At 35.5% G+C, this 60,835-nt stretch overlaps 2 protein-coding genes across 2 annotated transcripts; one reads left to right on the top strand and one right to left on the bottom strand.

Annotated features, from left to right (window-relative positions):
• Window positions 1-5,945: 5,945 nt before the first annotated feature.
• Window positions 5,946-14,942, top strand: LOC149075756 (centrosomal protein 20-like). The gene is made up of 4 exons (XM_089245453.1): window positions 5,946-6,039; window positions 8,228-8,428; window positions 11,289-11,370; window positions 14,759-14,942. Exons 1-4 carry the CDS (start codon window positions 6,003-6,005, stop codon window positions 14,832-14,834), a joined length of 396 nt encoding a protein of 131 aa, XP_089101579.1. The 5' UTR covers window positions 5,946-6,002; the 3' UTR covers window positions 14,835-14,942.
• A 4,582-nt stretch (window positions 14,943-19,524) lies between these two features.
• On the bottom strand, window positions 19,525-47,987 carry LOC149075755 (neprilysin-2-like). Its single transcript, XM_089243259.1, has 21 exons — window positions 47,865-47,987; window positions 47,496-47,596; window positions 46,985-47,062; window positions 44,999-45,145; window positions 44,675-44,758; window positions 44,320-44,531; window positions 43,816-43,995; window positions 41,794-41,859; window positions 36,475-36,599; window positions 34,988-35,237; window positions 34,763-34,861; window positions 32,091-32,168; window positions 31,670-31,773; window positions 31,384-31,448; window positions 29,168-29,219; window positions 29,006-29,073; window positions 23,647-23,777; window positions 23,486-23,551; window positions 21,227-21,322; window positions 20,949-21,025; window positions 19,525-19,763 (listed from the first exon to the last, which is right to left on the bottom strand). Exons 1-21 carry the CDS (start codon window positions 47,879-47,881, stop codon window positions 19,664-19,666), a joined length of 2,196 nt encoding a protein of 731 aa, XP_089099385.1. The 5' UTR covers window positions 47,882-47,987; the 3' UTR covers window positions 19,525-19,663.
• Window positions 47,988-60,835: the final 12,848 nt, after the last annotated feature.

Here is a 60,835-nt window from a genome sequence, read left to right as displayed (position 1 = left end):
CCCCCTGTTTTGTAGCCTTTTTTTTAGAAGAAAATTTTTTTTGGTAAGTTTTCTTGAATTTGTTATTTAATCAAAACCATTGATATAAATAATTTTAAACAGATTTATTGCATTCAATATTATCATATTCACATTTCTCTTGGGGGGCCCCCCAGCCCCATACGTCCATGCCTGCAGTAAATCCTACTCTAGGCAGCTTTCCCCCTTTCTGGAGTAGTTATAGCAGTTCGAGAACTACTCCAAGCCGTAAAAGAAAAAAAAAACATTTAATAATTGCATTTAAGTCAGTACAGGGGTGGAACTAGAGCTCGCTGTTGGGGGAGAGGGGGGGGGGTGATTTTTTACACTGTGAATATTACAAATAATTTTCAATGGATTTATTGAATGTAATATTATCATATTTGCATTTCTTTTGGGATGATCCCCTCCCATAGATCCACGCCTGAGTCAGTACAGAATACCCCAAGGATGCTGAAATACTTATATAAATAATTGTAGAGCTCCATCCAACTTCTTAGAAAGAAATACTGATTATACTTTTGGGTACACCCTTAATTATTAATTTTTTTTACACAATGTTAAAATAAATACATATACATACATAATACATATACAACACCACAACAGGCAAAATGCCCAACGAGGTGGCTGACAAAAAGATGCCCATAAAAATATGGGTGTCATATATTTCCAAGAAAAATCAAGAAATGATTCTTACAAGAAAGCGATATCTTAAGAATGCCACTGAAAGGGTTAAAGAAGTTTAGGTGAATCGAATAGGCTGGTTGAAAAAAAAAACAACTTATTCATAATTTGGGTGTATTTAGAATAATTTGTGAGTTATCGAAAGTGGCAGAGAAAATATATGCTGACTTGCCATCACTTTGCACAATGACTAAATTCTTATGGATTGGAATTTCCCGCTATAGAGAGAGAGATCCAATATCAATTTTACCCCATATTTTGTGGGGAAAAAAATAATCCCTATTTCCCTCCCCAATCATAAAGCATTCAATCTCACAGAGAAAAAATTACTTTGTCTTGTATATCTCAATTTTGTTTTCTTTCAATTGCAGTCGGCCCCACTTAATCGGTCAGTTATCAATGATATCTAATTATGACACACTAATTGCAAGATAACATCGAATTATATTGGGGAATAATTCAATTTGCCATTTTATAACATTAGTTGAGTTTGTATATTGAAAACTCATGAGAAGGATCAATATTAATGAAGCTTCTCAAATCCACCATAAAAAATGAAATGAAAATTGTATTTAATTACAATAATGAAAATACCAGAGTTTTTTTTATTTTTCATTAGGAAAGTTAGTGCCCTATTGATTAGCCTCTTTTGGCTCAACAGAGGAAAAAAAAACTTACGTATTTTGAAGACAACTTGAATATTTGGAGGTGATGTTCTCGCATTGCGAGGACCCAGGCTCGAACCCCACCGGCACAATAGTGGTGGTCGGCTGAAATTGGTTTTCTGCGGTTCCCAACTTCAAAGTGCGAATGATTTCCCTGTTAGACATTTTCGCCACAGAGAGCAACAGGCCTAAAATTATACAATTATTTGGTCATTTTCACACTTTACTCATAGTTTGAAAAATAGATGGCAGATGTGGTAGCACTATAACAAGCATTACTCAGAAACAAACTTCATGTTAGGTTTACAACATATATTCCAACATGTACCAATTTGTTAGAACTTTTACAGAGGAATACACGGAGGAGGTGTATGTGTGGTTTAGTAGTAGTGTACTCATTCTCGATTTTTAAAAAATCTTAACTTAGTATCATATTTTCCATTAATTCTAAATGTTTCATTAAAAAAAGAACATTATGTGTATAGCAGTTTTTAACAGTCGACATGTGAAGTTTAATATTTTATTAAACGGGGAGAAGTAATTGAAATTATCAAATTTAGCGGGAAACTTCAACACTGTCTGTATGGGAGAAACTTTGGTGTCTGAGGATTTTATCCATTCAAGCGGGGTATTTATTTATCCGTTATCCGATTAAGTGGGGACCGACTGTACCTCGAATGTAACAAATTATTTCTAATAATGAACTTAGATTAATTTGCATTTTCTATTCCCACAGTATTATTTGAACTTGATCTTTCATAATGGCATAGATTTTATAGTCCATATTAGAATTTAATTCAAATAAGACTGGGATTACACTATAAAGTTTGATAAAAGATCTTTTACAAAACTTGAAAATGTAACCGATACTCTTATTGCTTGTTTTGTTCTAAAACTTAAAAATTAAAGAGTGGATAAAAATGCATTTCACATTCAAATTACCCTATCAAATATCTTGAAAACTTGTTTCTCAGTTTTTGTTTTCCTTGTTTGAATAAAATCGTTGTATTTAATACGAGACAAACTTTTTGTATCTCTCAAATAATTGCATTGTCATATCGTAGTTAGAAAGAATTTTCAGGCCATGTTCTTTTTTTCAAATGTGTTTTGTAAAGCGTACAGTAGTATTTTGCTCATCCAAACAGCATAAGAAAGGAAACACATGAATTTTTTTTTTAATCTGTCATATTGTTTGATTGATGTCATCAAACTTCATTTGAGAATGCTGTAATTGTCAAATGAGAGCTCTGAGTCACTTAAGCTGTAGTCTTAGTGACTAAGAATGGACAACTGGCAAAATTTCAAAGCGTTCAAATGAGGAAGGGCAGCGTATTGGAGTATAGATGAACTCTTTCAATACGAGCATTTCTGGATCGAATCTTTGGTTATCTAATTGCATTTCAAATTTCATGCTGTTTACGGTTGCTCATATAATAAGTGTTTAATACAAGAAATGCTTTTGATTTCGTGGAGTGAATGAATATCCATGGCAAAATTTATAATATTGAAAGAACGATCCGGGGGTCATAGCTTCCCTCCCCAGCATCAATCAATGATGGGGGTGGACTGTTATAATATATATGTACTGGCATCTTTTTGTTCCAAGCCTTGGCCCTAAATCTATCTTGCCTTATGATCATTTCATAGTTTCAATGTAAAAATATATCTCTGGGTGGAATTTTGTTCTCCTGACAATCTGGATTAGCAAAATAATACTTCATTAACAACTTGTTACGGTTTCTAACCAATGCACGAACGGAAGAATCACTATGCAACAGCACATCTTTTTGTAAATAATGCATGCATTTTTTTTCATTGAACAAGTTTGTTTTTGCAATGCATTTATATATATATATATAATGTTGAACACATATTTATCGAAATCTTGTTATTGTATGATAGACCCGTTTTTTTCCCTTGTTGTGATACAGATCAATTGTTCATATCTTGTTGTCTCCTAAAAGTAGAAACGACATGCATGAATAAGAAATAAGAATGTGAATAATTTTTTTTTCTGACTTTGTATAAAGGAATGGAATAAATAGTTGTTCCTGTTTCATTGCTACATTCGGTATGCAAAGGGAATAAAAAAAATCAGCCTTGTATTTGTATATAAATTATGTAAAAGGCACAAAGCTCATTGAAACTAATTAATGGTTACGAAGAACGCTGAACAAAGTTCAGTATCGATGTCCTCATGTTTTCGTTTTCAATATTTGTGATGGTTTATTGGTATTTATTGATGTATTAAATGATTGGTGAAAATTTCTAGCACTTGGAATGTCTCAATGTTATTTTGGTTGTCAACAAACATTTCCAGATTTAATCTTAAAAATTATTGTTTTTTCCCTTCAAACACACCAGAGGTGTACTGGAAAAAATAAAGAAGCTTGCAGAAAATGTGGGAGGGGCACAGATTTGGTGGGGGGGGGGTGCGATTGCTGCTCTCCCTCGGCTTTAAAACATACAATAGAAAAACGGACAAACAAGGTAGAAATATTAGTATATGTTCTTTGCCCCCAGAAAAATAGTTGAAATGACAGGCTTTTGAGCTTGAAGTTTAAAATCTCGAATCACCGATTACACTTGGGAATAAATAATTAGTGAGTAAAAAAAAAATATTGGTACTGGGGCAGGGCCTAGCCGGCGTGCCTCCTCGGAACCCCCCTCCCTGAAAGGGTTATTGTTATGCAAAATAAATGTAAATTTTTTGTGGAGGGGCCCTGGTTGCCCCAGCCTAGGTACTGGAAGAGTAAAGGAAGCGTGGCTATTTTGTAGTGCCTTTGTTGGAGATTGAAAATGGCTTGTCTCTTGTAGGTGAGATTTCTCATCAGTATGCTGCTTAAAAGGATTAAGACTGCTCCGAGGCCGTCAGAATATTCAGGAAACAAAACAAAATGAGTGAAGCAATGCTCAATACCCGATCCCTTGATCTTTCTAGCGATCCTATGCTAAGGTGGACTCGACAAAGGTCTACTCCAGGAAACGATGGTATTCCATTGTTACAACGGCCCTTTACGATATTAGGAAGGACCACCCATAGGTATAAACATGTGACCGGCCCGAGGCCCCCCAATATTTGCCATAATAACCTATAGAAATATTTGAGCCCCCAATATTTCCAATAACTTTACGCCTGTGGCCCCGTGAATTCGGCTTACAACTCATCAAAAACTGCAAACGGAAACTTTCAGGGGTCTTCCTCATTGCGGGGAGGTGCTGTAAAATACGAATAGTACCTACGAAATGCCGAAAAAATCTTAGGACCGTAAAGAGTTAACAAATACCCTAAGCCAGGGTCGCAACTAGATGCTTAGTCAGAAGGGGCAAGCCCGGATTTTGGCTCCCCGTTATGTTGGAGAGGATAAAGGGTGGAATTTGCGTCCCTTCTAGTCCGGGGCACCAGATCCGTCTGCTTCCCCCCTAGTTGCGGCTCTGCCCTCAGTTAAAAAGGGGACCCTTCTCTTTTTCAAGATGGTACATTTTTTCTACAGTAGAAATTTAATTCGAATTTGCATAATATATTAGAACTTTTGCGAACTTCCCCCGAGTTTTCTCTCTTCATTTTTGTAAAAGGAAAAAAAATGTCCTTTTTTCCCATATTTACAACGAAAAGAACATGAATTTTTATTCTATTTGAAATTAAATTATAATTACAACAAAAGAAATATAGATTCATATCACATATTTGTATGTTTTTATACAAATACAACGCGACAACAGGCAAAATGCCCAACGAAGTCGCTGAGAAAAAGATGCCCGTAACAAATATGGATGTCATATATTTCAAAAATAACGCAACCCAATTAAAAATAAATTACAAGAACTAGAAACAATATATAATATAAATGATAAAATATTATACAATTCCCGTAAAATAAATTTATGGCTGTCAGTGTATGGATAGCTTCTCGATTTACTCCAACATGTTTATCGTATTTCGTTTTAAACGGGTCAATTGTGTTTTTCCCGGGGGATAAGCTAAGCTATTCCATTTATTAACAACCCTGTATTGGAGAAAAATTCCCTGCGACACCACAACCTAGAAATGTCCCTTATACCAATCCGTCCATCCCGTTGAAAATTTTGAACACTTCGATCATATCTCCCCGACACCTATGAAAGCAGATGTCTGGGAGATAATGTTAACATATTCAAAAAATGAAGTCTTTCTTCATAGCTCAAGCCTCATCTGCCATCAAGAACACGTGTGGCTCTTCTCTGCACCCTTTCAACTTTGCAATACTGTTTCATTTCTCGCCAATGGCGATTTTTCATTGGTTTTAGACACTTTACTTCTCCAATTTGCACGCTTTTAGCATCATTTTTAGAGAAAATTCCTGATGTCCCGTAGTTGTCTTGCAGAAATATGGTCAATTTGATGACAACGGACGTCCCAGAACAGCACCGTTCTTTCCCTGTATAGAAATTCATTAAACCACTAGAACTCCTCCCGCAATCTAGAAAATTTAAAATAAACTATATCAAACTTTATGATACAAATGACGTCACATCATTACGTCATCTTTCTGTTTTCGGATAAAAATTCAGTCAAGTTAAAGGCAAAACAGATACATAAAATTGAGTCCAAGCCGATCAGATTTATGTTTATTTACTTTCCGTGAAAAAAAAATGGATTTCAAAGTTCCAACATCTGAGTTGAAATCTGGTAACTACACATACAGATTTGATATTTTTAAAACATTGCGCTATTTTATAAATTTACGATCCGAGCGTGGATCATAGGTAATGTCCCTTTGGGTCAGGGACTTTTTGACTTTTTGTGGTCCATGGACCCCCAATAAGGCGAAAGCCGCAGACCTCCTTTACCAAATGATAATTAGGGGAAACAGATATTTTTTCTTTGGCGAGAAACACGTCCTAAAGTCGCCAAAAGTGAAACGTAGTCATGCTTTCTTACGTCTTTCTTGCCAAAGAAAAAAAAAAGAAAAACCGCTAACATATTGTCAAAAGCTGATTATACTACAGCAATTGAAAGGAAAAAAAATGATAAAAACAATAAAAAAAACATCATATAGTTTCGAGGTTAGAAATAACATTTTAGGCAGATGCGGCCTGAGCGAGGGTGCAAGGGGTGCAGTTGGTTGAAAGGGGTGTCAGCCTAGTCTTTTGTTTAGACACGAATATTTAATGAATAAATAATAATAAATAATTTTTAATAAATAAAATTCTGGGTGAAAAAGCAGTAAGGGTGTCTTCGCGGGGTTACAGTAGACTCTGCACTTCTTGGCACAAGTGCCGAGTCCACTGTAACCTTGCGAAGAAGGAGAAAGGGAAATAAAGGTTTTTTTTTTTCACAGCTAACCTGTTTTTTCCCCCTTCCTCCACCGCACAACAATAATCCACGTTAGAAATAAAAATAATCCTTAGGGCACATACACGTGAAATAATCCATGTTATAAATCGAAATAATCCACACGGAATTGAATGGGCGGTAAACTCATACTACCGAATTTAAAAAAAAGTCACAAAAATACAAAATTAAAATCAGAAAAATAAATTCCACAGGGTTTCAAGTATTACATTAGCAGCTTTTTAGCCATTTTTCACCACCTCTGTCAGCAAAACTCTAACTTCCCTTTCAGCAAAATTTCGTCAGCTCTGCCCCCACTTCCTAGAAGGGGCCCGGTATTATGTCAGCAGGTTTTTAGCCATTTTAACCCCCTTAACCCCCCCTTCCCCTGTCAGCAAAAAGTCAATAAAACTCTTCCCCCCTTGTCAGCCCTTCACCCTACCTCCTAACGGGATCAGAGACTTACGTGGGAAAGGGTCTCGGCATAGTGGGACTCGTGCAACCTCCCACTCAATGATGCAGAAATATTTTAAAACAAATTAAAATTTCAGGTTAAAATACCTTTATGTTATTATAATCTATTTCTGTCAATTTCAATGCTATTTGAAGTCTAAGAACTCAAAATTTCCCTTTAAGAAATTTATTGCGACTCACCCTGTAAGCTGCATATGCTAAACCCGTTCAAGTTAAATGCCGAAACAGGCGAAACACATCCTTGGATTTGCCCATCCCTTTACATGGTTGTGTTTAAATTAATTTTTTTCACCACAAATTTTTAATGAACTTCTTTGCTGACTACATTTAATTTATTAGCTGGCAAAGAAGTCGCGCTAAGAATATTTTTGGGTATTTTGGTTGACATTTGGACCAACATTTGTTGGCAGAAGTATGCAGACTGAATATTTATGTTTGGAGACATTCTATATCGTAACGTAATTCAGTGTTTCTCAACCTGGGGCCATATGGCCCTTTAGTGGTCCTGAAATGCTGTAGGAGGGCCATGGGTGAAAAGCAGATGAAAGGGGAGCCACGACGAGTGGTGAAGTGGGCCACAGAGAACTGCGAAGAAATAAAGCTTTCGAGAAATACGGTAGGAAAAAATGTCACCACTTTTGGAATCTAGCATTGTTGTCCATGGTACCAGGGCAACCTACGTGTTTATAGCCCGGGGCTTAATATTGGGTGTGATGACATCCTCCTCCCAATGTGGATTCGTGCTTGGCATAGGGTCCTAGAGATCGATCATATTTGTAAAATTTTGTTCATTATATAAAATTTATTTCTGATTAAATTCAATTCAATAAGTAGAAAAGGTCTCAGATGAGGGGGTGAGCAGATAGGATTGGAGGGGTCGTGAAAAAAATATGGTCCAATTGGGGCCACGGGCTGCAAAGATCGAGAAACACACATAATTCACACACAAGTTAGGAAATTAATCGCCTATTTCAGTAACAGGGGAAAAAACCCATAAGTATAAAAAGCTAACCGTCATTTCAGTGAAATTTTAGAAAGACTGATGTGTGTCCATTTATTTCTTTTTCAGCATTGAAGGAAACACTTGCTAAATCAGGAGTTCTCACCGAAGTAAAGACCAGAATACGAGCTGAAGTGTTCAGTACATTGCGAGCAGAAAGCGAAAAGAATATACCGAGACTTTCAAATGAGAACTTAGTCATCAATGAGCTGATCAGAGAATATCTCGCTTTCAATGGGTACCATTGCACTCGATCCATTCTTATGACAGGTAGGCATATGACATGAATTTATTGATCTATTGAAGTTTAAAATATTTTCCTCCATTGCTTAGGCATTCCTGTAGTGTAATGTATATTTATCACACATTGCCACTTTATAATGAAAACTTTATACATCAACGATTCTCAAATTTTGGGGGGGGGGCATTCAAATATTATGCCAGCAGATTTGTAGCTATTTTTGACCCCTTTCCCCCTCTTATCAGCTAAAGTCAACAAAACTTTGACCCCCCCCCCCGTCAGCAAAATTTCGTTTCAGCTGTCCCCCTATCTCCTAACGCATAGCATACCTTTATATGTTATTATAATCAATTTCTGTTAATTTCAATGGTATTTGAAGGCTGAGAACTCAAAATTTCCATTCGAGAAGTTCATTGCCATCTACCCTCTAACCCAAATATGCTAAACCAATGCCCCGCATGGCAAAGGTGGCCCTCAGGGTTATCTGATGTGGCCAGCCACCTCAAACCTGATTTTGTAAGCAACACATTTCATGAACTAAGCTGCACATTTAAAGATCACTCAAATCACCTGTGGCAGAATTCCAGAGCATTTAAGTGGCCTGGGGTGCACATTCAGATCACTCAAGTAGGCCCGTGGCACATTCATAGATCACTTGAGTGATTTTCTCTTTAAGAAATTCATTGCGACCCATCCTTTAAGGCATATATAGCAAACCTTTGACCCACAGACTAAATGTTGCCCTGAAGGTTATCTGATGTGGCTGCCCCCCCCCCAAACCTAATTTTGTAAAAATTAACTAAGCGGCACATTTACAAATCGCTTAAATGACCTGTGGCACATTTTCAGATCACTGAAGTAGGCATCAAAGATCACTTTCACATTCAAAGATCATCTAAGTAACCCAGGACACAGTTACAGAACACTTAAACGGCCCATGACACATTTAGGGATATCCCCTTATATGACACATGGCACAGTTTTGGAGCACTTAAGTGGCCCGCAGAGCAGTTCTACATCATTCAAGTTACCTGCGGCAAATTCCCAGATTACTTAAGTGATCTGTGACACAATTACCAGTCACTTGAGTGGCACAATCACAGAACATGTAAGCAGCATGCAGTCACAAAGCACTTAAGCAGCCTGTGGCACAGTTACAGAGCACTTAAGTGGCCTGCGACACATTTCTAGAGCACTGAAGTGGCCCACTTCACATTTCTAGAACACATAAGTGGCCCGAAACACATTTCCAGAACACTTGAGCAGTTCGGACACATTTCCAGATCACTTGAAGGATCTGCAGAACATTAGGAATCACTAAAGTGACTCTGTAGAGGACTTGTCTAGTCAATAGGGAGAATGTTAGTTCAGGTGCCCACAAACTAGCAAAAGATTTTTTGTTTTTGGCACACAGAGTAAGATGCCATTAAGAATATTTCATATTTTCATAAAGAGTGGTTGATGACATAAGCATCAATCAAACCCCCCCCCCCCGTTGTCATGAAAAAGTCAGCAAACCCGACCCCCCCCCCCCCCCGATCGATGCTGACATATTACTTGAATGACCCCTTTACAGAATTACAGAAAGAGCAGAAAAAGAATGGAACATCCCCATTAAATAACACAGAAGAGGGGTTAATTTTTTTCTCCATAGAGAGCAGATCGTAGGCAATTTTTTTTTAAAAAGTTGTTTTAGATGATGCATGATGTTTTCGATCTAAAATTACGAAAAATTTATTTTTGCGAAAAAAAATGGAGAATGAAGTTTTTTCATTATAAGATGATGTCATGCTGAAAAATTTTCATTGCTACAGACGGTTGTGGACAATCACGTGAGAGAGATAGATGGTTTTTTCTTAGCCCAATACATCAAGGAAACAGATATTTTCTGGATATTATGCGTAGTTGAACTCAGAAAGATAAGTCACCTGGTTTCCACAGGGACATGCACCCAGGCCCTCTTGCAAACCTGGCAAGCAAAATATTAACTACGCCACTGGAAACACGACCCTGCCTTCCTTATTTCATGCACTGTGGTGTGAGGTGCTGAAGTAGAGGCATTAGCAGCCTATCTCAAGGCTGCAAATGGCCCTCAAGTAGGAAGGCAGGGTCATGTCTCATGGTGTAAATGGTAGCATGCTTGCCCGGTTTACAAGACGGCCTGGGTTGAGCTCATACGGAGACCAGATGATTTTTCTTTTCGAGTTCACCTCGGCATAATATTCAGAAAAAATCTGCTTTTTTCATCGCCACATAAATTTAAGAAATGACACAAAATTTTGAAAAAAAAAAAAATCAAATTTGTCTGAGTAACGAAATTTCAACTCCTACGTTAATAATTGTTTGCCTCCTAGCTGGATGGGCTGACAGGGCTTCAGCGTGGGGTGGGGGGGGGATGAATCTTAGTCTTATATGTCCAGAGAAGTATACCATTCAGATTTTCTAATTCTTGGGTTTTTTTAGAATTCGGGATGATGCGAATGACAAATCTTATTACTAGTTTGGAAGAAAGTTACACATAGCGTGCAAAGAAAGATCAGATATCAAAACTGATATGCTAACAGACATATTTGTCGCAAATATGAACAAATTATTTCAAATACTTGCTGAAGGACACTGTAACCAAATCAATCAGCAATTTCTTACCCCAAAAACAGACAGATTCTTCTGTAAATTCACACGTTTTTCTTTCACGAACTTTGGTAGTTTACACACATTCAGTTATTATTTTTTATAAAAACATATGACTTAATGCTTTTCTTACATGAATTCACTGGGAAATTGAGCCATTTGTGTTCAAAATAAAATTATAAATTTTTTTTATTTTAATCATAAAATTATTATTATCATCTTCAAATTTCTTTCCTTTTCGTATCTTTGATTCTGTAGAATCTGGCCAACCGGAGTTTATTGATAGAGATTTTCTACAACGGCAACTAAATGTCAAACCCATGGCAGGAGCAGCAAATGTGTGAGTATATTATTTATATAAGACGTGCACAATTGCATAATTCTATAGCTTTTTAATAAATAGTGATGGCTTCAGACACCTCAGAACAGTGGAAATTTTAGTTCTTCCCAGATTTAAGTCAGTAATTTGTTTCTGCCATTGTGGTGGTCAAGTGGTCATAGTGATGGATTTGCATCGACACGGGTTCGAACCCCATTATTGCCATAGTGGTGGTTGGCTGAAGTTGGTTTTCTGTGATTCGTAACTTGCAAGCCGATCTCCCCGTTAAAAAGTCTCGCTGTATAGAGCAAATAGGCACACAATGATATAGTTATTACACTTCACACATAGTTAGAAAAATTGATAGCAGATGGCAGCAGAGCTTCAAGCTTTCAATGGTGTAATTATTCAATCATTACACCTCACTCATAGTTAGAAAACTTGATAGCAGCATTACACATAACAAGCATTACATAGAAACAAACTTCATATTCGGTTCACAACATGTACACGCACATTCCAACATGTACCAATTTGTTAGAAGTTCCGCAAAGGAATGTGGACGAGGTGCACGTTTGGTTTAGTAGTAGCAGTAATTCGTTTCCAAGCCTAATGATGTAAGTCCAGGTGAATTTTCCCATTGATGTATTGAAAATAAGAAGGTATTAAGTTTCGAAATCAAATGGTTATAAACTATATCTCTTGCATTTAATGGCAACATCATAAATTCTTGTGTAGTGTAGGAAAAATTGCATGCCATGACTGAAATTGCTAAAAGATGCTTTTGGAAATTTTCATGAGAAAAACCCTGAATAATTTCAAGGATACCGAAATATATTGTAAAGCTTTACACAACTTCTTGAATAATAATTCAGATCACTTTCGGTTGCACTCTTAAACGTGAAAGTAATTTAAGTGAAATTTAGTTCAGGTGCATTCAGAATAATTCGTGGGATGTTCAAAGTGGGGAAAACTTTTTTTTTCAAACTGTACATGCAGTGGCATCAGAGCTGGGAGTGGGGGGGGGGGATAATGTAGTGTAAGTACTTGGTATAATGGTGCAGAGCAATCCTAGAAATAATTCAGAACTGGGGCTATCATATATAAAGCTTTGTCTTCTTTATTAAGAACTTTTAACATGATAAATAACTATGTGAGGTGATTATTGAATGAATGAGGTTCAATTTTTTGTGAAATGTAATGTCAAGTACCAAACTATGGAATTCATAATATTTTTCCATTGATCATTTTTGATGAAAGTCCAAATGTCACTAATTACCTATTGGCTTGCTGAAAATACCTTCTTCCCGTCCACAGACTTCAGGTATCACAGCTGTTCCTATTATGGAATTTACAAAATTTGACAAGATAATTCAATGAAGCATTTCTGATAATGATCAAGATGAGCACCCACAATGCAGAAACACTTCTGACGCTCACTGTGTACCATGTACAGGGGTTGGACCAAATAATATGGACACCTGTAAAATGAGACAAAACCTTTATTAATAGGCTGTTGGCCCTCTTTTTGCATTAATTACAGCTTTTATCCATCGTGGGATGGACAAATACAAGTCATGCACAACAGTCACAGGGATACATAGCTACTCCTCCTGCAAAAAGGTCACTAATTCAGAACGTGTCTTTGGAGGTGGAAACCTACTGCTCAGTTTGGCCTCCAAAATACCCCACAAAGGTGCAATCATATTAAAATCATGAGACTGAGCGGGCCACACGAGGTGTTGCAGTTCATCATTGTGTTCATCAAGCCAGTCTCCGACAATTCCAGCAGTGTGAACGGACAAATTATCATTTTGGAACATAGGTCGAGAATAAGGGAACTAATATTGCACCATGGATGAAGATGGTCCGCCAGAATATTGACATAAACCAATGCATTAATCCGCCCATCCAGAACAGCAAGTGGGTCGATACCACGGTGAGATATGACGCCCCACAGCAGTTCTAATTCCCCTCCATGCTTAACAGTAGGAACGAGACTGTCAACATCCTAAGATTGTGCTGGCGTTCTCCAAACGTAAACATGTCCGTTAGTCTGGAATAATGTGAACGACGATTTGTCTGACCAGATGACATTCTCCCATTGTTGTCATGTTCAATTCTTATGTTCGTGACACCAATGGGAGAACACCATGTTTCAAGGCATTGTACGGTGTCATCAATGATTTCGGAATAGCCGCTCTACCGTGTATGTTTGCTGCATGCAGTTCATGAAGGATAGTTTTTATCGATACACTTTCCTGTAGATGTGTGTTCATCTCAGATGTTATCTGGGATGCAGTTGTCTTGTGCTTTCTGGCCACAATGCACTTAAAAACCCTTCTGTCTCTATAAGTCATCTTCAACTTTCGGCCACTGTTATGCTTGGCAGATGTCTTTCCTTGTTTGCTATAGGCTGTCATTACCGTCGACACTGTACTTCTCCCGACACCAACAAGGGTGGCTGTTTTCATTACTGTTGCCCCGGCAAGACGGGCTCCAACAAACACGCCTCTTTCAAAATCTGTGAGGTCAGCCATAACAAAGTTTTAATTCCCCAATATATACATGGCATCCGAATGCTATCACTGCTACGACTAGACTGATGTGTGCACATTTTCACCCACTAGGTGGGACTCTTCCACAATAGAGGGCGGGAGTATACGACAGGTTCCATCGAGTGTTGTTTTTTCACAGGTGTTCATATTATTTTGTCCAACCCCCTGTATATAGCTAATGTACTTACTGCTAAGCATTCTCTTTGGCCCTGTTTATATGGGGAACGAAAAAGCCAGTTTCTTTCACTCAGCAATGGGGAAAAATAGCAAAGGATTATGGAAAAGGGGGGCATGATACCACTGGTGGAAAGAATCCACCAAAGAAGAGGGTGTGAATCTATAGGGAAAAAATGTTGCCAAGTAGGTTGTATCTCTGTCATAACCACCCAACACATTCTTTTGTATTGACATCAGCTTAAATATTGCATAAATAAATAAAATAAATATTCACCAAACCATCCCCATTCAAACCCCCTTATCTTGCACATGTAAAAGGGCTTTCATCTAAAATAATGATTTTTAATCAAATTGCTAGCAAATAAGAGGGGGAAAAGAAAGTGTTTTTATGATAAAACCATTAACGATAACCATAAAATAAAAAACTGAATACAATGAGATAATGATTTTGTAGCTCATACTTAAATTTTTACTTATTTTGTATATTAGCACCAAGATCGAGCATTTTTAAAAGTACATTTCAGCATAATCTGGATGACTTGCAAGTCAAAGTATCACTGTTGTAATCACATTCATGCAGAATGGGCATAAAGTCCATTTTTAATCATAACTAATTGCAGAAAAGTTACGAATGGAATTTCCTTAATTTAATAATACTTTTTGTTTTCTCCTAGGCCGCTATTATATGGTTTAGTTTCATATTTTACGAAGCAGAAGACGAATTCCTCACATGCATCTATGGTTGAGTGAATCATTTGTTGAAGGAGAACTCTGTTCATGTAAAATGTACATATTTTGTATTATATCTCCATTGTAAAGAAATGTGATTTGTTTTAATTAAAATTATTCAGTACTGTACGAGTTGCATAATTAGCAAACAAGTTTTTGTTTAAAAAGTGTTGCCACAAAAAAAGCAGCCAGGTTCATTGTTTCTTTTTTCTATCTCAGAATTTCTATTTTTCCCCCCGAATTTCTGGTCCTTTTCTTTTGACCTTCCTTTTTTTAAATTTCTACTGTCCTAGGTAAAAAAAAAAAAAAAAATTGTAGAGGCCATTGGGGTCAGGGCCCATGCATTGCCCTACTACACGCATTTTAATTCACCCATTAAAATATTCATTTGTTACCAATTTAGATAATTGGCTCTTTCTTGTCAGAAATTGGTCTCACTCCAAATGAGAAAAATGAAAACCAACCATTATAATTCGAAATAATAAAATGAGACACCAAATAGCTGTTTGGAGGCTAATATAGCCCCTTCTTCAGCGGTAAAAAGTCTGTTATGTAGCGAGACTACTTTCTTTAACACAATACATTATTGATATGCAGTTTGGTGTCAGATTTTCTCGTATTTTCAGTTATGTAATTTCATCTTTCTCACTGTGTACTCGGAAAGTATTTCTTTTATAACTCCAAACACACACACACAGTTTTTTCCCCACAATGTGCCCAAGAATTTTTTTTTCTATATCCGGTGCAGCCTAGAAAACTCAAATTGTTATACGATACCACCCATTAATAAATAACAGGTTACAGAAGATCTACATTTCTTTCCGTTCTTTTTTTGAATTGAAGAGTTGTGCTGTCATCTAGAATGATTTTCGAATGAAAATGAAAAAAAAAGGAAATAATGAATGTTTCAAATGCATGAAGTTGCCGATTGGCAATGAAAAAGAAACATTAAAAGTGGATGTTACCAATTAGCAATAGTATGCACAGTAGGGTTAAAAATCTGAAATATTATGTATATGGACACAATTTATGACAATTATTTCATCAAATGAATAAAGTTAAATTACAAACTTTCCTGGAAATTTTAATCAGATTGATCAAGTTGATTAACTGAACTAAAATTTTCAACTGCTATCAACAATCGATTGATTAATCAGTTAATCAGACCGTCCCTAATTTTAAGTGAGATATTTAAGATTCCTAAATATTTTAGGGCACCCTATAAATTTCCCTGCCATACTGATTGAAAAAAAAGGAAGAAAAACTAAAATATCATATATATATATATATATATATATATAAAGCTCTCTATATATACATTACTATATTCAATAATTATGTATATCTCCAAAAATCTGATTTCTCTGCACCGTGAGGTGCCACATATGGGCGCAAAATAATTGTTCGATACGATGCATCATGCAAGTTGCATTTCTAGTTCTGAAAATAATCACACATCAGTTGTCCAATGACGTTTGAAACTGCAGATAACGCATGTGACTTTTTTCACAATGATTGGATATTATTAAGTTGCATATTATGAAATCTGATTGTAGAGAAGCGAATTTCATCACAATATAATCATGGTATCATCTTGTCATGTCTTTATGGATATATTTTTTTCTCGAAATATTGTTTCATCTGAATAATTGCATAAGATCATCCGAAGCAGGTTCTATTTAAAAGTGTGGGTTAAATCTTGAGATTCGCATCATTGTGTGTGTGTGAAAATTTTAAATTTCTTTTGTCGACGTACTGTGATAATTATACAGGGTGTATAGAAAACTGGGGTATAGCATTTTACTGGCGAACCGTTGATCCTAGAGGTATACTTCCAATTAGAAAAAGTTTCCAAATAATGTGTTAGTAGTACTCAAGATATATATCATTCATGTTTCAAGATTGTATAGTTATTAAAATAACAAAATAACTTTTTATGCAGTTCCCAAGTGCCCCAGAACCCATGAAAAAGTTGTTGCCCTGTCTTTCTTGATGCCGACAAAAAAAATTCCACTTGTCTAAGTGCAATATTCAATGAGATATTCAAATTCGAAAAACGAAGGAAAGTTGTTCTTAAAAGAAGCTCGTAATGCGGAAAAACCGTTTTACCCGCATTTAATAATTTAATATTTATTCTTGGCTTGTATTTAGTCTTTTTGGAGATGCGGTCTTTGCGTGACGTCATTTTATACTCGATAGGACAATGGAATTGAAAGAAGTTCTTGAAGAAAAGAAGACTCAATAAAAAAAAAAAAAAACACATTTCCGTAGTTTATCACGATTCACCGTAGTTTCGTATTTCATGGTAGAAATCCGTAGAAACTACGGAAATTCCGTACTAATTGACAAGTATGATCAGCGGATACATCAACGTGTTTGACAACCAATGGAAGTTGAATCATTGTAGGGCTTCCTAATCAAAAAACGCATGACCTCGTCAAACCTGACAATTAAAATTTTACAGGGCCGTCTGCAAGAATGAAAAACGAGTGTTTTTAATTTAAAAGTTTTTAAGATTTCCAATTTTTATGGGGGAAGGGTTACTTTTTTAGATACTCTGTATTCTCTAATTTATTAATTGTGTGCTTTATTTTTGGCAAGTGAAAGCGTATATGGATAATAAGCGAGGTAAAAGCTGAGGTGCATTTTAGGTTTGACGTATATTTATTTATTGTAAATGAAAAAGTTCAAATTACTTCCCTCCCCAAGCTCATTTACGCGGTTTCCCAGGGAGGCCACGATACACAGTTGTAAACCGCTTTTGTAAACGATTCTGGGAGATACCGACAGTATGCACTAAGTAACGAACGTGAGCGTTTCAAAAAGTATACAGCGTTGCCTCACAAATCGACTTTCAAATTCTTTGGGACTATTACTAACTAATTTGCACATGGAAGAATAGATTTTGAACTTTGCTCGAAAAATAAAATCGGAACTTTGCTCAATAATACTCAGAAATCATCAACGAATAAGGCAAATACACGGAATCCGTGCAAGGATTACGGATACACACATAATCCTTATTTGCCTCATTGATTGATGATTTCTGAGTAATTGGCCACATTCCAGAATGTGCTCTGGGTGTAAGTGGCTTTAACGTATTTACGGTGCCAATGTTATGCGTGTTTCGTGTCCTTGTGGTGCTGCCATCATTTTGGACTGCGCGTGCCCGAAATTGCCGGATAAACTTATTTGGGAAATATTGCTCCGCAATTATCGGACATTAATTCGGTGACGGGTTAGCATCAAATTACGAAGACCTAACGGCATCGAGCTTATACAATACCTCCTAGATAGCTTAGGAGACGTAGTATCTAGGAGGTATTGGCTTATACTACTGGAGAGAGAATGACGTTAGCGGTCTCCGCCTCGGCAGTGCTAAGAACGGTATCCTAAACATCATTCGTCGGTATAGTACGTGATTTGTTTACCGTAAGCGCAATCGCCGTTATTTTCTTATAGCACCTAGGGCCGCACGAGGGGGAGCAGGCGGATTTCTGGTGCCCGGGCGCTGAACCAGAAGGGGCGCCGAGTTCACCCTTTAACTGTTTCTTCTACGTTGGAAGCGGCGCCAAAATGCCTGTTTGTCCCATGTGACAAAGCATCTTGTTGCGGTTCTGATAGCATCCATAGGAGTTTACAGAAATGAGGAAGGAAGAGACTATTTTTTTTTCCCAAGATTTGCAATTATTATTCCATAATTAGTGAAAGAGATAATTTTAGAATTAAAGAAAGAGATATTTCTAGGAATTAATATAAGAAATAAATCTAGAATTAAATGAAATAAATAAATCTAGAATTAATGAAAGAAAATATTCCGTAATTAATGAAAGAAACAATTCCAACATAAATGAATTCCAGAATTAATGAAAGATAATATTTCTATCTCTATTCAAGAGGGTTGTTGAATAGTCTTTACTTGAACTAGTAGAAGACCCTTTTCAATTACTTCATTATGAGGACTTGAAGGAATCGACTAGGAGTAGAGGCTTAAGGTCCAATCCGCACCTTCCCGTGGTGCAGCCCGTAAGTAGCCATGTTTAACAAGCGGTGAACGGTTGCGTTGGTCTTCCTCCAATCCGCACTGGTCAGCATGGAGGATTACGGCCAAATCCCTCTAATCCAAATCCCTCAGAATTAAGGCAAGAGATAACTTAATCTTTTTTTATATTGAAACGTTCTCTACCGTTTTTTAATCTTCACAAAACAACTAATTGCAATATTTGGAGATTGAACAGTACATTTAAATGGGGAAATCGCCCGGCACGAACTGTGAATTTGGGTGGATTCACATCTACAGACAATCACCGTGTCGCGTCAGACATTGCATTCTTTAACATAAACCAGTGAACGTATTCATATCTATCGTATCGTGGCTGCGCATGCGTAGGCAGACTTTTTTGTGTGTTAAAGAATGTGTGCCGAGTCTGACCGTTACTTCCTAGGTACTGTATTGCTAGGAGATAGAACCCCTTTATACACCCCTGTGTATGAAGGCGTCTTACTAGGAGGTAATGGTCTGACACGTCACAGCGAGTGTCTGTAGATGTGAGTCCACCCTTAAACATGTCACGCGATCTCCTTGTATACGATGCTATTTCCGTCGCGGTGGTTCCTCCCTCCCTCCAGTAATATAAGCGACTAATAATCACGACTGAGAACAAAACTGAAATCGCAAATATTCTAAAAAAATAATTTATTTGCTCAACATGCAAAAATTTGAAAAACAAATTTTCTCATCAAATTATGATAAGTATGACATAGACCTGATATCTCAGTATCATTGGTTCATATTTAAATCATTACTTTCGGCTTGCAAGAGCCATTTTTTTCAAAATTATTGATGGATTTCACCATATGTTACATTTGTCGACTGGATTCATTGGAGTTCCAGGAGAACATTCAAATGCTTCGGCAAATTTTTCAGAATTTGAAAACGCACCAATGACCCTGAAATATGTGTGTGTGTGTGTGAGTACATGTTAGGATTATATTAATATGTTATAACTCGGATTACATGCGATAACAAACGTTGAAATATGCACTAAAAATAAAAATAAATCTGCATTTAAAAATGCCGGGTTATCGCATGAAATCAAAAATATATGCGAAAAATGAAAACAAATACATCTAATAATGTTGAAGTATGAGACTAAAAATTAAAAATATACGCAAAAAAAGAAAAAAAAAAATCTAATGCATTTGAAAGTGCTTAAAAAATGAAAAAAAAAACTCATAAAAATTGTGAAAATATGCACTTAAAATGTGAAATATGCGCTTAAAATGTGAAATATGCACTTAAAATGTGAAATATGGATTTAAAATGCAGAAGTATGACCTAAAAAGAAAGAGTACTTACAGAAAAAGAAAAATATGCATAAAAAGAAAAACGTGCACAAAAATGAGAAAAAATATGCATATCAAAAGCACTGAAGTACATTTATCCAGCAGAAAAGAAAGAAAAATATGCTGTGAAACTGAAAAATATGCGCAAAAAAACCCCCCCAAAAAAAAAGCATTCAAAATGCCAAAAAAATTCCCTGATATAGAGCACAAGAAATTTGATTAAATTTGAAGAATAAAAGATGAAAATAATCTTGAAAATATTAGTACAATGCGATTAATAGAAAAAATGCTAAAAATATGCACTTATATTCTAAAATTTCGGTGATTTTATGCATTTATATGCAGTAGCTATAAAAAGTGCTAAAATAAGTAATTGCATTTGCATATTATCCAGCCTCTAGTCATATTTTACTTGCACAGAAAATTTTCGATAGAAATATAATTTCTAACGATTCTCTAGCAATATAAAGAAATATTGCTTTTTTAAAAAAAATATTCTGAACCCTTTCCCAGTTCTCACCGAGCTCCGCCAACACCCGCTACAGTCCTATAGATCATAGTTTCCCAACCTTTTTTGTCCCATCGCCCCCTTCTTCAGAAATGTTTTTCTCCCATCGCCCCCCCAGCGCAATCTAACCCATAGGATCCTATGTTATACTCGTAGGTTCTAACGCCCACGTTAGGAATCAGTGCTATAGGTGGTGCTGGCTGAGCCTGCTCTGGTTTTTTTTTTTGACCAACCCTGAGCTGAGGGCCAAACAACATCTATGTTATAGGAAAAGCACTTGCCTGAATTCTTCTGGGCTTTGAGTCTCATATAAAATAGTGTGTAGTAAACTGTTTTCCGAATGATTGCCACAAAATAACTAAAGAAAAATAATTAGGATATTAATCAAAATGAAATTTTTTACGAAGTACATTAGTTGATAGTGTTCATCAAAAATACAGTAGCATACGATCTTGAATCAAATGACATCATTAGCGTAAGCCGATGATATCACTTGACACATAGATAAACCTGACTTTCCTTAGGAATATCTTTAAGGATAAATTTTTGAAACACTTACGTGTGCAGCACTTATCCAAAATAGTTGATTGGGGGTATACTTGAGGTTTGGCAGCAAAGTTTCTGATCCTTGCTCACTGACCAATGACTGGTATGCCTTTATAGGGGACAACAAAAAGCTTTAAAGCTGATAAAATACAATCTGATTAAGATGAAATCTGAATTTAGGTATTCAAGCACATACTATTTATTAAAGGCCATAAACTATTTGAATCGTCATTTTCTTCAGAATTTTTTATTTTTGCTAAAATAAAATACTTGACAGCACATGCACACGTTCCTCCGTGGAATTTCTAACTAATCGGTAATCAATGTCGAAATGGGCGTTCGGAGTGTATATGTGTAGCCCTAGCGTATTTGTATTGTCAAAGTTATGCGTGTTTCGAGTTCTAGTGCTGCTGCTGCTACCTGTCTTCCATACTATGAAGTGAAGATTGTATTGAGATGCTTGAATATCCATGTTATGTAAGTATCATGTTATAGGTCTGCCTGCTCTTTGCGGAGAGACTTTTCAAATGGAAGACCGGCTCGCATTCGCAATTTCAAGGAGTGAATGCGAGCCGGTCACATGAAAAAAAAAAATACTGAAAAGTATAAAATGGAAGTCAAAGAGAAGGAGTTTATATCAACACATGGTCGACGAAGAAGGATGCTTTTCATTCCGCAGCATACCGTCCACAATGTGTGTAGTTCTATATAAAATCGTACAGGGGGTGCATACGAAAGTCCCTTTATTCTAGAATAACTGACGAACCACTGATCTTAGATGCATACTTCCAGTTAAGAAAGAGTATCCAAAATAATGTGTGGATCTCAGGACCTAAGATACGTCATTCGTATTGCAAGAGATTGCACATAGTTATTAAAATAAAAACAACTTTTTATTTGGTTATACCGTCCTAGAAAACCCGATCAGAAAGAGGTACAGATAGAAAGAGAGAGAGAGAGAGAGAGAGAGAGAGAGAGAGAGTTGTTGTACTGCTTCTCCTGAGCACAACAAAAAAATTCCACGTTTTTAAGTGCGATATTCGCTTAGATATTTGAATTCAAAATCGTTGAAAATGAAGGAAAGAACCACATGAACTGAAATCCCGTTTACACGCGTCAAGTGATTTAACTGAAAAGTTGAATAAGTCGTCGAGTATTAAAATCTGTCTCAACGTAAGTAATCAAGTACTGAATGCTCATTAGATAATGAGAAGGATGCGCCCACTGTCGCATGCGCACAGGGTCTATTTAAACGAAAAAATAGGACAGATTTTTAAATCATATCTATTTGTCTACTTGATAACCTAACAACTAAACGGTGAATAAACGGCCCCTAATGTTTGTATGCAATTTAAAAATACTTGACGACTTAAATACTAAATTACTTGCCGCGTGTGAACGAGCCTTAACGGACAAGCTCACTCTACGCTTCATATGCTTTTTCTTTCTTTCATTTTCAACAATTTTCAAATTCAACTGTCCAAGCGAATATTGCACTAAAATAATGGATTTTTTTTGGACTCAGAATAGACAGGACACTCATTGACAGGGTCTCATTGAATTTTTTAAGACAGGGTGACCAAATAAAAAGTTTTTTTTTTTTTTTCAAATTTAGATGACTATACCACCCCTTGCAACATGAATGACATGAGTAATATACGTTATTCGGATAGTTTTTTCTAATTGGAAGTATGCTTCTAGGATCAACGGTTTACGAATTATTCCAAGATAAAAGGATTTTCCTGTGTACCCTGTACATTTGTTGTTCCGGATAATGTCTCACACAAGTCCATGAAATGAGAAGAGGATGGACCAAAATGCAGGACGTCACAGATTTATTCCACCGAACAGCTATTTACACGTATTTACAAGCAGAGAACTTGACGGAACGCGACCTACAAATAGGATGTGACAAAAAATTTCTCGTTCCCGATGTAGCTTCAACAACTGAACTTGCGTTTCAGTAGCGCCACTTATAAAGGAAAAATTAACCTTCCAGAAAAATCTCCATGATTTTCGTACCATCTTTACACTTCTTGTTTGGCATTATGACATTGCTAATTTATAGCCGTCGTCAAACGCGCCAACTTGGTGATATTTACAGAGAATTGCATAATGGTTATTTACAGGCGAAAAATGGCATAATACAATCATGATAAATAATGATTATTTACATAATTTTCGTGTGTAATACTTATAGTTCTATATAAAAGCAATTTAGTTCTACATAAGTTTTATATTCCAATAATATGATATTATACAGTTAATGTACCTTATATGCCTCTTTAATGCCCGCGATATCAGCAATGTTTTCCGATAGCGTCTTACTTCCATTGATCTGCATTGAAAAAAATAAAACATATTTTTTAAACAGCGTGTGTACACGCTATTAATTTTTCAAAAGTGTTACATCATTGTCAAATATTGACCAACCTTCGCTTGCAGTTTCTCCACTATGTATCGGTTATACTGTTCAATAATACACTGAGCCTTCTCCCAGTGGAATTGCTCACTATAGGGATCCCACATCTTCTTCACATTTCCATTTTTGTCAGTGTTTTGACCTGAAAAGTTTTAAAACAAAATTTGAAAAATCTATGTATGGTTTTCTCATGAAAATGCCGGAAGGAAACTGGATTTTGTGCTGAAGCGAAGTGAGAAAATCAGACATTGGAATGTGAGAAGACAAGTTTGTGCCACTATCACGATCATTCACATTCAAACCCGGTTCTATAATTTAAAAACGATTTTGAACTGATATGCACACCCATGCTTTTCATCAGGATACGAACCCAGACTTTCGTTAGTCCGAAGGTAGTTGCAATCAATATTTTAACTGCATGCCAAGCCACCAAGTGTTGACATAAACAAGACAAGAAATTCACCAATCATTGTGTTAATAGTAATTGGTATAAGTGAATCTTTTGGCATATGCGAAGTAGAAACTTTATAGTAGGAATTTCGACAAAAAAACTATCTTTTATGCACATTGGCTTCCAGGGGTGAACAATTTTTTCAGTCCAAGGGCAGATATGTGGTACATCATTTCTACCGCTCGTGGGTCAGAAATTTGTACGTATAAGGGGTGACCGTGACCGTGAACTGTGATGCAGGGCGCCAGACCCAAAATTATTTATTTAGGAGCCTACATCTCTTTCATTATAGGGATCACTATTGGCGTGATCATTATGAAGGTCAATGTAAATTATGACCCCTGGTCTAATCAGACAGAGAGTTTTTTTTTAAAATTTAATCAATTAATTAATGTTTTTAAATTTTTTTTTTGTCATTAACAGATTCCCCCAGGAAAGGATGTGAAGATATTTAGCTTCAATAAAAAACCTGTTAAAAGATCTTATAAAATTTAGAAGCCCTTTTGCGCACTCAGTCAATGCACGTAGTTTCGGTTATATCCTTATCTTCTACTGAGGATTTACTTCCGGAAAATCTTTATATAATTCTCTTCTCTTTCTCTCTCTTTTTTTTCCATTTTTTCTATACTTCTCTTTTTTCAGTATCTATATGTTATGGTAATCTATCTTGTATATGTACCATTAGACTTTTCAGTTAAGAAGCAATATTTAATTTCTAAAATCTATACATTATTTGAATTTTTGCACCATATGTCAAAATTTGCCCCTTTATGCCCATTTGCATATTTCCAGCTTAATTGTTTCATGATAATCATGTATTTACATTATCTATATTTTATTTATTTCAAAGTTCGCTTTAACATTTGATAAATAGGTTCCATGTGAAATAAGTATTCTTTTCTTTACTCTTTTGAACAATACATTATTTCAGTATCCCATACTTCCCCCTATATATATGTATGCAGAGCAGAAGTGGTAAATTTGTTATGCATAGTTATGCTTTTCCTTTGTCCTGCTTTATTTTTCGAAAAAATCTTTTGTTTCCATTTGTTACTTGAAAATAAACACAAATTTTCATTTCATATACATATTCTGCATCTAGGGTTTAAATTGGATAAATGCGATTATATAGGTTCCAGGTAGCACAAGGCTAATATATTTAAATTATTATTATTATATTTAAATTATTATTATATTTAAATTATTATTATTATATTTAAATTATTATTATTATATTTAAATTATTATTATTATATTTAAATTATTATTATTATATTTAAATTATTATAAGGGGTGATCATAATAAACAGGGTGCATAGGTAACAGGACATAGGGCATTTTACTGGCAAACCGTTGATTCTAGAGGTATACTGCTAATTAGAAAAAGTATCTAAATAACGTGTAGCACTGAGATATGTCATTCATGATGCAAGGGGTTGTATCACAGCCCACTAAACAATTAAATGAATGTCTAGTCGGCCGTGGCTGTATAGTTATAAAATTGTTACCCTGTCTCCCCGAGATAAAAAAAAAAAAGCAAATCCAAATTTTCTAAGCGCAATATTCACTGAGATATTTCAATTCGAAAAACGGAGGAAAATTGGGCTAAAAGAACGTTAAATACGGGTAAACCGTTTTATTCGAATTTAACGTTGTTTTTTCCCAACTTTTTCGTCCGTTTTTCGAATTCTAGAATATCTCAGCGAATATTGCACTTAGAAACGTGGAATTTTTTTGTTGGCACCAAGACAGGGCAACAACTTTCTGTTTGGGTTTTTGAGCACAGGGTGTCGGCATAAAAAAGTTAAAATTTTTATTTTAATAACTCAAAACTAATTTTTTTTCTCCTCAAGGGGCGGTTTACGTTTTTTCCTGCAAAATAACACTATAATCTCTGCTTGGGGGTTAGACCCCCCCCCCCCCATCGTACGCTAGTGCTTATGCTACATGTTAGGCTACTTTTGTAAAACAGTCCGTTCTGGAGAAAAAAGGTTTTTCATACTTTTTCTGTAAATTTAGCAGAAGTGGAACTATTCCATTTTGAAAATGAGCCCCTCAGTTTATAACTCTATCGTATAATTAATTATACGATTAATTATATTAACGCCGCTGTGGTGGTCGAGTGGTTATAGTGCCGGACTCGTGATGCGAGGATCCGGGATCGAACCCCACAGTGGTGGTCGGCTGAAGTTGGTTTTCTGTGGTTCCCAACTTCAAGGCGCAAATGCGAGCTGATCTCCCCGTTAAAAAGTCTCGCCACAGAGAGCAACAGTCCTACAACGGTAAATCATTCAACCATAACACTTCACTCATAGTTAGGAAAACTGGGGGCAGATGACAGCAGTACACATAACAAGCATTACACCGAAACAAACTTTACGTCAGGTTGCACTACACGTACACGCACATTCCCGCATGTACCGATTCGTTGGGGGGTTCCGCGGGGGGGGGGGGTGCATGTGTGGTGTAGCAGTAGTAGGTAGGAACTCCAAAAAATGGCTAGGGGATCCATGATGTTCTTAAGTCACCCACCACGTTGGGCAATTTGCCTGTTGTGGCGTTGTATTTGTATATAAATACTGTACATTCATCTCACGTATTTATGAAACATATACGTTTTTTTGGTGAATTACATTTTTCTCATTGTGACTTGCGACCACCATCACGGGTGGGTCTATGGGGGGGGGGGGGTAAATGGGGGGGGGGGTGATCACCTCTACCCAAACAAAATGTGATAATTCACGAAATTTTCGGAACTTTTTTTCTATATGATAATATTGCAAAAATAAATTCAAGAAAACTTCGATTAAAAAAACGGGTAAAACCGGGACATTTTTCAAAAAAGTCAGCATGGAGGAAACAAACAGAAAAACAGGACTGTCACGGAAAATACGCGGCAAAATATGTAAAATCACCCCTCCCAACAGTGAGCTCTAGATCCACCCCTCCCCCTCATTATTTTAATAACTCAAAACTAATTTTTTTTCTCCTCAAGGGGCGGTTTACGTTTTTTCCTGCAAAATAACACTATAATCTCTGCTTGGGGGTTAGACCCCCCCCCCCCCATCGTACGCTAGTGCTTATGCTACATGTTAGGCTACTTTTGTAAAACAGTCCGTTCTGGAGAAAAAAGGTTTTTCATACTTTTTCTGTAAATTTAGCAGAAGTGGAACTATTCCATTTTGAAAATGAGCCCCTCAGTTTATAACTCTATCGTATAATTAATTATACGATTAATTATATTAACGCCGCTGTGGTGGTCGAGTGGTTATAGTGCCGGACTCGTGATGCGAGGATCCGGGATCGAACCCCACAGTGGTGGTCGGCTGAAGTTGGTTTTCTGTGGTTCCCAACTTCAAGGCGCAAATGCGAGCTGATCTCCCCGTTAAAAAGTCTCGCCACAGAGAGCAACAGTCCTACAACGGTAAATCATTCAACCATAACACTTCACTCATAGTTAGGAAAACTGGGGGCAGATGACAGCAGTACACATAACAAGCATTACACCGAAACAAACTTTACGTCAGGTTGCACTACACGTACACGCACATTCCCGCATGTACCGATTCGTTGGGGGGTTCCGCGGGGGGGGGGGGGTGCATGTGTGGTGTAGCAGTAGTAGGTAGGAACTCCAAAAAATGGCTAGGGGATCCATGATGTTCTTAAGTCACCCACCACGTTGGGCAATTTGCCTGTTGTGGCGTTGTATTTGTATATAAATACTGTACATTCATCTCACGTATTTATGAAACATATACGTTTTTTTGGTGAATTACATTTTTCTCATTGTGACTTGCGACCACCATCACGGGTGGGTCTATGGGGGGGGGGGGTAAATGGGGGGGGGGGTGATCACCTCTACCCAAACAAAATGTGATAATTCACGAAATTTTCGGAACTTTTTTTCTATATGATAATATTGCAAAAATAAATTCAAGAAAACTTCGATTAAAAAAACGGGTAAAACCGGGACATTTTTCAAAAAAGTCAGCATGGAGGAAACAAACAGAAAAACAGGACTGTCACGGAAAATACGCGGCAAAATATGTAAAATCACCCCTCCCAACAGTGAGCTCTAGATCCACCCCTCCCCCTCATTAGCCAATTTTGAGAAATTTTAGCGATATGTGGCAACTTTTATTGCCTTTGATGGTTTCTATGGCTGCAATTCGCAACTTGTTGTTGTTGTTGATAATTTCTTGTAGTAGTAATTGACAACTTTTACTTTCCTATGTCGTCTATTTTCGCGACCATTGGCGATATCCGGAATAAATATAGATTTTCCCCCGTATATATATATGAAGGAAATACGGTCAGCCCAGACATTTATCGTATTCTGTTTATTGATACTTGATATTCTTTTGCCGGAGCACCTTCCGCGGCCACTCGGTGGGACGCATTTGGCCACGGGTCGGAGGTTGTGTACCTCTCTGGGCTCTAATTAAATTATATATATATATATTTGTCATACATTCAGGATTTTATTTCTGTGACTAAAATTTAAGAAGCTACGAAGTTTTTCAACAGCTGGCTGATACGAAGATGAATTCAGGAAAGACGAACCATCATCTTTCCTTAGAGCTCGTGTGCACTGAACGGTACCATACATGGACAGTCGGATCTGATTCAGCCAAAGCTCGCAATTGTTGACACCACAACCAGATGGCGAATAATACAAGGATGATGTCATTCATCCTTCAGCCAGCTGTTGAAAACCTTCGTATGGATAGCGGAGAGTTACATCATCCTTGGATTTAAGGAACTGTCTGCTTTTTTGAAAAATACAGCGACAAGATTAGGAGCACAGTAGGTGCAGTTTCTTTGTATGTTTGCGAATTTAAATTTAGATTTTTTTGTAGGTTCGTGTAACAAATAATTTGATAGAATTCAGAAAATGTATTGAAATTATTCATCCTCACCAATAATGTCGAATCCGTGAATGAGTTCCCGTCCAATAATCCAGCCGAGTCCACCATAATTAAGGTAGCTGAAACATTAGAATAGACTTTGAAGCGTTCAATTAATTAAAAATTTTAATACAAAAGAAATGAAAAAAAAAACCCATTATCAGAGCATTTTACTTCGGTCTGTTTGAGCTGAAATACCATTTGCGTAGGAGTCTCGCTGGAACAACTATAAAGTGAAAAAAATATGCAAGCTGAATATCAATTTTGTAGTTTTGGATGTATTCAGGGCCGCAAATAGATGCTTGGTCAGCCGGAGCAAGCACGCATTTTGGCACCCCCTCATAATGCTGAAGGAGAGGTTAAAGAGTGAAATTTGCACCCCCCTCTAGTCGAGCGCCCGGGGCACCAGATGCGCCTGAACCCCCTAGTTGCGGCCCTGGATGTATTTGTATGAATAAAAATGAACTTTTTAGAAAACTTTCCTTTCTCCCATATCGCCGAGCTCACACTCAAAAAATTAGAAAAAGTAGGACAAGGAAGGGGGTACCCCCGCATATAACATAATCATAGCACAAAAAATAAAAAAAATCACTCAAAAAGTATTTCATTTTTAAAAAAATTAAAAATAAATGACACAATTTCAGTACCCTATAAGATTGACTTGAGCCAAGTTAAAATGACGGAAATGACTTGGTAAGTAAAAAAATTTTAGGCCAAAACAGCTTTTTTACTAGCAACCCCAGATAATTCTCTCTCTCTCTCCTCACAATATATTACACTCTTTTATTCGAGGAGTCTGCCACAGTTCCAAAGTCTAGTCCTATCAACTCTCTTCCACAGCAAATTATAAAGGTACGTAAGTTTTTTTCAGAATCACGCTCCTTCGGGACGACTTCCAAAAACACAGTGCAAAATGTGTAAATTACAAGGTCCAATGTAAATAAGGAAGCCGGAAGGTTTTATTGTCCTTGCCCATCCTTTTTTAAAGGAATTTGTTTACACTTCACTGGTTAAGATAATTTTTGACAAATGAAGCTTTTTCATTTTTAACTCTTTTCAGAGCTTTCTAAACATTGTTTATACGTTCTGTATGCCCTAAAAATACAGAAGAAAATTGAATGCTATTGAGTAGCATCAGAATCACAGAACATAGTCTATGTATCCAACTGTTTTGCTGTGCAAAAAACTGCTGTTTCACCTATACACATAATGTGCACCATAATTTTGAATGATGAATGTTAGTTACTGACTAGTTATAATGACTACTCAAAACATTGACACAAAATTAGTTTTTGAACCCTCAAACTAAACAAAAGAAAAAATAATTAACCAAATGGTCCAGATACAACCCCCCCCCCCCAAATAACCCTAAAAAAATGATACAATGTCTGCTTTGGTAGAATCATTAATTGCAATCTACAATATTTGCATTATTTGGCAATATATCAATGATTCTATCTTCATCTAAAAAGTTACGTGAATTTTGTTGACAGGATTTGATAAAGGAAAAGGTAAAGTAGGGCAAGTGGGAGCCCTGCATATATAGGTATCATCAAATATTTTTATGAATGTTAAATTTTGGATACATGAGTAATTATTATAATTCTATTCAGTCATGATCACAATACATAAACATCACTCACATACTACACATTCACACATATCATTCACATATTATACATTCGCACATATCATTCACATATTATACATTCGCACATATCATTCACATATTATACATTCGCACATGTCATTCACGTATTATACATTCGCACATGTCATTCACGTATTATACATTTACACATATTCACACATATCATTCACATTATACATTCACACATATCATTCACATTATACATTCACACATATCATTCACACATATCATTCACATATTATACATTCACACATATCATTCACATATTATACATTCACACATATCATTCACATATTATACATTCACACATATCATTCACATATTATACATTCACACATATTCACACATATCATTCACATATTATACATTCACACATATTCACACATATCATTCACATATTATACATTCACACATATCATTCACATATTATACATTCACACATCTTCACACATATTATACATTCACACATCTTCACACATATCATTCACATATTATACATTCATATATTATACATTCACACATATTCACACATATCATTCACATATTATACATTCACACATAAAACTTACATATTACTTATAGCATTCACATTCTTATAGATATTCACATATTACTTATAGCATTCACATTCTTATAGATATTCACATATTACTTATAGCATTCACATTCTTATAGATATTCACATATTACTTATAACATTCACATATTATACATTCGCACTTATTAAATTATTGATTACAGAAGGAATTTTCATTTTGCATGTACAGCATATCTTCTTGTATGACATTCGATTCAATTTTCAATCTGGAATATAAAAATATAAAAATATAAAAATATAAAAATATAAAAATATAAAAATATAAAAATAAAAAAAAATTCAATTCATACCAAATCTGTGTTTTGTGTGTGTGTGTGAATATAAGATAATACCAGAATTCGTTACAGTATTCATAACACATACTATCGAAGTTTTTCTCAGTTAAGAACAGAAATGTCAAGGTATTTATCTTTTTATTGTAACTTACTCGCCTTCAATGTATGGCTTGCGCAACCGTTCAAATTTTTTGAGATTAGCGAACTTATTGGCTTCCAAAATGTTATCAAAAAATGTACTTTCGTTGAAGGTTAACTAAAACGAAAAGAAAAGAAGCATCATAATGTGCATGCTTTCGAAGCAGAATAAGTTTACTCCTATAAGAAAATGATCAAGAAATTTTCAGGTCGGCATTTATAACTTGTTGCGTTTTAAAAGTGTGCTAATGTTTATAGGATGTGTCTTAGAAAAAATCGGAAATTTCAGTTTTTACTATGTTTATGGACACATAGATGAAGATCAGTCAAAAAGAAAATTAAATATTTCCAAATGTTTTCAAATTGTTTATATGCAGATAGAGATACGAGTAACAAGAAGATATTTAAAAAGAAATAAATATTTTCATTACTCACGCCTTCGTACAATCTGGACACAACACTGTCATTTCGCATGCCTTTCAGGTAACCAATATATGTAGTCATTTTATTTGCCTATCAAAAAAAGCGCAGTGAAACTATATAAAAGTACAGTCGGCTTGCTTAGGGCCGTATTCACCGACATGGTTTAAACTGTAGTCACAATTTTTGAATAAGAGATCAACATAGATTGGTTAAAAACCTGAATTTAACCAATATATATATATCCGTGTCGATCTCTTATCAAAAAATTATGACTATAGTTTAAACCATGTCGGTGAATACCGCCCTTAATCGGATATAATGGTTCCAGCACACAATATCCGATTATGCGGGGAAAAATTCAATTATCGTTTACAACGTTAGTACAGTTTGCATCTTGGAAACTGATGAGGGATCAATATTAATAAAGTTTCTCTAATAAATTAGACATCAAAAAGGAAATTAAAAAATTAAATTAAATTATAATGATCACAATACCTAAGATTTTAACTTTTGATTAGGGAAGTTAGCGTCTTCTATTGGCTCTACAGAGAACAAAATAATTAAATATTCGTATTGGAGACAACTTGAATATTTGGAGGAAACAGTACCTATATATAAGTATATATATACTCCAAATGTATTTTTTTAAAAATCTTAACACCTAGTAACATATTTTGCATTAATTCCAAAAATGTTTCATTCAATAAAAACATTACGTGTATAGTGGTTGATGTGTGTTAATAGATGACGTGTGAAGTGTGATATTACACTTCACACATCCCCCTTAAGCAGGGAAAAGTTGTTTAAATTATCTTAAGCGGGGAACTTTAAAATTTTCTCTATGGGAGAAATTTTAATACCGGATGATTTTATCCGTTCAAGAGGGATGTTTATCTACCACACCTTGAAAAAAACAATACATACAGTGTGATTCATTTGAGTATAGGTATATAGTATTTGCATGAGAGATCCGATATTTTGAAAAAAAAATATCATTGCATACAGAGGAGTATAAATCCGAATGTTTGACTCTAATGTTGCGAGGTTTTTAAATTCATTCTTGGCCTCTATTGGCGTTCAAACTATCAATACAGTGGAACTTCGGTTAACAAGATTAATTCGTTCCGTGAACACGTGCTCGTTTTTATTTGAATCAAACTTTCCCCATAGGAAACAATGGAAACTCGGAAATTTGTTAAACATTTATACATTCACATAAAAATTACTAATAAAAATGACATTCAATCAATAATACATCACAATAATAATATGTATAATAAATATTACAAAAAAAATATATAATATAATAACGCCATATAAATAAACATGCAGTATGATAATGTGTACAAATTAATTTACTTTAAACGAGTCAAGAGAGGAGGACTATCGTTTAGGACATAGCTTCCCAACATTTTTTGTCCCATCGCCCTTTCTTCAGAATTTTTTTTCTTCCATCGCCTCCCAACGCAATCTAACCTATAGGATCCTGTTATACCCGTAGCTTTTACCGCCCCCTGGAACATTCCATCGCCCCCCCAGGAGGCGTTAACGCCCACGCTGGGAATCACTGGTTTAGGACGATTTACGGACTCTCTGTTGTTCGCAAACTTATTCTTTTTGTGTGACTTTGTGAAAAATAACTTATCCAATGACACTTCCCTTTGCCTCCTTTTTAGGATTTCCCGGAAATGAGAAATTGCATTGTCGTTTGACAGATTTATTGTTCGCTTTGCTACAGCTCTATTTGATTGGTACTTCTTTTCTACAAAATTTTGCACTGATTCCTACATTTTATACATCTCCCTAATCTTATTTCAAAAGAGTGAGGAACTTCTCCTCACTTCTCTCTTCCTCAGAAGACATACCCTCCATAAGCTGTTTCTGGTGCGTGCAAAGAAGATCCATCTACGGTCAACTACTGGCTATGTTCTACCACTAGTTCTTGAATGTCACCTTCATGGACCTCCAGTCCTATAGTCTTCACCAAGGACACAATCTCTTCGGCAAATGTTGGCTCCTGTTCATGAGCTAGACCCCCCCCCCCCCCCCCCAAAGTCCCGTTCAATGATGCAATCAGTCCACAGTTTTCTCCAAGCATAATTAAAAAAAAAACTTCAAACGCACGCGTGGTTGCAATGCTACATCTAGTTTCGTATCGTAAACAGTCACGCTCGCACGCGTTCATTTTTCGAGAGAGACACACTGATCGGAGACTGTAGGAGAGAATGTTACTCACACAATTCCACAGTACATGTGCGGACGAAAGAAAGAATCCATCAGCTCAGTTGTGATAACGTGAAAATAAACAAAGCGCAAAATTTTTCCTCGTATTGCGAATCATCACTCGTTAATCGAGTAGAAATTTCTTCAAAATTTTTGCTCGTTATGCGAATTGCTTGCTAACCGAAGTTCCACTCTACTTAAATTTTTTTTAAGATAATAGTTCCGCCAGATTTTTCAAATTTTTGTGCACATTTAAATGAGTAGAATCATTGGCAATTTTTTCAAAACTTTTTGAAGACGCCACCTTGGGATACTTGTAAGTCAACTGATTGCTTCAGAACTTTCAGGATATTTTCAAGCTCTTTAATACTTATTTTTATCGTATACAATACCATTAGAGTTTAATGTCAATTTATTGTTCCTCTTCCGAATAGCAGCAGCAAGAAAATTTTACGCAATACCTTCTCAATAGATTTCATTTTCGTTTCAGTTTGCATCCAATCAACATTTTCTAAAATATTTAGATGCGCTTTGCGTATATGTTTCATTATTTTGGTTGCCTGAAAAATAAGAAACGCTCAATAAAATCCATACATTACTGTTATTTTTAAAATTTTGACAAATGCGAATTAAAATCATTTTTAGAATACAATATATATGAGCAATAGATACATAACTTCGTTTACCTTCTGTACGTCCTCTTTTTCAAGTTTATTTTTGATGTAATATGCACTTAGTGCAGCTGCTAATGCCTTGCTTGATGTCATTGTACCTTTAGGGACCTTTTGATCAGTCATCAACATCAAACAGGACATCCAACGATCATATTTCGGGGGCATTCGAGTTGCACGGGAATTCACCAAAGCGTTCCATGTTTGGATAAATAGTAGCATAGAGCTTTGTACGACACGCCAGATCATGTAATTCGCGAGCGCTCTAAAAAATTTAAGAATGCATTTGTTTATAGTTTTTACACAAAGATAAAGGATTACACATGAAAGACTGTCCATTTTAAGCTTAAAGTTTTGTCAGATTAAGATGTCATACCATGATTGCTTATGTATATCGTTTATGTTTACATTGGATGAACGCAGGTGTCGAGGAGATATGATCGAAGTGTTCAAAATTTTCAATGGGATGGATAGGATGGACCATGAACTTTTAGTACACCGCCAATCGACTGCTTTTACAAGGGGACACCAGTATCGATTGGTGAGGGACAATGCAAGGTTATGGTGTCGCAGGGAATTTTTCTCCAATAGGGTTGTTAATAAATGGAATAGCTTACCCCCGGAGGTAGTAAATTGTAACACAATTGACACGTTTAAAAAGAAATACGATAAACATGTTGGGGTAAATCGAGAAGCTATCCATTCTTAGAATAAGACAACCATAAGTATTCTTTATGGGCATTGTATAATATTTTATCATGTGTATATATTGTTTGTAATTTGTGTTAATTGCATTTTTAATTGGGTTGCTGTATTTTTGAAACATATGACAACCATATTTTTATGGGCATCTTTTTATCAGCCACCTCGTTGGGCATTTTGCCTGTTGTGGTGTTGTATTTGTATTTGTATTTGTATGTTTCACAAACGGGTTTCGGTGGGCGCTAATGACAAAAATGTTAGATTCAGTGGCCACGAATGATAACCACTCTGCCTGGCCAAATGTTTGCAAGGTCCTGCAATATCTCAACATTCATTATGATACAGCTTCACATTCATGTTTATCTTCAAGGTTGTGGTTGAGGTTGGACAACCTTGGACCTTCAAGGTTCAGGTTCAAGGTTAAGTTCAATAACTCAAATACCTCTCTAACATGTCCTATAGGCTTTCGATTGGATGGACAAGTGTTCTTCTTTCAGCCAATATTTTGAAGTTCAAAGAACACTTTTCCTCTCAGCATATATTTTAAAGTTCAAGATCGATGTACGCATTTTGAACATGAAATTTCCTTCAAAGGAGCAAAATATCCACTGATGAATAAAGAAGATAATTAAATATGCTGGATATTCAGCTGACTTGATTCAGTAGTGTTGAAACATAGAATTACGAACCCTCTAAATCAGCCCAATAGAAACAGCACTCGTACACTAGTACAGTACAGTTCACTAAGACATTTTTCTTAAGCTAAGTAGTGTATACATGCATTTTCATACATTTCTTACCGTTTATCTGCTTTGGCGATGAATTTCGCTATACGTTTGACATATTTCATACACCTCACCAGAATTACGTCATTCTCCATGATCTGGTTGTTGGAAACTTTCTCAAAGTAATTCGACCAGTTAATCTATAAAAAAGGAAAATCTTATATTTTTATGCTCATTTGAATATTAACATACGAGTATATAACAACTTATATATTGGATTTTATAATTTATGTGATTATATTAAGTATATCGCATGTACATATAGGTGGTGTCTGTCACGGTGATGATGATGATATACATGTGTAAGTCCCTTGGCCGCGAATTACTGGCGAAACATTGATCCTAGAGGCATACTTCCAATTAGAAAAAGTATCCAAATAATGTGTAGACATATTGCAAGAGGTTGTATAGTTGTTATTGAAAAACCGAAAACCCTGACTCGTGATACTGAGGTTCCAACAAGTAGCAATAACTCGTCAAGACCCTCTTCATCATCACTCTGCCGATTCATCGAGCCATGGCTAGAAAAGTTAACTAAATATGGTGACACCTTAGGTTCACCTGAAGTCTTAAATGCCACAAGAGAGGGGGGAAAAATATAACCGGGGTCCCTCGAGACTTAAACCAAAATAAAATAACATAAAAAGTTCAATTTTAGTAATCCAAACTGAAGGATTAGAATGCTTATTATGAGTAAATGCGATTGAATATGAATAAGTGAATGCTATATACATATGTACACTAGAAATTCCTGACTCATCGCTCACAATACCGAAAAGAAAGCTCGAGGGGGTACTCTATTTTTTTGGACTTCATCAGGGCCAATAGGTGAACTAACTACCAAGTAACATACAAGTGCAAAAAGTTTATCATGATTTTATACAGCATTTATGCCAAAATATAGTCAGCGAGCACTAAAGCATAGGAGACAAGTCCCATCGAAGGAGTGCAACCCTCTCTTTTTTTTATTTGACGCGAATTATGAAATGCAGTATGTATGCAGTCACAAGTTACAGACCTTGTACTGTTGGTTTTTCTACATGAAGAAAGTTTTATAGTTATTGAAATATAGAAATAAACTTTTTATACGATCAACCTGTCCTCAAAAACCTTATTAAAAAGTTGTTGCCTTGTCTCTCCTCAGCAACAAAAAAAAATATCCACGTATCCTTATGTAATATTCGCTGAGATATTTAAATTCAAATCGTGAAAAATGAAAGAAACACGTAAACTAACAAGTAAGCTCATTCTACTTTCCCTCATTTTCAGTGATTTTCAAATTCAAATATCTCAGCGAATATTGCATTTAGAAATGTGGAATTATTTTTTGTTAACCTCAGAAGAGACAGAACAATAACTATCTAATTCGCCTTTTAGAACAGGGTGTCTGTATAAAAAGTTTTTTTTAATTTTAACAAGTACATAAGCATTTAAAATATGGATGAGGTATCTGAAGTCTACACGTTATTTGGATACTTTTTCTAATTGGAGGTATGCCTCTAGGATCAACGGTTTGTCAGTAATTTGGGGCCAAGGGACCTGAGGAGTATCTCTCTTAATATTATATCTTTGATCAAGTGGAATACAGAAAATATTTATTTTTAATTTTTTAAAAGTAACTGCTGGTCAAACATGCATTGAAAATAGGGTTAACAGATTCAAAAACTTGGAAATGAGGACGCACACGTGAAATCTTGGCAACGCCACTCACATATGTTTAAAACAGATGACACCACTACACAAACAAGGAACGACAACAAAGTTGCCATCCAAAATAGAACCACTTTTAATATTTATATGTACAACATTTTTTATGGGGTGTTTTTTAACAGAAAGCTGCTGTGTCTGACTCACAGCAGGAAGAGATAATCCCAGGAGGCCGTCTTATTGCATTGATCTACCTAGGTACAACCGCGGAGAGGGTTGTGGGGTTGTTGTCTCGAGTGCATAGGGGAAGCTCAAGCCTTATGTAGCCAAAGGTTGTGGAGAATTACTAGAGCGTCCGTTAACAAGTATATTCAGTAAATCATTGAGGACAGATTGTTTCCCTTCGTCGTGAAAATTGGATATCATAGTTTCCATTCGTAAAAAGGGTGTTCCATCCAATGTAACTAAGTACAGATCAGTATCAATATTCTAAGTTCCTGGTCAAAAATTTTAAATCAACAAAATTCCAAGTCAAAATTCTTGAATCATCTACAGAAAACTGTACAGTCACTTTGCACCATCATTGAGTCCGTTTAAGAACGGGTTTGTTCGAAAGCTCAACTGCAACCAATCTTGCGAACTTTACCCATGATTTGTCGGTTGCACTTGACAATGGGAAACAGACACTGTATACAACGATTTTGAAAAGGCTTTAGATCGAGTAGATCAACATGTACTGTTGAGAAAATAATGCTCACAACTTTGTCAAATGAATCTATATATACGGTATAGAAATCTTTCTATACCGTATACAAGCACGTCTGGTGTTCCTCGGGGGTCCGATCTTGGTCCGTTACTATTTCTCATTTTTGTAAATAACTTACCGTCGTGTCTTCAAAATAGAGCCGTTGCCTCATGCGTTACGTCGTAGATGACGTAAAATTTCATTGATCCATAGGAGAGTGTTCAATCCATAGGAGACTGCTTGGAACTTCAAAACTTATTCCGTCTGAATGATTGGTGTCACGACAACAATCTAGGTCTGAATGTTTCAAAGTGCAGTGTCGTTTCATTCACGCGAAAATTACATTCACTGCTTCAAGATTACACCGTAGATGCAGCAGCCATAGAAAGAAAGAGCATGGCATTGGAATTAGGTGTAATTTTCAAGGGTGATTGGAACTTCAGTTTTCACGCGGAAAGTATCCTGTCAAAGTCTCACAAGTCACTTGCTATGAGTCGACGGGCTCATAGTTCTCGCAATATTTTTTATTTACCTCTTGCACGCACGAACATTTTGGATTATTCACCCATTTTGAGAGCTGGTAAAAATTGTAATACGCGTGAAAATACCCAGATATTTTTCATAAAGATTCCTCATTCTACTAGGCACCGTACATATTTCTGATTAATATTTCTTTTCACCTCTAAGAGTGCTTTGGCATTTGATGACTTCTTTTCTCTTGTTTTCATTTATTTTTCATATTAGTTTTTTTTTCTGTTCACTTATCTTTGTATATTATATTTTTGTGCAATGCATCTATTTTTCGGGGTTTTTTTTGGGTAGACGTGCCTTTATCTCCCTTGTATCGAATTATCAATTTGTATTTCCATTACTTATATATATTTTTAAATGCGGGTAAAACGGTTTTTCCGTATTTAGAGATGCTCTTCCCAATTTTCTCTGTTTTTCGATGTATGTTTTACAACATCCTTAAGAAAAACACCCTTTTTAATGTTTTCAAGTCTTTTGAATATGAGCATTGGTTTAATTCCGTGTTATCTTTGATTTAGATATTTTTCTCCTTCAATAAATAAAAAACAACCTTGAAAAAGTGAATGACAAGTTCGAAAAAAATTTTTTTTGGCTTATCCGGATTATGTGCGGGAGGGAATATTGCATTTTAACCCTTTATTTGGCCGTGTTTCTCTCAAACTTGAGTTTCTTATATTTTTCAAATAAAGACATGAGCTCTTTTTCGTCATTGATGCTTCTAAGCAATTCCTAACACTTGGATTTTTACTTGTGAACTGTTCACGAAGTCTCTATAATTACCAGTGGAATGGCTCAAAGGTACACGTCCCCTATTTTTGGACAAGCCAATCAAGAATGATTTTGACTCCCTTCCCTATTTTGGAGAGAAATACCATATGTGTGGAGGAAACATATTGCTATGCATTTTTCAACAATGATAAAAAGTAAGTTGACAAACAATAAATGACATTTTTAAACTATTCAAATCTATGTAAATTATATAAGTACAGTGTGATTGTTCCATAAAAAGTGCAATATCTTATATTTCTTTAAATATCAACAATAATTTTTTTTTTCGTCCAGTAATAGTAGTCAGTGTACCTCATTTGCGTAATATAACCCCCCTCAAAACTTTTCTCCACTGGACATTTCAATGCTTTCCAATTAAAAGATTAAATAAATCCGGGAAATTATTATTTGGCCTTAAAAGAGGGGGGGAGGGGTGACCGTTATGAGGGGGCTTCACTGAATAGCACGCGACGTCATGGCTAGAATATCATCTGCATGTCCGGTATGCAGGCGATTTGGGTTCTTGTTTTCAGCGATTGGTCAAAGCTTGTAAACTATGTGTGGAAAAAACAAGAAGCAAAGTAAACACCCTATGATGAACGTTTTCTTTTAAGGAGTTAATCCTCTATAGGAAAAAAAAGGGGAAAAAAATCAGGAACCTTATAAAAGAGGACAAAAGTGAAAAATTCAAAAACGTACGAGGGCACCCAAAATGAAATCAGAAATGGAGGACACATTCCCAGAAATGAGGATATCTGGTAACACTACTGGTAATAGAAATCTTTTATAATTTATTCACATAGCAAATCTGCATCTCTTATGGCCTTCGTGCTCACCTTTGTAAAATAAACTTATACAAATACAAATACAACGCCACAACAGGCAAATTGCCCAACGAGGTGGCTGACTTAAGAACATCATGGATCCCCGAGCCATTTTTTGGAGGCCCTACCTACTACTGCTGCATCACACATGCACCCCCCCCCTCCCGCGGAATCCTCCAACGAACCCCCAACGAATCGGTACATGCGGGAATGTGCGTGTACGTGTAGTGCAACCTGACGTAAAGTTTGTTTCTGTGTAATGCTTGTTATGTGTAGTACTGTCATCTGCCCCCAGTTTTTCTAACTATGAGTGAAGTGTTATGGTTGAATGATTTACCGTTGTAGGACTGTTGCTCTCTGTGGCGAGACTTTTTAACGGGGAGATCGGCTCGCATTTGCGCCTTGAAGTTGGGAACCACAGAAAACCAACTTCAGCCGACCACCACTGTGGGGTTCGAACCCGGATCCTCGCATCACGAGTCCGGCACTATAACCACTCGACCACCACAACTTGATTGATTAAAATTTATAAATGTATTATCTTTATTGTTTTTACATATAAAAGTATCGAAATAAATCGATTTAACAAGGAATTTTCAGAATCATTATAGTTTTCGAACCCAAACGAAAAGAAAAAGTTTAATGTGACATATCTGTAAAACTAATAATCGTCAAATTTATATTTTTTAAGAGGATAAATAGCAAATATTTTGCTGTAGAAAGAAGCAAGAAAGCAAATATTTTGTTATACTTTGAAACATGCACATTTAATCTTGATTTTTTAATTACTTTTGCTGTTGCTACCAGAAAATTCATTACCTCAGGAACTAAGCTAATGAGCTGCTTGACAGTGATCTCGACTGGCTCATCTTTGATCACAGAAATCTAACATCAGAAAAAGAAAATGGAATTATACTCGAAAACATAAACTATACAAATAAAACATTTCAATAAGATATAAATGGTTTAATTCATTAGAGAAGGGGTTTTCAATTTTTTTTGCTGTAGCGGCTTTAAAAAGCTCTTGAAATATAAATGATTCCTCTGGCACTATTTTTATAAAAATAATATTTAAAAGAAATTACGCTGCTAAAAAAAAATCATGTTCCTAAGGAAATGTTAATGGTTTTAAGTAAAATTAGGGCTGCTGATTTTAAAACTGGCGTTGGTTTTACCGAATTGGCTCTTGTTTCTGAGATTATGCATACTCTCAGCATTTAAAATGCTATACGTAATCTGCAGCCATTAATTTTTTGTGTTGAATTTTCAATTTCAGTTTTTAAGTATTTTCCTATTTTATTCACTATATCGTTACATTTATATAACGACCAGACATCAGTGGTTTTTACTTATTAAGGTTATTATTGATTAACATTTCACACACTTCAAATGTAATTTATATACTGCTTATATATTACTATTGAAATTTAATTTTCACTTTATCTCAAAAACTAGAGGAGATCTGCCAAAACCAGCGCCTCAAAATCACTAAACAGTCACTGGGAACAAAATCAGTGTTGAGCACTTCCCCTGTGAGATATTTTTGCCCCTAAATCCTGTACCAAACTTTCCTATTTTACATGAAAAGTGATGCTGTGACTATATATACAGTCGAATCCCGTTATAACGAGCTCCAAGAGACCGGAGAAATCACTTCGTTATGACGAAATTTCGTTATAAAGGAATTCGAGGTACATGCTTCCTATGTAAATTTATCTGCGGGATTAGAAAAGTGTTCGTTAAAACAAAATTTTCGCTATAATGCTATTCGTTAAAACGGGGTTCAAATGTATATACCATTTTAAACTATTATCGTAAAAGTGAGTATTATAGTACCAAAGGGATTTGTGAATTTTTAACACATCCTATGGTTTACCCCAGCGTATTGTTTTTTTTACAAAAACGGACATAAAGGGATGAAGTTATATACAGTCAAATCCCATTATAAGACGAACTCCGAGAGACCGAAGAAATCACTTCATTATAACGAAATTTCATTATAAAGGAATTCCAGGCTTTTGCATTGTTCCTATGTAAAATAACCTGGGGGATTAGAAAAGTGTTCATTAAAACGAGATTTTTTTCATAATAGCGGCACGTTAAAACGGGATTCGACTCTATATAAGTATATTTTTATTTGAAACAATACATCAACACAGAAATTTAATTAATTAGAGTGGATTTTTTTAATTTGATAAAATAGTTGGTTAAGCGTAAAACATACAGTTTGCCTTGTTTTTAAATGTCATCTGCAAACTGATAAAATGTTGCTTAGCAAAGTTGAATAGTTTATGCTTTGAATTTTATTTCTAATCCTCTCAGTTTTCAGTGTGATTTTATAAATCTGTGAACATGCAAAATTTCCCATGTGCATTCAAACATACACTGCAATATATATAGGGTTAATGAGCATACAATGAAGAAAATACCTTCAAGATGACGCTAATTTGAGACAAAAAAGTTTTGCCTCGAATCTTGAAATACCCTGCCATCTGTGAAGTAGCTCATCAATGACTTTTGGAATGTTTACTCTTGTTATACTCCAATTCTCCCAAATAATTCGTTTTAGGGATGTTTATCCCTGTATGTCACTTCTTCAATGTTCTTCAATGTTCCCACTATAATAAGAAAACCCGGGCAGCATCGGGAATTTTTTTCTAGTTTAATATAAATTCGAGTTTGTAATTTTTAATACAGTAAGTACTATGTGAATAGTGTAATTCTCATGTATGTTCAATTGACCAAGTATGTTCATACTTGTTCAATAGTCTTTATGAGGTGTTTAAACCATTTGAAAAGTTATTTGGAAAAGATAATTCATTCATTCAAAAAAAAGCTTACCTGCGCAAGTTGCTCTTCGAAATTCAGGATTTCAAAGGATTCCTTCATTAACACACTTTGGTTTGCCCCAAATTTTGTTGCTGATAATGCCATGGATTGAAGATAAAGATAAATGACTGCACTGTTATTCTCTGGTGGGAAGTAATATTCATCCGACATGCTCAGCAGTGGCTTGTCCATCTATAAAAACAGATGAGAAAGTTTTTCAGCAGCCAATTTACTCCTAACAACTTTATAAGTGAAATCTTTTACCCCATGTTTAATTTAAGTTTGATGCTAGATTTTTTCTAAATGCTTATTCTTTTACAGTATTTTTAGCATGTATATAGAAAGATCAAATTTTCTTGATAATTTCATAAAACAAGTAGAAAAAGTAGAGGCATTGACATATTGGCATAGGTATATCAATACAATATCAAGAGAAAATGAGAGAGAAAAAGAGAGATAATCTTCAAAATCTTGTCTTTCAGATAAGCTCTTTAATATTGAATTCGAAAGATTTACTGTGATAATGTATCGGGTGTTGTTTGTTGAGCTCAAGATCACGTTTAAATCCATGAAAATGTTGTAGTCGAAACCCATTTCGGAGAATTTTCCAAATGTTTCAATCAAGTTGAAATCAGATTCATTCCATTTATCACCAATCACGAACGGCCACCCTCCAACGGCATCTATTTTCTGCTTCAATGATTTGATTCCAATTTTTATAAAATTTTCTGCAATGGGAATGTAAAAAGTTTATTTTTAATAGTCAGGAAATATTTTGCGTAATATAATATGCATGAAACACCGGAAAAATTTGCCCTTATCAAAAATGCCCATTGCAAATAAATCGAAAAGTTATGAATGTATTTCTCACTTTCATCGATGCAGGATTCGTACCAAGTTTTTAGCATTTTCACGTAATTCGGGTCGTTTTCGGTCGAAGGGGATTCCAATAAATCTACAAATAATTAATAGCAAACATTTCAGTGATAAAAATTTATGGAAATTCAATGTCTTCATTTGGCAGAAATTTGAAATTCTTTAAAAAAAAATTACCAATTTTTTATAAATTTTTGAAGTACGTGTTACAAAATTACTTACCTTAAAAAATGCATTTTATAAAACTGTGTGATACAGAACAGACATGGGATGTAACTGATGTACATGCTAGGCGCTGTCAATAGCATACTGTACTAACCTTTGAGCTCTTTGTAAAGTTGAAATTTCCTTCGCTCTCTCTCATTTTCAATGTTTTCGTCGACATAATTCCAGCGACCGCAGACGAATTTATAAAAATCCTCGCAAGGATCAATATTTTCATCCATACTGTTCAAAATTTCTTCAGCTAGATGAGAAAGAAAAGGGAGCGAAAATTGGGCGTGAGAGTAATTGTTGAGAATAAGTTAAAAAAAAAACTAGTATAGGCTGTCGAGCCACGGTCTCAAGTTTTCAACGTGAATGCGTTAATTAGTAAAGCATTAGCGACTTTGAATTTTTTTGAGAATCCGTACTAGTCACCCCGTTCTCTCAAAACGTTTTCGATGTTTCAAAAATAATTTATTACTCTTTTCTCCCGTTACTTTGGGAAAAATCAAAATATTTCGAAATTTTTCGGGCCATAGTTTTTTTTTCAAATGTTTTTTCTATTGCCTTTCATTTAACTACATTCTTGCAGACCTTGCTAAGATGAATTCAACGAAACCATACATAAGTTGATAGGACACAAAATCACCAACTTTCGATGTGTATATATGACAGTTTTCGCACTTTTCTGTTTGTAACATTATTTTGTTGTCCGATGTGGTTACACTGGAATCAGTCTTTATCACCGAAATCTTTGATTTCTTATCTTTCCAACGAGATATTGAAAATTGCTTTCACGTGTGTTGTATGAAAGTTGTTTTGGATTCAAGTCAGACGTGACGCTCGTAAACCGTGCTGATTCATAAAACTTATTCGCATCAAAATTCATTAAAAATGAAAGGAAAAAAAAAGGTTGTGTTAAAAAAATCCAGATTAGTCCCTAACACATTTTGTATTTGATTAAACGAAAAAATAAAATTATGTAATTCGTACTTCAATTAATTCTTTATTCGACCGTGTTGCTCTCTAGCAACATATGTTTCATACAGCAAATTCGCACAAAGGGAAATCCCCTGGCGTCTTCGCATGTCAGACGAAAATGTAGAGCACATGCGACAGAGTTAGCACGTAGTCCACAGAAATCCACTCGCAGTGAATGCAAACATGCTCACAAAAGTTTGGGACGAATTTGACTACCGTATAGACATGTGCCGTGCATCCGAAGGTGAACACATTAAGCACCTTCAATTTGGTTTGTAAAAAACTTTATGATTAGATATGTAATATAAAATTAATATTAAGTGTCTATGTTCAATATTTTTCGTAATATACGCATTTCAAATCGAGTGATACTTTTTGAAACACCCTGTATATCCGAATTGTGCACGATTTGAATAAACGTGATTTAATGAGATTCTTATATTTTTCATATAGAGGCAATGAATATTTGGAGCTCGTATCGGCATTGATGCTTCTAAGCAGCTCCTAAACATTCGATTTTCAATTGTTTTAGCTGGTCATGAAGTTTCTATTGTTACCAGCAGAATGACTCTACGCGACTCCTATTTCTTGACAAGCTATGTAATTACACTCACAGCATCTCAGTTGGTGAATATAACACCCTGAAAATTTTCTTTTCCGTATACTTCAGTGCTTGAAAATTGAAGGGTTAAAATGCATTGTTTCGTAAACTTTTCGTACTAGTGAATTAACATCAATTTATATATATATAGTTCATCACCTCCTCAAACCACAATCTCTCCTTCTCTAATTTATTGTTTAATTTTAAATACCTCATAAATGCATACGTTTTTAGCGATCTAGTAGTAACATACTATTCTTGGATCATCGGAATCAGTATTTACCAACACGCATCATGCGTCGAAATTCAATTTTACTCCTCAAAATTTCGTTGAGGAGTGGGAATACTACTTTAAATTTTTTGTAATTTTTTTTAATAGTTATTTCTCACTGATAAAAAAAAAATCCCTTAAAATTTTGAAGTGTGGAGAGAAATTACTCTTCAAAATTACATTTTCGGCTAACACTGATCGGAATATAGTTTTTTTTAAAAATTCACTGCATTAATAAATTATTATACCTGCATCAATGCAGCCTCTAGTTCGGCAAACGTTTTTGGTAACGTCTTTGGAAGCATTTGAAAACGAATTCCCATTATCTGAGAGAAAAAAGCAAATAAAACTCCTTTATGAATAATAACAAATATGCCTATCAACCACGAGAGTGGTCAATAAAATATTATAAAAATAATTTTTCTTTTTCGTGTTTAAAATGATGTTTCAAAAGAAACACTTTATATGTTAACATGAGGACATAATATATCCTCATGTTATCATATGAGACAATTTTTTTTGTATGAATATATCATATTCACATAAAAAAAAATTGTCTCATACATGGAAAAAGCACCAAGTAACATGATTATATAAGCATCAGAGTGATCAATGTATTCATAAATAATTTTTCTTTCGTGTTTGAAATGAATCTTGAAGTATTTATTATACCATGTATAAATTCATGAATATGGTATCATAAAATATTTGATTCACATACGAAGGATAATTTGCACCAAGTAACAGGATTATACGTACTGGGATCCATCTGATTACCAAGCATCATCATCTCTACTGATTTTGCCACGTGAATGTAAGCAACGATGGTGAAAAAGATCCGCCAAACAAATATTTGTTCGCTGTAAATTACGACAAATTATATAAAAAAAATGAAAATTTAATAAAAAACGCAATGAAAAAATAAAATAATTTAAAAATCATAATTAAGAGGTCATAACGGTCCTGTGAAAAAAAAAAATCTTCTATTAATTGAAACATATGCATCTATTTCTTAACACAATCTTCTTATGTACTGTAAATTCTTCGGAATAAATAGCAACGAACAATAATGACTGGAACCATTGTATTTCTACCACAATAACTTGATAAAACAGCTCGGAAACTTACTTTTTCCAGATTTCCATTTCGCCTAAAGGATTTTCCAAGGAAAACCTACTAAAGTTCAACAAAAAAACTAGATTTCGAATGTTTTTTTTATATCTAAGCGAATGAATATCAGGTATTTCTCGATATTTCACAGTAATTTTTATGTGCACACAGGGATATTTTATGAGTTTATGCGAATATTATTGTTGTTATTTTATTGTAGAACTGTTCATGAAATCTCTGGTTTTAGAACACCTGTGCCTGGAAGTTCTATGCCTTTGTTCAGGTTCTCACAGCTACTCGTATATTCTCATCGGTTCTGGCATGACAGCGGGAGGTAATGTTTATTGACACAGTATGCATTGCTAATTGCATCAAAAATTTTCTGTTTCACAACACATTGCACAGCTTTCATTATCATTATTAATACTTTTTTTACCATTTTCAAGTTCGTTGAGTTGCAAAACAAATGGTTTTATTTTCATCACGAATAGGACAATAGGCTTCTTTTTGTGAATGATTATCAAATAAATTGCCGATTATTAATTACTGTGAAAAAAACACCGTCGTAAAATCTTAAAAAAATCAAAACTGGTTTCCGACTACCGGAAATAAATTTGTAATAAATTATTTACGTAATACAGTAACATATTTTTTCCCGTTATATGTCTGTGATAAAAACCCTTTGAATAGATTTTTTTCAGTATTTAACCCGTATAATGAGTGAATTGTCTTTTCGGCATGATGGCAGTACTTCAGGATAACTTAACTTAAATAACTTGTTTTGAGGATCACACATCAATGAACAACGCTGATGAAATCTAAATAATCATATTGGCTTTAGACCAGGGAGTGCACAACCTCCGGCCCGCGGGCAAATTCAACCCGAAAAGAGGTTTCATCCGGCCCGCAAAAAGTGTTCGGTGGAGGCCATTCAAGTATTACGTAAGAAGATTTTTAGATATTTTTGAACCCCTCCCCACTTGTCAGCAAAATTTCGTCAGCACCTTAGAATATTTCATATCTTCAAAAAGGGTGGTCGATGACGTAAGCAACCTTCAAACTCCCCCTCCCCCCTTGTCATCAAAAGTCAGAAAATCCGAAACCCCCTCCTCCCCCCTCGATGCTGACGTAATACTTGAATGACTCCGTAGAAAAGTATGTAAGAGTAGTATAGAATACTATAGACGAAAAAAAAAAATTAACCGATTATTTAATATATAAAGCGATAAAAAAAATTATCAAATGCATTAAATCATGAAAATAAACTTAATTCTAGATTTGCAAAATTCAAGAAGGCCTCGTTGAAAATAAAAGAAAGAACAAGACGCATTATATACAGTATATGAAAAAGTTAGGATGAGGAAAGTTAATGGAATTTACCATAAAATTACGGATCATATGGTCACACTATGTATACAGATTTTTGGGTTCGATAGCGGCAGAATTAACGCATATCTGGCCAGCGTACTAAAAAGGTTGTGCACCATTGCAAGAGAAGATGGAAAGGTCTTTAGTTATACCAATGCTCGAAGTTCACACAACCCTAATTCCTTACTCATCGTGTATCATGTAAATGTTGGGTTTTAACCTTTACAGCGGCATTGACGAGGCATCTCGCTTAACATGATGCCGTATGTTTCGGCAATTACGAGATATATCGCCTCCTTAAAATGCTCTTCTTTCTGCAATTCCGAGCCCAAAGATGTTTGTAACGGTGCTTTACCTAAGAACATGTGTTTTCTCTCCCCCCCCCCCCCAAATCTGTCAGATCAACTGTCGATGGCAAGATTCAGCTTTTGTTCAAAGTTTGATAACGGAAGGAGAGAGAGAGAGAGACGGTGTTTTTTCCCCCCGTTCCTTCGGGATAGTTTAGGAATATGCGCACAGTATAATTAATAGAAAAAGGTATATTTTTTTGAAATATCATTCTTTGAGCTGGGGAAGTGGCTGTATGAAATCGATAGAAGAAAGTATTCTTCCTGAAAAAAAAGATCAGGGAAATTTTAAAAATCACGCAGAGAGTTATCACTATGAAATGTTTAATAAATTCGTTTGTGGACCGATTAAATTCTTGAACACGTCATTTCGGTCGCAATGGGTGTTCTCAGTTATCCACGGTAATCGCAATATACGCACCATTATTTACAATTAATAAAGCTTCAATATTCATATAAATAAATATCTATAGAAAATTTATAAACTACAAGTAATTTTTGCTTTTTTAAAATTATGAAAACTCTAGTACACTCTCTAACACACATATATATATTTTTTCTAGTGTTTAACACATTTCTTTCCTCAGAAAATGAACAAAGCACTAATGCTCATCACGTACGTTAGTTAAATAATTTGCTCATAGATGACAGCACACATTTTTCATGGGAATCATAAAATTACTTTTACGAGTTCACATTTTTGCTAGGAGATGACGCTACCAACGGTTTTTATAACTGGAAAGTAGCTCTCTCTTTTTAATAGTACGTACATTCAAATTTTCCCTTTTCTTTCTTGGAAATACGGTAATCATTAGGCTGACCATATTTGCTCGAGACAAATACGGGAAATTGGGCTCCGAAATACGGGATACTACCAATTATCGCCAAAAATAACGCTAAAAGTAAGCAAAATTGCTAACTCATGCTAAAATCACAGAAGAGTCTCCAATCACGATAAATGAAGCGGCACTTCAAATTGCAGTGAATTAAAAAAACATGACGTGAGGTGGTGGCGCTGTGGTGGTCGAGTGGTTATAGTGCCGGACTCGTGATGCGAGGATCCGGGTTCGAACCCCACAGTGGTGGTCGGCTGAAGTTGGTTTTCTGTGGTTCCCAACTTCAAGGCGCAAATGCGAGCCGATCTCCCCGTTAAAAAGTCTCGCCACAGAGAGCAACAGTCCTACAACGGTAAATCATTCAACCATAACACTTCACTCATAGTTAGTAAAAACTGGGGGCAGATGACAGCACTACACATAACAAGCATTACACAGAAACAAAACTTTACGTCAGGTTGCACTACACGTACACGCACATTCCCGCATGTACAGATTCGTTGGGGGGTTCCGCGGGGGGGGGGGGGTGCATGTGTGGTGTAGCAGTAGTAGGTAGGGGCTCGGGGATCCATGATGTTCTTAAGTCAGCCACCTCGTTGGGCAATTTGCCTGTTGTGGCGTTGTATTTGTATTTGTATATTTGTATTTGTATGAATATTCTTATTTGTAGTCGTCATTATCGTAATGTGACTTATGAGTTGGAAAGATAATTTTAATCGTTGATTTGCAGAATAAAACGAAGAATAAAATGTCAAGTTGTCATCGTAGAAAATACGTGAAAAACAGGGACATTTTTGCAGAAAACTCGGGACAGCCAGAAAAACAGAAAAAACCGGGACTGCCCCAGGAAATACGGGACGTATGGCCACCCTAGTGATCATCGATCAATATTTATCAAACTCAAACGTTCCCAAGCACATTCAAGGCTATCTCAGATAATTCTGTAGAATTTTCCAACATTCTGTCGTTCAATGTCAAAGATCAGCTTGAGAAGAAAAGTCTCGATGCGACAACAATTCCTTGGCCCAACTTTCAAGTTATGACAATCAGAGCCGCGCTTATAAGACGCGGGGCGCGGTGACCAAATTATTTCGGGGCCCCTTAGCTCCGATTTCATATATTTTGTAGAGGGACGGGAATCGGCATCCACATAGATTCATGCCATAGATACCACAAATATTCAAGAATGCTGAAAAACATCCACTAAAGAAAAAAAATAATCACATAATTAAATGTAAATTAATGCAAAAATTAATGAACATTTTGAATTTATGAAATTCAGAACAAAAGAAAATTTTAAACTCACGAAATAAGTTATTTATTATTTTATTATTTATAAATTATTATAAATTATATAAGAGAAGATATTAGGACCTAATGATCTGCGAACTAATGATAATTAAAAAATTGATGAATTAAAGATGAGAAATAATTCTACCATACATAAATTCAGTATTAGGCAAAGAAAAAAATAAGGGTGGAATTGATGGAAATTTAGTATTAACGAAAGAAAAACTTCGGAATGATCATAATTAGGAATAAATGAGAGAAAAAAACCTCTCTCATACTATCGATGAAAATGCGGAATCAATGGGAGGAAAAATTCCACAGAATCGATAAAAATTCAAAATTACTGAGAGAATCGATTCCAGAATGAATGGAAATGAAGAACTTATGAAAGAAATATTTTCAGAATTGTGATGAAAGAAGTAATTAAAGAAATGATGAAAATTCCAGAATGAAATCAATGGAAGCTCAGAAACCACAATGAAGAAAATACCCTCAAGATGACGCTAATTTGAGTCAATAAAGTTTTGCCTCATATGTTGAAGTACCCTGCCATCTGTGAAGTAGCTCATCAATGACTTCTGGAATGTTTACTCTTGTTATACTCCAATTCCCAAATAATTCGTTTCAGCCATGTTTATCCCTGTATATCTCTTCTTCAATGTTCTTCAATGTCACTTCTTAAATGTTCCCACTATACTAAGAAAACCCGGGCAGCATCGGGAGTTTTTTTCTAGTTTAATATAAATTCTAGTTTGTAATTTTTAATACAGTAAGTACTATGTGAATAGTGTAATTCGCATGTACTTTTTATGTTCATACTTGGTCAATAGTCTTTATGAGGCGTTAAACCATGAAAAAGGTAATTCATTCAAGAAAAAGCTTACCTGCGCAAGTTGCTCTTCGAAATTCAGGATTTCAAAGGATTCCTTCATTAACACACTTTTGTTTGCACCAAATTTTGTTGCTGATAGTACCATGGATTGAAGATAAAGATAAATGACTGCACTGTTATTCTCTGGTGGGAAGTAATATTCATCCGACATGCTCAGCAGTGGCTTGTCTAGCTATAAAAACAGATGAGACTGACATCTTACATGCTGTAAAATCACGCCGTTTGATGCTTCACGGTAGTTGAAACCTTGAATGATGGTACTTGTGCCCTCGTTGAGCGTAGGCTCAGCTGACAGCTTCTTCAACATATCTACGCCGATTCCCAAACGATGGTCCAATAAGCGAATAGTTTTAATACGGAGATTAGTAAAAAATACTTTAAATTTTCTGTCGCTCTTTCTAGACTGGAAAAGTAGCATGGATCCGGTGGAACAAAGTTAAACGGTAGGAGAGCACCATGCCTATATCAGGTATGATATTATCATAAGTCATAAGAAAAGAAAAATAAATGATGATGTTATTTCGTAATGATGAGGTAACTGATGCAGAAAATTTTGTGAAAATGATCGATAAGAAATATACATGTTGCCACCTAAAATATTGTGATGATGAGTGAGAACCATAGTCATTGAAAATAGTTTTCTGCCAATATGGGGATAGGCATTTTGAAATCTTTATAGTTTGACAAGATTGATTTTTCTTGTATAAATCCAGACAGGTGGTATAGAGCAATATGGGTCGAATGACAATTTGACAATCACCATAATTCTGTACTTGTAATATCTTATAACATACTGACAACTATTAGAAAATAATAATGATTATGGAAGAGTATTGCACAGAATCCACTTTTCACATCTCACTCTCTCTCAGACATTATTTTCTAATACCTTCAATTCCTTTTCCCATGTATCTTACACAAATCTTTCAAGTTTCTTGTTGATAAATATTTATAATATTTTGCGACAAATCATAGGATAACAGCTTCAATGAAACTTCTATCACGTTTCATTTGCGCATAAAAATTCTGTTCAAGACATCGTGGTAAGACATCAGCATCCGCAAAAATCCTAAAAAAATTGCCACGAGTCTAACGAAATCTCGGTATCATCTCGAGAAAGATTAAAGGTGAGTTCGAGAGCTGCCTAATTAATTAATTCTATTATTAATTTCACCAAGCCGTCAAAGCGGAGAGCAAATTTGTTTCAAAGAGAGAGACCGACTTTCCGAAAGAAAAAGAGTGGAGGTTCTGGAACTTGAATAGGAAAGGATTCTTATACCTCTCATAACGGATGTATATGTATATTTCATTCCGCGTAATTAAGGAAACAAAATAAAAATGGAAACTAATTCATTTTCCAACGGAATGAATAATATCCGCAAAAGCAAACATTAATTCGAAGTTTTCCCCCGGGATTTCGGTGGAAGTGAATTTACTCGAGGCCGCCATGAATGAAATGATAGAAAAGAATGGCCTTCTCCTTCGGTTTTTGGAGAAAGGATTTCCTTGTAAGGATTTAGATAATAGAGCCGCAATGTCAGACCAGCTCGTTATTCCGAAGCAACAAACTTTGTTGACAGATAACAGCAGTGTTTTGAGAAATGCTGCGGGGATTCATGCCGCCCCCACATCTCTGCATGCGATGCCTTTGGCCTATGATTTATTATGTCATACGTTACCGCCTAATGGTGGCGTCGTGGTGGTTCTATTATCGATCTTATGTATGTATTATGGCGGGGTTAGGAGAAAGGATTCAAGAAGAAAAGCCACTTTCGTAATTCCAACGTCTTATAACCAATGGACTCTTTCACCCCTATGGTATTCATGCTCCAACTGCTTGCCCTCAATGGGATGATCGTAGTGTTTGGATATTTGCCTTCAATATTCCTATAGGTATGAGCTTCAAGGAAGATTGATTCTTCACGGAATGTTTGTTGACACGTTTTACAGAAGTGTAGTCGAAAGTTATGCACGATTGTCTCAGAAAATGACAGTTGCAAATAAGTTCTACGAACTTTTTGAATGAATATACAAATGTTTAATCCATTCAAGAAAAATTCACGTCTATGCGATATTTTCTCATTTAGAAACAAGGTAGCCGCCGATAACTAGAAGAACATAATGCTTCGTAAAAAAGATATTCGCGTGAGGATTTGTTACTTAATAAACAAATTTTTCCATTTTGGATAACGCTAATTAACTTCAGTGATTAACACATAAATGGAAACACAAATTAATTAGAGTTTTTATTAATATCTTTGAATTATTTACATTTATAATCTTATTTTGTTGCATCAATTTTAATGATAACAAACTGTTAAATATAAAAACATGATTTTTATTCCCAGTTCATAATCATGAGGATAAATGTTATATTATATTTTTACCGAAAAAGAAAAAAAAATCAATACGCTTCATGATAGCCACTGACGTAATTATCTTCTCAGGGAACTGATATCCGCCATTATTGCAAGATAACAAGAAGCGATGAAAACTCATGAGAAAAAAATAGAAGTTTTATTATTTTTTCGTTATCTGTACTAAATTTTTTTTTTTTTTTATAAAATGGATGATACGATAGGTATAAAAAAAAAGGAAAAGGATGATCACGATTTTGGACTTTTTCTTTGTGAATTTTTTTCCCTCTCGTCCTCTTACTTATGCATGCAAGATGAAATTTCAGAGAGTACGAGCACGCAACTATTTTTATGAAAGACTACAAAAATAAAGTATAAAGCGCAAGAAAAGCTATACACGGAAAGCAAATGTTCGTGCATTACTTTCCGAAATTTCGTAAAGAAAGTTTCCTTTTTTCTAAAAGAAGATAGAGATAGGGTAAATAAAGATGGCCGACGTATCATCAATCCGACAAAAATTTAGATTAGATCAAAAAAAAATTCGAGAACGCGAAAAAATCGAATGCATAGCCTTTTTCTTTTTATCGTAAAGTATAAATGTAGGGGAGCACTGTTGTACTTTAGAACATTATTTTTCAAAAATTTCATCTTAGTTTTTACATTTGAAACTATTGAATTCATTTTCAGTTTCTGTAAACATCATGTGATGTTTAAATTACCTTTCTTTCGTTCCGTAACTTTGAGATGGTGGATTTTTAGAGAAGGGTTGAAATGTTTCAAGGTACAACATGAGTTTTGTATATTGAAACATGTGATGCCCTTTGAATACAAAGAAGCAATGGGAAAACTATACAAGTAATACTAGGACAAAAACAAAGACAACAAAATACTACAAATATTTTTCTAGAAAAAAAAATGTAACGAAGTTTTTCCTTATAAATCGTATATTGCAATGAAAAATACGTAAATAATAACGCAAATATAATTATTAATACACACAAAAAAAATAGCAATAACTTAAGTAGGAACGTATCCATGTAAATTAAATGTACAATTATTTTTTTTACATTATATTTTTAGAAAGGAAAACGAAAGGTTTTAACATCCTTAATTCTGTTAGTTCCTTCGATGCTAGCCTTAAAGCTACAAAATTCGTAATGTCAGAGTCCTTGTCGTAGAGTATAATGATAGCAGTATATAGTAGTATATACCTTTAGTCTATGGCCCTTGTTGTGTCAGGGTAATGAAATATTTTGCCTCTATTCCTAAGGAATTTAATTTCAAATAAATGATGTGAAACATTCTGTAGAACATAGAAGAGAGATATTGGATGGGATATATATTTTTTCAAAAAATTCGACCAGAACATCTCCAAATGTGTGGACGGAGGCAATTTATTTTTATATACCGTGTTTCTCTGAAAATAAGACCCGGTCTTATATTAATTTTTTCTTTAAAAAATGCATTAGGACTTATTTTCGGGGTAGAGTTTGTATTAGGAACTTCCTGAAAAATCACGCTAAGGCTTATTTTTCTTGTAGAGTAACTCTATCTTTTTGAAGACATTTTTGAATGATGGTTACACAAAAATATCGACAAAAAATTGCAACTTCATGAAACATTTCTTTCGGGTGTCGTCCTATAAAGTAAACTGGAAGTTAGATTTTCAGGACCAAACGAGGTGGGCATGTGTCCGTGTACGCCGGAGATACTCGTCGCTTCATTCGGTTCTCAGCGGTGAACTGTACCGGTTGTTTACTTATGGCCGGGATTACATTATAAAAGTTTGATAAAACATGTTTTACAAAACTTGAAAAAAAACAACAACAACCACCAAGCCTATTGGTTACATTCGCTCGAATGTAACATTATTAAAGAGTTTTTACAAAAATTTTATAGCGTATCCCGGCCAATGACAACAACATTCTTTGGGTAGCCGGAATTTGCCATAGGCCGTGATTACACTATAAAAGTTTTAGAAATACTCTTCGGAAAACTTTCTAAAATTCGAAAAAAAAAACCAGAACTTTTATAGTGTAATACTGGCAATATGTTATTTTTTCAGCTATCGTCCAAGCAGGCCTGCTTGGGTGCTTATGAAACTTTAATTTTTGTTTATATTGTAACTTATTTCAAGTATAAGTATCGATGATATTTTTATCTGATAATAAATAATAATTAAACCATTATCATTTTACATAGTTCAATACATCCGTCATGTGTTGCAACGAAGTGCTAAATGCCTCTCATTGACGATTTTAGCTACGACTTATTTTCGGGGTAGGGTTTTTTATTAGCAGAATCGTGAAAAATCATGCTATAGCTTATTTTCGGGGAAACACGGTATGTTATTGCCAAAGCCCGAAATCGGCCAGTTCGTGCACTGGCCGGCCCCTATATATATCGATCCCTAAGTTATCGATATTCCAATTCGTTCGGTGGTTAGGGTTGCCATAGCTAACCATTAACTATAAATGAGAGAGAGAGGAGAGAGACAGAGAGAGAGGGAGAGACTGTAATTATTACAAAAATATGCCAAGGTGGCGATGATACCGAATCATAGGGATCGATATATATAAGGGCCACCCGAAGCTTGGAGAAAGCTGGAAATTCGGACATTGACTGGGTGAACTGGACCGGCCATTACGCAAACTGGCCGATTTCTAGCTTTGGCAGTAATACATGCATATTTTAGAATGGCAGGTTCAGCACTTTCATCACAAAGAAACTCTGAAGTGTGAAAAAAAGAGAGAAAATAATAGTAAAATAAACAAGCAAAAACAAAATAACGAAATCAATGCCCATATATAAAAAGAACAAGGAAATAGAAAAATTTCACAAACACAGAAAATAAAATAAAAAATGGTAATTAACTCTTTTTAAAACTATTAAAAAAAGGTGTGACGGCCCTTGAAATCGATTTTTCAAAAATTACTTCGATTCGGAAATGCATAGATTTTTCAGAAATTACTTCGATTCGAAAATGAATCAATTTTTCAAAAACAAAATAATTTAATTTAATTGCAAATCAAATGCAAACAATTTCTTGTCACAATCCGTCAATTTGTTTTTTCAAAATAAAAAAAAGAAGATAATATGAATTATATAGTGGCAATGTGTGTATACAAGCAAAAAATAACTTCAAACGTGATTTTATGATAGCAGTTTCTGAGCTCATCCAAGGTTAAAAAAAAAACGACTACACCAAAAAAATCTGAAATTTTGCAGAAATGCTTATTTGACACATGTTGGTAAAATGATCATCAAAAATGGATATCTGACTATCATTAGAATTTTATAAACTTTCTAAAGTTTGAAAAAAATGAGAATTTATTTTTTCAAAAATCTGTGAATTCAACATTTTTTTTAAAAATTACTTCCCATTGCTTAATTGCTAAATCGGAGGTTCATTTTACTAATACAGGTCGAATAAACATTTCTGCAAAATTTTAGAAATATTGGTGCAGTAGCAGTAGTTTTTTTTTAACGTGATCCTTACGTATATTTCCCAAGGGATCAGCATGATCCGTCCAGAGAATTTGTAAGTGTTAGTAAACATCCGTGCCCGTACCGGTATTCGAACCCAAACCTGTACAGTGAGAGGCTAGCTCCCTAACCACTCGACTGCCAGGCGGATAATTTTTAATCTTACGGATGAGGATGAGGAAACCCCAAAAGCGTTTCACGAAGTGCATGCCTAGTTTCCGGGACCTTTCAGATGACTGCAACTCTTGGGGCAACATTCTCTAAAATGGCGTAGACTGAACGATTTGGGACTGCTGTACAGAATTGTCTATGGTCTCACCTGCATGCATCGACTCTTTCATCGAACATGAAGTTCATGAACTCTCGCATCAGAAGTCACCAGCTGTGCATCCGTACGTATTCCATTTGCGAGAAGGAAACCGATTACTGTGGTGCTGTGGTGGTGGGTTGGTAAGATACGGTGTTAAAGATGGGAATAGTTCAGGGTGCATGGGTTCAAACCCACCCATCTCCAAATAGGTACACTTTTTAAAGAGCATTCAGAGAGTATAAAAGTGGACGAGGTGACCTATCATTGTTTACTGATAAAAGAAGACTGTTGAAGAAAGCGATAAGGGATAGTAAAAAGCAAGTTGAATCTAGGTTGGCAGATAACATTGGCTCTGACCCAAAATCATTTTTTCGATACGTCAATAATGGATGTAAGGGGACAGTTGGCCCCCTCTCGATAGGAGGCTCAAAAGTAGAGAGCAATGTAGGCATGTGTAGTGCTTTCAATGACTTTTTCGCGTCGGTTTTTAATGGAGATAATGATATTCGATATACGGGTGTTGCATGGGGTAATAAAACGCTCAACGATATTCAAGTGGAAGACGTGGAGGTCCTAAATCTTCTAAGAAATGTATGTGCAAGCAAAGCACCAGGACCAGATGATATCTATCCCAGGGTTCTCAGGGAAGGTGCTAATGAATTGTTGGGGCCAGTCGCACAGATATACAGGAGTAGTGTTGCTGAGGGTATCGTCCCGAGAGATTGGAAACTTGCTAACGTTGTTCCGATATTTAAGAAGGGTAGTAGAGAAGTGGTGTCTAATTATCGTCCAGTGAGTTTGACGAGCTCCCTCTCGAAAATTTTGGAAATTATCATCAAAAGGCAGTTTGTGAAGTGGATAGACGAGAATAATGTATTGTCGGATAATCAGCATGGGTTCAGGAAGGGGAAGTCATGTGTAACTAACCTCCTTTGCTTCTATGATTACGTGACTAAGGCTTTGGGTAAGAGCAAAAATGTTGACGTTGTTTACCTTGATTTCCAGAAGGCATTCGATCGGGTCCAACATGGCAAACTCTTGAAGCGTTTACACGAGATTGGAATAGGGGGCAACTTGCTGAATTGGATAGAATCGTGGTTAAGAGATAGGTCGCAACGAGTTATGGTGAACGGGGAATTCTCTGGTTGGACAGACGTCACAAGTGGAGTTCCTCAGGGAAGTGTCCTTGGCCCCATACTTTTTTCACTTTTTATCGACAAACTCGATCAGGGTATCGATGGAATTACTAGCAAATTCGCAGATGATGTGAAGCTAATGGGGGTAATCGGAAATGAAAGCGATAGGGAGTTGCTCCAGACCAACTTAAACAAGATTGCAGCATGGGCAAATGAATGGAGCATGACGTTTAGCGTAGATAAGTGCATGGTCGCTCATTTTGGTTCGAACAACCCACGGTTCTCTTACGAGTTGAATGGTGTCACTATCCCGGATGCAACTAGAGTCACCGATTTGGGAATTCTCATTGACGAGCGACTTAAGTTTTCTGAACATTGTTCAGCGGTTGTCAAAAAATCGAATAGAATGCTTGGTCTCATTTTCAAAAAGGTCTCTTCGCGTTCTCCTAAAGTCATTCTTCCGCTTTTTCGAGGCTTAGTTCGTCCTGGACTGGAGTATGCTGTAAGGTTTTGGAGACCATACCTACAGAGGGACATAGACTTGGTTGAAGGGGTGCAGAGAAGAGCTACGCGTGTCCTTATTGGCACACAGGGCTTGAGTTATGAAGAAAGACTTCATTTTTTGAATATGTTTACATTGGATGAACGCAGGTGTCGAGGAGATATGATCGAAGTGTTCAAAATTTTCAATGGGATGGATAGGATGGACCATGAACTTTTAGTACACCGCCAATCGACTGCTTTTACAAGGGGACACCAGTATCGATTGGTGAGGGACAATGCAAGGTTATGGTGTCGCAGGGAATTTTTCTCCAATAGGGTTGTTAATAAATGGAATAGCTTACCCCCGGAGGTAGTAAATTGTAACACAATTGACACGTTTAAAAAGAAATACGATAAACATGTTGGGGTAAATCGAGAAGCTATCCATTCTTAGAATAAGACAACCATAAGTATTCTTTATGGG

This window comes from Pholcus phalangioides, unplaced genomic scaffold (assembly GCF_987345545.1).
Source record: "Pholcus phalangioides strain wild (caught in Gottingen) unplaced genomic scaffold, Ppha-v1.0 ptg000015l_1, whole genome shotgun sequence".
Taxonomy (NCBI): Eukaryota; Metazoa; Arthropoda; class Arachnida; order Araneae; family Pholcidae; genus Pholcus; species Pholcus phalangioides.
Note: the sequence above shows the minus strand (reverse complement) of the source record. Positions and strands in the feature narration are given on the sequence as shown.

Bases quoted from the DNA above. Each gene is read 5' to 3' on its own strand.
- LOC149075756 (XM_089245453.1), top strand. From the start codon at position 6,003: ATGGATTTCAAAGTTCCAACATCTGAGTTGAAATCTG. The intron at 6,040-8,227 runs GTAACTACACAT...TTTCTTTTTCAG, and splicing joins AACATCTGAGTTGAAATCTG to CATTGAAGGAAACACTTGCT. The intron at 11,371-14,758 runs GTGAGTATATTA...GTTTTCTCCTAG, and splicing joins ATGGCAGGAGCAGCAAATGT to GCCGCTATTATATGGTTTAG.
- LOC149075755 (XM_089243259.1), bottom strand. The intron at 44,532-44,674 runs GTGAGAAATACA...TTCCCATTGCAG, and splicing joins CGAATCCTGCATCGATGAAA to AAAATTTTATAAAAATTGGA. The intron at 21,323-23,485 runs GTACATTAACTG...TCCCCTATAAAG, and splicing joins GCATTAAAGAGGCATATAAG to GCATACCAGTCATTGGTCAG.